The sequence below is a fragment of the Rutidosis leptorrhynchoides genome, chromosome 10 (assembly GCF_046630445.1).
Source record: "Rutidosis leptorrhynchoides isolate AG116_Rl617_1_P2 chromosome 10, CSIRO_AGI_Rlap_v1, whole genome shotgun sequence".
Lineage (NCBI taxonomy): Eukaryota > Viridiplantae > Streptophyta > Magnoliopsida > Asterales > Asteraceae > Rutidosis > Rutidosis leptorrhynchoides.
Window position 1 is genome coordinate 328727565 of NC_092342.1, and position 60948 is coordinate 328788512.

General features: G+C 34.6%; 2 protein-coding genes and 1 long non-coding RNA gene across 3 annotated transcripts; all 3 read left to right on the forward strand.

Annotated features, from left to right (window-relative positions):
• The first annotated feature begins 32819 nt into the window (after positions 1–32819).
• On the forward strand, positions 32820–34509 carry LOC139871339 (uncharacterized). The gene is made up of 3 exons (XM_071859059.1): positions 32820–33148; positions 33651–33705; positions 34438–34509. The coding sequence occupies exons 1-3, from the start codon at positions 32820–32822 to the stop codon at positions 34507–34509; spliced, it is 456 nt and encodes a 151-aa protein (XP_071715160.1).
• A 213-nt stretch (positions 34510–34722) lies between these two features.
• Positions 34723–38859, forward strand: LOC139871340 (probable flavin-containing monooxygenase 1). Its single transcript, XM_071859061.1, has 5 exons — positions 34723–35127; positions 37334–37574; positions 37844–38022; positions 38112–38461; positions 38571–38859. The coding sequence occupies exons 1-5, from the start codon at positions 34723–34725 to the stop codon at positions 38857–38859; spliced, it is 1464 nt and encodes a 487-aa protein (XP_071715162.1).
• A 2388-nt stretch (positions 38860–41247) lies between these two features.
• On the forward strand, positions 41248–43344 carry LOC139873146 (uncharacterized). Its single transcript, XR_011767273.1, has 2 exons — positions 41248–41502; positions 42811–43344. It is a non-coding gene; the product is annotated as an uncharacterized lncRNA (long non-coding RNA).
• Positions 43345–60948: the final 17604 nt, after the last annotated feature.

Consider the following 60948-nt stretch of genomic DNA (forward strand, 5'->3'; position numbering starts at 1 on the left):
TTTTGGAATTTCTAAGTTCGAAAGTTGATGAAGAAAAATTTTCCGCAAGATTTTAACATGACTTCGGAGCAAGATGTTCTCTAAAGATTTCATCGGATCCAGAATTACTTGGATTCTTTGAATATAGGGTTTGGTCCTTGTATTTTTCCTTGGTCTCCTTCATTGTTAGCTCAATCCGTTTTTCAGTACCAAATTTCCAATCGAGCATTCCCAATATTCCATTCTTTATTATCAAACTTTTGGCTATTTAGACTATCTACAATTTTGCTGTTTCCTCTGCATTTAATGCTACCATATCTAAATCATCGGTTATCAATCCGAGGTGGTTTCAAGAGAATTGTGTTTTTAGATGATTAAACGCTGATTGTAATCATCAAGATATAAAGGGTGTTTAAGATGAAATCAAGTGGCAACTTGAGGAAATATTTAACTATAGAAGATGTAACTTATTAACGATATTTAAATCCAAATGTGTTATAATTAATATTACCTACTACTTTAATACTTTTTAATTGTCCAAGGTTAGTAGTCCAATAGTACACTATATATAATCTTAAAATTTAAAATATTTAATATCAGAAGATGATGAATAAATTTTTACGTAGTTAGTTAATTGGTTACTAATAAATTTTATTTTGTTCATTATTTTCTTCATTATGCCACTTATCAAATCTTGATTTGGATTTTGATCGGCAGAATTTCGTATATGAAATTGATTTGGAATGAAAATGGTTATTTGTGGAGGAACGGATACGTATAACTGTGGTTGTAAGTAGGATGGTAAATGACTGTTGAATCAGATTCGAAGAATGTACAGTGTAACAGTTAATGTGAATTCTAAATATTTCTAGGGTATTACCTACCCGTTAAAATATTCTCATCATTAATAATTTGTACAGAAGAATTTTTAATTACGATCTTTATGAAAATATACTTACATATATATTTTCTTCAGATGTAATCATGGATTTAATGACTCAATAAGATATTAATCTTATTTGATTTACCGTTAGAGCGAGAATATATAATCTTTAAGACTTTAGAGATTACATAATCGCCATGTAGAACAAAGATAATCGATGTAGATTGATATGTAGAACAAAGATAAAGTAGATAGAACGATAGGTAGAACGAAGATTATGCTCGCGGTACAGATGGTGATGTCGAGGCTGGTGATGTGGATGTTGCTGTTAGTGGTACAAGTGTTGTTGGTGCTGAGGTTGGTGATGATGTTGGTGTAATAAGTATAGCTTGTAAATCACGCACCATTCTTGTCAGGTTTCTATCCTACCCTCTATCATTTCTATCCACCCACTCATCTGATTCGATAGATCTTGATTATCAATTCGAAGTTCCATAACTTCTTCTACTATTCCCCTTCGATGGGTATTCAGAAGTAGAGGTTAAATATTTTCTGAGATTGCAGTAATGCGACCTTCGAGGTGGAATATTTTGGCAAGAAGAGTGAAAACAGTGTTACGCATAGGTTCACCGGTGAGTACATCGTGTTCCCCGATGTTAGGAGGTAAGTTTGGTTCACGGTAGGGTTCGCCTTCTTCATTTCTCCATCGAGTGAGTATGTCTCAGACCTACCCCCATCTCCTCCAGAAAGAAAAATAGCTAAATGGTTGAGGCACTTCTGGTTCATTGACTTTAGAGTCTACTTCAATATACATCTCGAAATCGCTTCTGGAACTAATGGAATCCAAGCTAGATGTAGGATCCATCTTACACAATCAGTTAGAAGATTTTTGATATGAAATAATTTTCGGATATCGGATGATCTTCTAATTATATAGAATGTCTATACATAATTTAAAGGATCCCGTGGATTACGGAGGAAATTAAGGAATGTGTCAGACAAAGTTTAATGTGATGGGATATGAATTTGTCTGTACACCATCTATGCAATAATTGCAACAAGACGTGTCGAGACTGAAAATGATAGGTAAATATTTTTCGATAAAGAATTATATGCAAACTTTTGACATGCAAACAAGGTCCAAGTTTAGACTCATTAATGTATCCTAACAACTACTTGGTCGAAGTCCAGACTCAATAATGCATCCTAACTACTACCAGTTAGACATACTAATGCAAGACCTGGTTCGCTAAGACCACTGCTCTGATACCACCTGTAGAGACCTGTCCTAATCCATCTGGACGAATACATTACATTTGGTTACATCGCGAGGTACTTGACCTCTATATGATACATTTTACAAACATTGCATTCGTTTTTAAAAGACAAACTTTCATTTCATTGAAAGTTGACGGCATGCATACCATTTCATAATATATCCAACTATAATTGACTTAATAATAATCTTGATGAACTCAACGACTCGAATGCAACGTCTTTTGAAATATGTCATGAATAACTCCAAGTAATATCTCTAAAATGAGCAAATGCACAGCGCAAGATTTCTTTCATACCTGAGAATAAACATGATTTAAAGTGTCAACTAAAAGGTTGGTGAGTTCATTAGTTTATCATAAATAATCATTTCATAATTTTAATAGACCACAAGATTTTCATTTCCATTTATAAATATCCCATACATAGAGATAAAAATCATTCATATGGATTGAACACCTGGTAATCGACATTCACAAGATGCATATAGAATATCCCTATCATTCCGGGACACCCTTCGGACATGATAAATTTCGAAGTACTAAAGCATCCGGTACTTTGGATGGGGCTTGTTGGGCTCGATAGATCTATCTTTAGGATTCGCGTCAATTAGGGTGTCTGTTCCCTGATTCTTAGATTACCAGACTAAAAGGGGCATATTCAATTTCGATCATTCAACCATATAATGTAGTTTCAATTACTTGTGTCTATTTCGTAAAACAGTTATAAAATCAGCGCATGTATTCTCAGTCCCAAAAATATATATTGCAAAAGCATTTAAAAAGGGAGCAAATGAAACTCACGCATATAAATATTGTAAAACAGTTAATAAAGCATTTGCATGTATTCTCAGCCCAAAAACGTAAAGAGTAAAAAGGGTAAATGAAACTCACGATACGATATTTTGTAGTAAAAATATTCATACGACGGAACTGAACAATGCAAGGTTGGCCTCGGATTCACAAACCTATATCAATTATTTATATTAAAACATATAATCATAATCGAACAAGTTTATGTTTTATTATTAATTGTTATGTTAGTAACTTGTATGTTTCATTAATAACTAAATTAACTATACTTTATTTTAAATACATTAGATAAATAATTAGCATTTATTATAAAAATAGTAATGTTGTTATGTGATATGTTTTAAATATATTCTTATATAGTTATTTATTTGGTAAAATAATATCAATAATAATAAATAAAATTTTTATCTTTTTATGATAATAATAATAATACTAAAAGTAATTAGATTTAGTAATGATATTGGTATTAATAGCTTTGATAATAATACTAATAATAAAAGTAATGTTAGTAATAATAATAATTTTAATAGAAAAGATAATAATGATAAAATAAAACGTTAGTTTTCATAAAAATAGTATTTTAAATAATAATGGTACTTTTAATAAAACTAATGATTTTAATAGAAATTTTAATAGTCATATTAATCATAATAATACTATATATTTTAATAGTAATAATAATAATGATAATAATATTAATTATACTAAAAAGCTTATTTCTAATATTAGTAATAATATTAATTACTTAATAACAATCAATAATAAATAATAATAATAATAATAATAATAATAATAATAATAATAATAATAATAATAATAATAATAATAATAATAATAATAATAACAATAATAATAATAATGAAATAATAAATATAAGAGTATTAGTAATAACTACCTCAAAGGAGTAGCCCTTAAAAAAATGCCCAAGTCCGGGTTTGAACCCGCGACGTCCCGCTAACCCGATAGCATTACAAACCAACTACTCCATTTCGTTTTTCTTGATTAATATCAATCTTATGCTTATTTAACCTGTTACTTTGTGTTTCCCCTTTTTCATCATCATCATCATCATCATCATCATCATCTTAATATTGTTATCATCTAAAAACCATTATCCCAATCCTAATCATCTCTAATATCACTATATCATAATCATCATCCTAATTCGTAACAATATCATGTATCAATGCTATTTCCCTGTATCCTCATCATTCGTCTCAATTATAATATTTAAACCGAACCTCGGCCCACAACACCACTTAAAATATGTAACCCATCTATCTGTTTATCATCTTCTTACTCGTTTAACTTCATCATTGTTTACTATCATACATGGTATAACGTTTTCACAGTATCATCACCATCATGTTTATTGTAAATCATCATTTAATCACCTCATTATCATATTAAAATGTCATCACTGCAATTAGTCATCCTCCTTTCATCATCTATTTTCTGTTGGGTAATTTTTAAGGCCCGATTAGAACTACTGGGCTGGATTATCCCAATCAAAGTTAATAGCCCGTTAACAATTGCAGTCACATAATTACTAGTATCCAGTAGTATTCATATGGAAAATAGATTCGCTATCTTGCACGTGATTTAGAAAGGGGTCCCATGTTCCATGATTTCATGCGTTAAGTTAGTGGTTCAGGTAAAGGGGTTTTGGGTACGTTTAAATATATTATAATAGTATAGTTAAAAGTAGTGGTAGTCACGCATGCTTCATCTCATATTAGTGACCAATTATTTAAGTTCGATAGGACCGAAACAGGAAGCAAGAGAAACTAGTTTTGATGATGGGTGCTCGAATAGTTGCAGATTGGTGATGGGTTACGGATAAAAAGAGAGGAGAGATATAGAGTTGGTTCATGATAGTTGAAGTCGTGGTTAATGGTGGTGGTTCGAGGCAACAGAAAACACAACAGCAGTAGCACCAATTAACTGCTAGTAGTAGTAGTTTTGAATGTGGGTTACGGCTAGATAGAAACAGCAACAAAATGTAATAATGATGGTTGTTTAGTCTTCGATGTTACAGCAACATGGAAATTTCAATACTCATATTAAACTAATAAAAGATGGAACATGTGGCCTTTGCTTTTGTATTTAGTCGACAACAAGAAACCCACTAGTACTTGTCCACTAGCACACCACATCTTAAAGATTTAACAAAGATTTGATTATACGTATTGTCCCTACAATCAACTCAATCATCCTACCAATTTTAATCTAATTAATTATTACCCTACTACATCAACTTTAGTTGTTAAAAGTCCAACTTTGATCCGCTGTAATCACGAGGACAAAAACAATAGTTGTAGATTTTAAATGGTGAGTTATTCGGTTGTGATGGATGATCGAATAGTTATTCCAAATAAAAAAAGCAAACAGGAAATGAATGGTTGCAGTAAGTGAAGAATGTTCGATGATAATTGGTTGTAGCAGCTAAGGATATGTTTGTATTCATTTTTAAAATGGAAAACATATGCAGCGGCAGAAATAGTTGTTGCAGGTACATCAGTTTACACGCAGTATTAAAGGTTGTTGGGTGGTGTTGTATGAATGAAACACCGAAAGAACAAAAAAACAAGCGGGACAATAGTGATTACGTGATTGCAGAAACAAGAAAGAGAGGAAATGAGAGAGAGAGAGGTGTTGTATAAGATGATGGTGGCGGTGACATCTAAATCAAAACAGAAATAGTAATTTAGGTTGTAGTTGCAGGTGGTTGTCGATCAAAACAAGTAAGCAAGGTGGTGTTTTTGGGTCCGTTATGGTGAGGCTAAGGTGGCGGTTATAGGGGTGATCGAGAGTGATCAAGGTGGTGTTGGTGATTGACATAATTAAACAGAAAGAAGAACAATATATATAGAGAGGGAGTAAGAGAGTGAGGTAGATTGAGAGGGTGGCGATGGTTGTTTTGGTTTACTATAGAAACCGTAATAGTTTCAATGATGGATGGTGGTTTCGGTGGTAATCGGATTAGGAAAACATGAAGTCATAGTAAGTTCGAATGGTTCATCAAAACATATATAGAGAAAGGTGGTCGAATAACTTACCGAAGGCAAGTGATGGTAAATTGAGAATCATATGATGGTTGAAGATGTTGATCGAGCATGAAGGTGGTGGCTCGTTGTTCTTGATGAGTATGGCCGATGGTGGGTTATTAATGAAAAAGAAGTTAGAGAGAAGAGTGTTTAGAAGGTGAAGTGGGTTTTGTGGTGATTCCTTTATGGAATGAAATCTTATATATCAATAAATGATACGGAGTAAGAGATATTTCAGTAAACAAAGCAATAATAGTAACATCTTTTAAAATAAAGATTCTTCAATCCATTCACGGATGGTTAATAATTTAATATAATAATCATAATTACTCGTATGTTTTAAATTGAGAAGAAACAAATCCAACACTGTAGCAATCAATCAATTAGGTACAGTTTTAAGATATCAATCGATAACAGAAATCGAAGTTTTAATATTATAATATAGGTTAAATATAAAACGTGTGATTAAATTAGCCGTCATCTACTATTTCATTCACGGACTGAAATTCGTGCTCCGTTGATAAATCAGAGGCGGACTAAAAGTCCTCGAAAAAGTCTCAAATTCTAAAATTAAATATTCTTTATTTATTTTAGTCATTATGGTGTAAGATTAGTCATTAATTATAAATAAAAATTTAATCACCTGTCCGCGCTCGATTCAGGGTAAAATATAAAAAGTTGCTAAATTTATTATTTAGCTTCTAAATATATTTTTAATAGGCATGTGATTCATATAACTCATTTTTCGGATCACCGTTTATTTAAAAATTAATTAAGTTTGAATTTAACTTGCTTAATATCAATCGGAACATCAACCGAGTATTACAATCATTTAATGTTTATTTTTAATATACTTTATTTATATATATAGATATATTTTAAATAATAATTATTATTATATCCTATCTTTATATTATTAATTTTAATAACAACAATATATAATACTTCAAATTATATTTCGAATTATTACTTATATATATATACACACATATCTATTTACAAATAGTTGTTCGTGAATCGTCAGAAATGGTCGAAGGTCAATTGAATATATGAAACAGTTTAAAAAGTTTTGAGACTCAACCTAACAAACCTTGCTTATCGTGTCGAAATCATATAAAGATTAAGTTAAAATTTGGTCGGAAATTTTCGGGTCGTCACATGTGGGAAATACTGAAGTTTTCCCAATAGAAGTGGGCCTGCATCAGGGGTCGGCCCTTAGCCCTTTTCTTTTCGCTTTGATCCTTGACGAGCTTTCTCGAGGGATACAAGAGTGCATCCCTTGTGTGACGACCCGGGAATTTCCGACCAAATTTAAACTTAAATCTGATATGATCTTGGCAAGATAGGCAAAGTCTGTAATATTGAATTACAAAATGTTGAAGCTGTTTATATGAATTCATTTAACCATTGACCATCCCGACGATTCACGAACAGTTATGTGTAAATAAAAATGTAAATATATATATATATAAATAAAAGCGTATATATAATATTTGAAATTAATAAAATATAATTTAATTATTGGAGTTAAACATGTAAAATAATAAACAGAATCATTTAAGTAATTATTAAAAATGAATTAATATTTATATATAAATGTGTATGATTGATGTATATAATTATTAATTATTAATATAGGTATATTGTAATATATATTTAAATGTATAGGAATCTAATATTCAATGCAAGTTATTATATGGTATGAATTATAATATTACATAATCAACAATATGTAATATTAAACTTGCAAATTAATATATAGTTATAATTATCGAAATGAAGATTTTAAATATAAATATCTCGATGGCTTACTGTAGGTGTTACATGTTTTTTTTTTCAACTTACAAATTGAATTAGTTGATTTGATTATAATATCATTATTTGTGTTATCAATCATACCCGTGAAAATAAGGTATCAATCCAGATTATTACTGTTTCTTAACCCATTAACTGCATTTATCATTTGTCATGATTTTAATAACATTATTTTATAACATTATTGTACATAAAAACAAGGTGCATGATTATATATATACAAAACCCGAATCCTTTCCTTACTTTTCTTTTTGTTTTCTGTCAAAGCCAGCAACACACCATCCACTACACATATTATATATTTGAGTGAATTATGAAGTAGGAGGCCCACCATTTATCTCTCGGTGACAATATTTAAATCACGGGTTTAACAACTTACATCTTGGACAAAAGGGGATTTGTTTTGGATCCTACATATCTTGCTTTTACACATACATTCAAATTATAGTACTCCCACTTGTTACAATGTGTTAACACTGTCTCCTAGCTTTTGTGCACCAACCTGTATATATACATATTAACTATTAGTAATATTTGACTTTCTGTACTTTTCTTTTCTCTTTAACTACTACTATTCTATCTATCTAATATGTATATGCATGCTCGATTTCTCCAACTACACCTACTTTTGTTTCTTGTTCGACTAATTCACAACAAACATCATCAGAGTTGCTTCCATTAGATACTATCATATTATTTCTGTTACAGCTCATCAAACAACCCACCATGTAACCAACATCTAACGTTATCTCCACCACCTCTTTATAACTATTGAAGGCAGCTAGAAATCACCTTCTTCGATCCCTCTTTTCTGCTGTGCTCTCCATCAAAATAGACCATAAAACTACAGCTGCTTCTACGCCTATTTTTCTTTCTGTTTTGCAGCTATGAAATATCACGAACAACCACCATAAATGTCACCACTTTTATTACTGCTGCTAATAGTTTCTGTTTCTGTTGTGTTCGAAACACCATCAAACCGAACCATAGCAACCCCTACTTCTATTTTCCTGATCCAAATAAACACAAAACCCATTTAGACAATCAATCTAAAATCCACCCGACCTCCCATTTATCTCTTCTAAGATACATACGGTTTACATGTTTGAGGGAATGAACATCGCTTACCAAAAATCAAACATCGCAGCTGCATCTCAGGCACCCTATATATCGTTTTTACGGTCATCACCTACATGGACTGCATTCTCAGGTTCTGCTCCGAATAACTCGCACGCTTTTATAAATATTGTAGGAATTGGCTTCTTAACTGCAAACAAATCAACCCAGATCCTTGTAACTATGTATATATATACACACACTCACAGCAACATCAAAATATTTCGTTTGTTATTGAAATCGGTTACCGCTATCAATTTAATTCTACTCAACGAGGCAAGACATCAACCAAAACTTGCAAAAACCATCCTCACTATAACCGTAATACCAAAGATTATTAAAATTTGTTATTTTTTTATACAAACCTAGAATCCATGGATACTACTATCTGACTCTACCATATTTCGATCACACTAACAAAATTGAAAATGTCGAGTAATTTCATTAATCTATTTATCTATTTTTTTTTATTTTTCTTTTTCTTCGACTATCATCCTGTACCCAAATCAAAACCCATCTAGAAATTATTTACTATTATTGATGTTTGATACATATAAAAATTTCAGAGTAAATACATATAGAGATAAAGAAATTTAGGAAATTTAATGAACCAAATTACCTATTTCAAGGACTCGGGAACTGATCCCTTAATCGATTAATGATGGATGATGATCGATGATGATGACGAAGACTATTGATGATAATTGATGAAATCCCTGTAATTACTCACTGCTGGGTTTATTGATTTCTTCCAAATTCGAACCGACACCAAAAATTGAACCACACGTTGTTAAAGACTACTGCTCTTCCAATTCACAAATTTTTGCAGCTGTTTTTCCCCATTCATGATTAATCGATTGATGAATTATGACCTAGATCGAGTAATTTTATTGCTGCCTTTGGGGACCGAATGGTATCACACACACTCATCAATTAAATTGGGTCACTTAAACCTAATTGGGATTGTAACTTGGGCTCTAGTTTAATGCTAAAAAGATTCAACTTGGGCTTCTTGATCAATTGGACTCTTGATGGACTAAACCCATACGAATTTTAAGGTATATATTATTATTATTATTATTATCATTATTAGTATTTTTATTATTATTATTATTATTATTATTATTATTATTATTATTATTATTATTATTATTACTAGTATTATTATTATTACCATAAAAGATAAAACTTTTTATTACTAACATTATTTTACCAACTGAACATTAGTTATATAAATTTAATTAATTTACTACTTTATTATAACATATATATATATATATATATATATATATATATATATATATATATATATATAACAATTAAAATAACAAAAATAATATTATTTTAAATAAGTAATATATTACATAATTATAATATGTAAATTGGTTTGATTACCATTATATGTTCATTATATGTTTTAATATCTAAAACTAATATAGGTTCGTGAATCCGAGGCCAACCTTGCATTGTTTAGTTGTTCCATGTCGTTATATGTATTTTTACTACAAAATACAATACGGTGAGTTTCATTTGCCTTTTTACCCTTTTATATTTTTGGGCTGAGAATACATGCGCTGCTTTTATAAATGCTTTACGAAATAGACACAAGTGATCAAAACTACATTATATGGTTGAATGATCGAAATCGAATATGACCCTTTTTATTAAGTCTGGTAATCTAAGAATTAGGGAACAGACACCCTAATTGACGCGAACTCTAAAGATAGATCTATCGGGCCCAACAAGCCCCATCCAAAGTACCGGATGCTTTAGTACTTCGAAATTTATATCATGTCCGAAGGAGGATCCCGGAATGATGGGGATATTCTTATATGCATATTGTTAATGTCGGTTACCAAGTGTTCAATCCATATGAATGATATTTTTGTCTCTATGCATGGGACGTATGTTTACGAGAAATGGAAATATGAAATCTTGTGGTCTATTAAAATTATGAAATAATTATTTATGATAAACTAATGAACTCACCAACCTTTTGGTTGACACTTGAAAGCATGTTTATTCTCAGGTATGAAATAAATGTTCCGTTGTGCATTTGCTCATTTTAAAGACAGTATTTGGAGTCGATCATCGCAATGGAACCAGTTGTTGGTGACTTCGTCCAGATGGTTTAGGACGGGTCATTTCAGTTGGTATCAGAGCGGTGGTCTTAGTGAACCAGGTCTTGCATTAGTGTGCCTAACTGATAGTCATTAGGATGCTTTAGTAAGTCTGGACTTCGACCGTGTCTGCATGTCAAAAGTTTTGCTTATCATTTTTGTCGGAAATCATCTGTTTACCATCCTTAGGAAATTACCTGCTTATCATTCTTAATCTAGACACATATTACTGCAATGATTGCATGAATAGTGTATAGACAAAATTCGTATCTTAGTGCATCTGCTAATTCATATCTTAGTATATCTGTTACTGTAGACCTTGCCTGACAACTTCCGTAGATTCCTCTGTAACTTATGGGATTTTAGTATTATATATACATATGTAAATTATGTATTGCAGAGTACTAATCTACATCCTATAATCTAGTTCTTATCGAAAATCCTTCATTTGATCGTATGAGACGAATCCTGCAACCAGTTCGAGTCCCTCAGATTTCGATAGCTATTCCGATAGATATTCTGACAGCTATTTCGACATGAATATTCACCTAAGCTCCGAAAACAGCGTCACCAGAATGAATCAACCAATCATCCATCCTCAATTCATCTGATGGGTTCATAGTCGACTTAATCAATGGAGATGAGTAGAAAGCGATTCTTTCCACCCATCAACATGCACTCTTGACAAAAAAAAACCTGAAGCACCTATCGGCGAACCAATTTGAAACACCATTTTCACTCTCATTTCCCGAATATCTCGCCACGAACATATCATATCTCATATTCTAAACTTTATTCATTCGCTGTTCCAACCGCCAATCATCCCGGAGTAATCAAAGAAGTCAACGAGCTTCGCGCCTGAGTCGTAGCCTTGAAAAATATGGTGCAAAATGTACCAGCTTCAGCAACATCATCAACATCAACGGTATCACCAACAACAACATCCGTATCCCAAGACTCAATTTCACAATCTGCCCCACAAACACCAACATCATACGCACCATAGATAACAAGGAGTACCAACAGCAATGAACGATGAAGTATTGATCCATAACTTCATTAATATTCTGCGAAGAATATGTGGATCCTAATAGTTTTAGAGATTACTTATTCTAGCTCAAATTGAAAATCAAATGGGTTTAATATTATATTGACTCATTAAATCCATAATTACATCTGAAGAAAATATATATGTATATATACTTTCATAAAGATTGTGATTAAAAATTTTCTCGTACAAACTGTTAATGGTGAAAATATTTTAACGGGTAGGTAATACCCGAGGAATATTTAGATTTTACATTAATAAGTTACACTGTACATTCTTCGAATCTGATTCAACAGTCATTTACTATCTTACTTACAACCACCGATATACAAATCCGTTCACCACAGAGTAACCATATTCATCCAATTATATATTTGGATTTTGACCTATCAGAATCCAACAATTGGCATAATGAAGAAATAATGGACACAATAAAAATTGATTAGAAACATATTAATTAACTATAAGGAATTTTGTTAAGAATCCACGCTAACAAAATCCTAGCTAACTGTTCCTAGCTAACTGATTACATTTTATTTATCGTAATTTAATTATCACAATTTATTTTATCGCAATTTACATTCTCGCAATTTTATTTATCGTTATTTAAATTCTGTTATTTACTATACGCACTTTATTTATCGTTATTTAATTTCTGTTAGTTATTTTACGCACTTTAAATATCGGGACACGTATACAATGTTTTGACATATCATATCGACGCATCTATATATATTATTTGGAATCATCATAGACACTCTATATGCAGTAATGATCGAGTTCTCTATACAGGGTTGAGGTTGATTCTACACTAATATATATAGTTTGAGTTGTGATCGAGTCTGAGACGTATACGGGTCACGACACGTATTAATTAATTCGAATATTATATATTAAACTGTATATGAAATATTGGACTGTCAACTGTGGACTATTGACTGGGGACTAATAACATTGGACAATTAAAATGAATTAAAATATTGATTATAACATATGAAACTAAACAATTCTTCAAGTTGCCACTTGATTTCGTCTTAAACATCATTTGTATCTTCACGATTACATTCTGCGTTCAAACCTTTCATGATTCTTGAAAACACCTCAATCGAGAGGATGAACCAACCGCACTTCATTTACGGGAGAAAAGATTGATGCATATAGTTATGCACCTGAAAACACTAGGAACCTGAATAAACGTTTAACACGTAGCTGTGCTAATTCCTTTAGCGTTATTATTACCGAAAATAACTTTGTATCTGCTGTTCGAGATAGCCAGTTTTGTCACAGTTCCAGCAAGACAACTTAAACTTTTCGTACGAAACAACTTTATTATAATCTTGATATATATGCGTGCTCTTTTGTTGTTACCGGGGAACCTTTTATACCCCACCATATTAACAGTAGACGTACCAGCAACCTCGTTACTCCTTGGCTTAAATCTCTCCGACAAATCACTATATTTATCTATTGAATTCTTATCATATACTCATCTGCATCTTGTAATGAGAACTGCCATACCAATTATTGGGAATCAGCAATCAGTACTTTGAAAACTCACAACATATCTACATCAACAGTTATATGTATAACATTTATCTTTTAGAATAATGATCTTTCATTCTGAAATTCTGAAAAGCACTCAGTCTACAAATCAATACTCTGAATGTTGAAAAAGCTGAATGAAGCAGCAGAAATCGTAGACAACCGTAAACGACCTTAATCATCAGAAGTTTGATGATAAAGAATAGTATGTTGGAAAAGCTCAGAAAAGTTGGGACTGGAAAACGGATTGAGCTAATCACGAAGGAGACCAAGGACAAATACAAGGACCATACCATATATTCAAAGAATTCAGGTAATTCTGGATCCGATGAAACCTTCAACGAATATCTTGCTTCGTACTCATGTTAAAATCTTGCGGAAAATCTTCCTCATCAACCATCGAACTTAGAAATTCCAAAATATCATCATAAATATCTTCGATATTTCTGAGGATATTTTCATAAATATTCTCGTCCGATATTATATACCTCTTCGTGCTTCCTGTGTATCATTATATTGGAAACATTCAATAGAAAATTTAGTATCGAAAAGCAGATTATGCGAAACTGTGAAGAAAGCCGTGGACAAATCACAAAGAATAAGTTTGACTTCAAAGAATCTAAATGATTCAAGGTCTGCTGAAGTCTTTAGCGAATATCTTGCTCCTTACTCTAAACCCTTGCAGACAATAGTCTCCATCAGGCTCTGATCTTAGATATTCAAAGATATTACCGTATCTTTCATTATAAATATCCTCCATATTTCTGAAAATATTTTCATAACTATTCTTATCTGAAATCATTAATCTATTAGTGCTATCAGTGTTACATCATATAGGAACTGTTAGTTTCTATATTCTGTAAACTTTCAAGCTTAGTATATGAATGTTATTGAAGTAATGTTGGGAACTGATGCATGAGTTAGTATAATATAATGACACTTGATCAACGTGATTATATTACAGTAAGTCATGCTGAGTTTCTAATGAAACGTGATGATTCACAGTGGATCATACCATCATCATATGTCATACTACATAACTCTTTCATTCTACATAACCTTCGAACATATCAAGAAGAATATATTCTTGATAGTTCTATCTTCTGTAATTTTGATAAATTTAAAAATCAAATTGTGCTATCACGTTCCTTCCTGCTTAGAACATTATAATCATTCGAAACTCTATATCTACAAATTCTGGACTATTATTCGCTTGACTTGAAGTCGGGAAGAGAAAACAAAAGTATAGAGCTTTGAAATATAAGGGAGAATATAAAGCCCGATAACAACACATAAATTACAAACCGTGTATATCAATATTTATCGCAACATAAAGACACGGGAGAATTAAAAACATTGTAATCCCAAGGGCAAAGTAGAAGAAGGCAGATTCCTCTGGTGGAAGTTGGAAAAGGAGAACGATCATTACGATAGTTAGAAAAAGAACAAGGATCAGAACAGGGTTAAGCATTTCCATAAATATTTTGAATTTGGGAATTGAGTATAGAAATGGTGAAAACTAATGGAACGGAAAAGGTAAATTTATAGTGAAAATATCAGACAGAGTAATCGAGGCAGATCACCGTATTTAATTAGAGAGATCTTAATTTCCTTATTCGCCGAAGAATCAGATCTTTTAGATTTCGAAGATTTTCTTTAAATTCCTTGAATTCCGGAATTCAAACCTGAATATGTCAAAAGTTAAAACAAATCTTTATTTCTTATTTCATTCTTTTATGATAGTTTAGTTCGCGCTCTTCGAATAATCGAATTTATCTATATTACTCAATATTTGATAAAATTCTATTTACCAACCCATATTCGTCATGAAAACATTTTTATTGTTAGCCATGACCACCTCACTCAAATTTCGGGACGAAATTTCTTTAACAGGTAGGTACTGTGACGACCCGGGAATTTCCGACCAAATTTAAACTTAAATCTGATATGATCTTGGCAAGATAGGCAAAGTCTGTAATATTGAATTACAAAATGTTGAAGCTGTTTATATGAATTCATTTAACCATTGACCATCCCGACGATTCACGAACAGTTATGTGTAAATAAAAATGTAAATATATATATATATAAATAAAAGTGTATATATAATATTTGAAATTAATAAAATATAATTTAATTATTGGAGTTAAACGTGTAAAATAATAAACATAATCATTTAAGTAATTATTAAAAATGAATTAATATTTATATATAAATGTGTATGATTGATGTATATAATTATTAATTATTAATATAGGTATATTGTAATATATATTCAAATGTATAGGAATCTAATATTCAATGCAAGTTATTATATGGTATGAATTATAATATTACATAATCAACAATATGTAATATTAAACTTGCAAATTAATATATAGTTATAATTATCGAAATGAAGATTTTAAATATAAATATCTCGATGGCTTACTGTAGGTGTTACATGTTTTTTTTTTCAACTTACAAATTGAATTAGTTGATTTGATTATAATATCATTATTTGTGTTATCAATCGTACCCGTGAAAATAAGGTATCAATCCAGATTATTACTGTTTCTTAACCCATTAACCGCATTTATCATTTGTCATGATTTTAATAACATTATTTTATAACATTATTGTACATAAAAACAAGGTGCATGATTATATATATACAAAACCCGAATCCTTTCCTTACTTTGCTTTTTGTTTTCAGTCAAAGCCAGCAACACACCATCCACTACACATATTATATATTTGAGTGAATTATGAAGTAGGAGGCCCACCATTTATCTCTCGGTGACAATATTTAAATCACGGGTTTAACAACTTACATCTTGGACAAAAGGGGATTTGTTTTGGATCCCACATATCTTGCTTTTACACATACATTCAAATTATAGTACTCCCACTTGTTACAATGTGTTAACACTGTCTCCTAGCTTTTGTGCACCAACTTGTATATATACATATTAACTATTAGTAATATTTGACTTTCTGTACTTTTCTTTTTCTCTTTAACTACTACTATTCTATCTATCTAATATGTATATGCATGCTCGATTTCTCCAACTACACCTACTTTTGTTTCTTGTTCGACTAATTCACAACAAACATCATCAGAGTTGCTGCCATTAGATACTATCATATTATTTCTGTTACAGCTCATCAAACAACCCACCATGTAACCAACATCTAACGTTATCTCCACCACCTCTTTATAACTATTGAAGGCAGCTAGAAATCACCTTCTTCGATCCCTCTTTTCTGCTGTGCTCTCCATCAAAATAGACCATAAAACTACAGCTGCTTCTACGCCTATTTTTCTTTCTGTTTTGCAGCTATGAAATATCACAAACAACCACCATAAATGTCACCACTTTTATTACTGCTGCTAACAGTTTCTGTTTCTGTTGTGTTCGAAACACCATCAAACCGAACCATAGCAACCCCTACTTCTATTTTCCTGATCCAAATAAACACAAAACCCATTTAGACAATCAATCTAAAATCCACCCGACCTCCCATTTATCTCTTCTAAGATACATACGGTTTACATGTTTGAGGGAATGAACATCGCTTACCAAAAATCAAACATCGCAGCTGCATCTCAGGCACCCTATATATCGTTTTTACGGTCATCACCTACATGGACTGCATTCTCAGGTTCTGCTCCGAATAACTCGCACGCTTTTATAAATATTGTAGGAATTAGCTTCTTAACTGCAAACAAATCAACCCAGATCCTTGTAACTATGTATATATATATACACACACTCACAGCAACATCAAAATATTTCGTTTGTTATTGAAATCGGTTACCGCTATCAATTTAATTCTACTCAACGAGGCAAGACATCAACCAAAACTTGCAAAAACCATCCTCACTATAACCGTAATACCAAAGATTATTAAAATTTGTTATTTTTTTATACAAACCTAGAATCCATGGATACTACTATCCGACTCTACTGAAATGTCCCGTTCTTATTGATTAAAAACGTTCCATATTAATTGATTTCGTTGCGAGGTTTTGACCTCTATATGAGACATTTTTCAAAGACTGCATTCATTTTAAAACAAACCATAACCTTTATTTCATCAATAAAGGTTTAAAAAACTTTACCTAGATTATCAAATAATGATAATCTAAAATATCCTATTTACACACGACCATTACATAATGGTTTACAATACAAATATGTTACAACAAAATAAGTTTCTTGAATGCAGTTTTTACACAATATCATACAAGCATGGACTCTAAATCTCGTCCTTATTTAAGTATGCGACAGCGGAAGCTCTTAATAATCACCTGAGAATAAACATGCTTAAAACGTCAACAAAAATGTTGGTGAGTTATAGGTTTAACCTATATATATCAAATCATAATAATAGACCACAAGATTTCATATTTCAATACACATCCCATACATAGAGATAAAAATCATTCATATGGTGAACACCTGGTAACCGACATTAACAAGATGCATATATAAGAATATCCCCATCATTTCCGGGACACCCTTCGGATATGATATAAATTTCGAAGTACTAAAGCATCCGGTACTTTGGATGGGGCTTGTTGGGCCCGATAGATCTATCTTTAGGATTCGCGTCAATTAGGGTGTCTGTTCCCTAATTCTTAGATTACCAGACTTAATAAAAAGGGGCATATTCGATTTCGATAATTCAACCATAGAATGTAGTTTCACGTACTTGTGTCTATTTTGTAAATCATTTATAAAACCTGCATGTATTCTCATCCCAAAAATATTAGATTTTAAAAGTGGGACTATAACTCACTTTCACAGATTTTTACTTCGTCGGGAAGTAAGACTTGGCCACTGGTTGATTCACGAACCTATAACAATATATACATATATATCAAAGTATGTTCAAAATATATTTACAACACTTTTAATATATTTTGATGTTTTAAGTTTATTAAGTCAGCTGTCCTCGTTAGTAACCTACAACTAGTTGTCCACAGTTAGATGTACAGAAATAAATCGATAAATATTATCTTGAATCAATCCACGACCCAGTGTATACGTATCTCAGTATTGATCACAACTCAAACTATATATATTTTGGAATCAACCTCAACCCTGTATAGCTAACTCCAACATTCACATATAGAGTGTCTATGGTTGTTCCGAAATATATATAGATGTGTCGACATGATAGGTCGAAACATTGTATACGTGTCTATGGTATCTCAAGATTACATAATATACAATACAAGTTGATTAAGTTATGGTTGGAATAGATTTGTTATCAATTTTCAGGTAGCTAAAATGAGAAAAATTATCCAATCTTGTTTTACCCATAACTTCTTCATTTTAAATCCGTTTTGAGTGAATCAAATTGCTATGGTTTCATATTGAACTCTATTTTATGAATCTAAACAGAAAAAGTATAGGTTTATAGTCCGAAAAATAAGTTACAAGTCGTTTTTGTAAAGGTAGTCATTTCAGTCGAAAGAACGACGTCTAGATGACCATTTTAGAAAACATAATTCCACTTTGAGTTTAACCATAATTTTTGGATATAGTTTCATGTTCATAATAAAAATCATTTTCTCAGAATAACAACTTTTAAATCAAAGTTTATCATAGTTTTTAATTAACTAACCCAAAACAGCCCGCGGTGTTACTACGACGGCGTAAATCCGGTTTTACGGTGTTTTTCGTGTCTCCAGGTTTTAAATCATTAAGTTAGCATATCATATAGATATAGAACATTTGTTTAGTTGATTTTAAAAGTCAAGTTAGAAGGATTAACTTTTGTTTGCGAACAAGTTTAGAATTAACTAAACTATGTTCTAGTGATTACAAGTTTAAACCTTCGAATAAGATAGCTTTATATGTATGAATCGAATGATGTTATGAACATCATTACTACCTTAATTTCCTTGGATAAACCTACTGGAAAAGAGAAAAATGTATCTAGCTTCAACGGATCCTTGGATGGCTCGAAGTTCTTGAAGCAGAATCATGACACGAAAACAAGTTCAAGTAAGATCATCACTTGAAATAAGATTGTTATAGTTATAGAAATTGAACCAAAGTTTGAATATGATTATTACCTTGTATTAGAATGATAACCTACTGTAAGAAACAAAGATTTCTTGAGGTTGGATGATCACCTTACAAGATTGGAAGTGAGCTAGCAAACTTGAAAGTATTCTTGATTTTATGTAACTAGAACTTGTAGAATATATGAAGAACACTTAGAACTTGAAGATAGAACTTGAGAGAGATCAATTAGATGAAGAAAATTGAAGAATGAAAGTGTTTGTAGGTGTTTTTGGTCGTTGGTGTATGGATTAGATATAAAGGATATGTAATTTTGTTTTCATGTAAATAAGTCATGAATGATTACTCATATTTTTGTAATTTTATGAGATATTTCATGCTAGTTGCCAAATGATGGTTCCCACATGTGTTAGGTGACTCACATGGGCTGCTAAGAGCTGATCATTGGAGTGTATATACCAATAGTACATACATCTAAAAGCTGTGTATTGTACGAGTACGAATACGAGTGCATACGAGTAGAATTGTTGATGAAACTGAACGAGGATGTAATTGTAAGCATTTTTGTTAAGTAGGAGTATTTTGTTAAGTGTATTGAAGTCTTTCAAAAGTGTATAAATACATATTAAAACACTACATGTATATACATTTTAACTGAGTCGTTAAGTCATCGTTAGTCGTTACATGTAAATGTTGTTTTGAAACCTTTAGGTTAACGATCTTGTTAAATGTTGTTAACCCAATGTTTATAATATCAAAAGAGATTTTAAATTATTATATTATCATGATATTATGATGTACGAATATCTCTTAATATGATATATATACATTAAATGTCGTTACAACGATAATCGTTACATATAGTCTTGTTTTTACATATGTAGTTCATTGTTAATATAATTAATGATATGTTTACTTATCATAATATCATGTTAACTATACATATAACCATATATATGTCATCATATAGTTTTTACAAGTTTTAACGTTCGTGAATCACCGGTCAACTTGGGTGGTCAATTGTCTATATGAAATCTATTTCAATTAATCAAGTCTTAACAAGTTTGATTGCTTAACATGTTGGAAACATTTAATCATGTAAATATCAATCTCAATTAATATATATAAACATGGAAAAGTTCGGGTCACTACAGTACCTACCCGTTAAATAAATTTCGTCCCGAAATTTTAAGCTGTTGAAGGTGTTGACGAATCTTCTGGAAATAGATGCGGGTATTTCTTCTTCATCTGATCTTCACGCTCCCAGGTGAACTCGGGTCCTCTACGAGCATTCCATCGAACCTTAACAATTGGTATCTTGTTTTGCTTAAGTCTTTTAACCTCACGATCCATTATTTCGACGGGTTCTTCGATGAATTGAAGTTTTTCGTTGATTTGGATTTCATCTAACGGAATAGTGAGATCTTCTTTAGCAAAACATTTCTTCAAATTCGAGATGTGGAAAGTGTTATGTACAGCCGCGAGTTGTTGAGGTAACTCAAGTCGGTAAGCTACTGGTCCAACACGATCAATAATCTTGAATGGTCCTATATACCTTGGATTTAATTTCCCTCGTTTACCAAATCGAACAACACCTTTTCAAGGTGCAACTTTAAGCATGACCATCTCTCCAATTTCAAATTCTATATCTTTTCTTTTAATGTCAGCGTAGCTCTTTTGTCGACTTTGGGCGAATTTTGATGATCTTCTCGGTAGTTTCTTGTATAATCTCCGGACCCGTAATCTGTCTATCCCCCACTTTACTCCAACAAATCGGAGACCTGCACTTTCTACCATAAAGTGCTTCAAACGGCGCCATCTCAATGCTTGAATGGTAGCTGTTGTTGTAGGAAAATTCTACTAACGGTAGATGTCGATCCCAACTGTTTCCGAAATCAATAACACATGCTCGTAGCATGTCTTCAAGCGTTTGTATCGTCCTTTCGCTCTGCCCATCAGTTTGTGGATGATAGGCAGTACTCATGTCTAGACGAGTTCCTAATGCTTGCTGTAATGTCTGCCAGAATCTTGAAATAAATCTGCCATCCCTATCAGAGATAATAGAGATTGGTATTCCATGTCTGGAGATGACTTCCTTCAAATACAGTCGTGCTAACTTCTCCATCTTGTCATCTTCTCTTATTAGCAGGAAATGTGCTGATTTGGTGAGACGATCAACTATTACCCAAATAGTATCAAAACCACTTGCAGTCCTTGGCAATTTAGTGATGAAATCCATGGTAATGTTTTCCCATTTCCATTCCGGGATTTCGGGTTGTTGAAGTAGACCTGATGGTTTCTGATGCTCAGCTTTGACCTTAGAACACGTCAAACATTCTCCTACGTATTTAGCAACATCGGCTTTCATACCCGGCCACCAAAAATGTTTCTTGAGATCCTTGTACATCTTCCCCGTTCCAGGATGTATTGAGTATCTGGTTTTATGAGCTTCTCTAAGTACCATTTCTCTCATATCTCCAAATTTTGGTACCCAAATCCTTTCAGCCCTATACCGGGTTCCGTCTTCCCAAATATTAAGATGCTTCTCCGATCCTTTGGGTATTTCATCCTTTAAATTTCCCTCTTTTAAAACTCCTTGTTGCGCCTCCTTTATTTGAGTAGTAAGGTTATTATGAATCATTATATTCATAGATTTTACTCGAATGGGTTCTCTGTCCTTCCTGCTCAAGGCATCGGCTACCACATTTGCCTTCCCCGGGTGGTAACGAATCTCAAAGTCGTAATCATTCAATAATTCAATCCACCTACGCTGCCTCATATTCAGTTGTTTCTGATTAAATATGTGTTGAAGACTTTTGTGGTCGGTATATATAATACTTTTGACCCCATATAAGTAGTGCCTCCAAGTCTTTAATGCAAAAACAACCGCGCCTAATTCCAAATCATGCGTCGTATAATTTTGTTCGTGAATCTTCAATTGTCTAGACGCATAAGCAATCACCTTCGTTCGTTGCATTAATACACAACCGAGACCTTGCTTTGATGCATCACAATAAATCACAAAATCATCATTCCCTTCAGGCAATGACAATATAGGTGCCGTAGTTAGCTTTTTCTTCAATAACTGAAACGCTTTCTCTTGTTCATCATTCCATTCAAATTTCTTCCCTTTATGCGTTAATGCAGTCAAGGGTTTTGCTATTCTGGAAAAGTCTTGGATGAACCTTCTGTAGTAACCAGCTAGTCCTAAAAACTGGCGTATGTGTTTCGGAGTTTTCGGGGTTTCCCACTTTTCAACAGTTTCTATCTTTGCCGGATCCACCTTAATACCTTCTTTGTTCACTATGTGACCGAGGAATTGAACTTCTTCCAACCAAAATGCACACTTTGAAAACTTAGCGTACAATTCTTCCTTCCTCAATACTTCTAACACCTTTCTCAAATGTTCACCGTGTTCTTGGTCATTCTTTGAGTAAATAAGTATGTCATCAATGAAAACAATGACAAACTTGTCAAGGTATGGTCCACACACTCGGTTCATAAGGTCCATGAACACAGCTGGTGCATTAGTTAAACCAAACGGCATGACCATAAACTCGTAATGACCGTAACGTGTTCTGAAAGCAGTCTTTGGAATATCATCTTCTTTCACCCGCATTTGATGATACCCGAAACGTAAGTCAATCTTTGAATAAACAGACGAGCCTTGTAGTTGATCAAATAAGTCATCGATTCTCGGTAGTGGGTAGCGGTTCTTGATGGTAAGTTTGTTCAACTCTCGGTAGTCGATACACAACCTGAATGTACCATCTTTCTTCTTGACAAACAAAACAGGAGCTCCCCACGGTGATGTGCTTGGTCGAATGAAACCACGCTCTAAAAGTTCTTGTAATTGGCTTTGTAGTTCTTTCATCTCGCTGGGTGCGAGTCTGTAAGGAGCACGAGCTATTGGTGCAGCTCCTGGTACAAGATCTATTTGAAATTCAACGGATCGATGTGGGGGTAATCCCGGTAATTCTTTCGGAAATACATCGGGAAATTCTTTTGCAATGGGAACATCATTGATGCTCTTTTCTTCAGTTTGTACTTTCTCAACGTGTGCTAGAACAGCATAGCAACCTTTTCTTATTAGTTTTTGTGCCTTCAAATTACTAATAAGATGTAGCTTCGTGTTGCCCTTTTCTCCGTACACCATTAAGGGTTTTCCTTTTTCTCGTATAATGCGAATTGCATTTTTGTAACAAACGATCTCTGCTTTCACTTCTTTCAACCAGTCCATACCGATTATCACATCAAAACTCCCTAACTCTACTGGTATCAAATCAATCTTAAATGTTTCGCTAACCAGTTTAATTTCTCGATTCCGACATATATTATCTGCTGAAATTAATTTACCATTTGCTAATTCGAGTAAAAATTTACTATCCAAAGGCGTCAATGGACAACTTAATTTAGCACAAAAATCTCTACTCATATAGCTTCTATCCGCACCCGAATCAAATAAAACGTAAGCAGATTTATTGTCAATAAGAAACGTACCCGTAACAAGCTCCGGGTCTTCCTGTGCCTCTGCCGCATTAATATTGAAAACTCTTCCGCGGCCTTGTCCATTCGTGTTCTCCTGGTTCGGGCAATTTCTAATAATGTGGCCCGGTTTTCCACATTTATAACAAACTACATTGGCATAACTTGCTCCGACACTACTTGCTCCGCCATTACTCGTTCCGACACCATTTGTTCCTTTCGTTCTATTAACCCCTGGTCCGTAGACCTCACACTTCGCCGCGCTATGACCATTTCTTTTACACTTGTTGCAAAATTTGGTGCAGAACCCCGAGTGATACTTTTCACACCTTTGGCATAGCTGCTTCTGATTGTTGTTGTTGTTGCGGTTATTATTGTTGTTGGGATGATTGTTGTAGTTGTTGTTGTTGTTGTTGTTGTTGGGCCGTTTGTTGTAGTTGCGATTGATGTTGCGATTGTTGGGATAATTGTTGCGATTATTGTTGTAATTGCTGTTGTTGTTGTATTGGTGATTCTTATCACCGTTTTCCTCCCACTTTCTTTTGACTTGCTTCACATTGGCCTCTTCAGCAGTCTGTTCTTTAATTCTTTCTTCAATTTGGTTCACGAGTTTGTGAGCCATTCTACATGCCTGTTGTATGGAGGCGGGCTCGTGTGAACTTATATCTTCTTGGATTCTTTCCGGTAATCCTTTCACAAACGCGTCGATCTTCTCTTCCTCATCTTCGAATGCTCCCGGACACAATAGGCACAATTCTGTGAATCGTCTTTCGTACGTGGTAATATCAAATCCTTGGGTTCGTAACCCTCTAAGTTCTGTCTTGAGCTTATTGACCTCGGTTCTGGGACGGTACTTCTCGTTCATCAAGTGCTTGAATGCTGACCACGGTAGTGTGTACGCATCGCCTTGTCCCACTTGCTCTAGATAGGTATTCCACCATGTTAACGCAGAACCTGTGAAGGTATGCGTAGCATACTTCACTTTGTCCTCTTCAGTACACTTACTTATGGCAAACACCTATTCGACCTTCTCGGTCCACCGTTTCAATCCGATCGGTCCTTCGGTTCCATAAAATTCCAAAGGTTTGCAGGCAGTGAATTCTTTGTAGGTGCATCCTACACGATTTCCTGTACTGCTAGATCCAAGGTTATTGTTGGTATGTAGCGCAGCCTGTACTGCGGCTATGTTTGAAGCTAGAAAAGTACGGAATTCCTCTTCATTCATATTCACGGTGTGTCGAGTAGTCGGTGCCATTTCCTTCAAAATAGTTAAATGGAACAAGTTAATCATACAGAATATTAAGAGTAGTTAATAGTATTTCGTAGCATAATATGAACTCATTTATAAAAGCTTTTTCTTCATATTAGCGTTTTATAAGTTTAAATTCGGGTAGTACCTACCCGTTAAGTTCATACTTAGTAGCTAATATACAATTCAACTACTACAATTCTATATGAAAAACTGATTATAATAATATTTCGCGTTCAAACTTTTATACAATATTTTACAAACTTACAATACCGCTTATTTTACATAAAGCATGAAATATAGCACACAATAACTTTGATACAAGATAGTTGTGAAGATAATTCTAGCTAGTACACAAGTCGTTCAGCAAAGGCAATAAAGACACGTAATTCATACGTCCAGAAACAAGTCATGCATTCTGGTTTTACTAGGATTACCTCCCATCCATGGTCTTGTGGAACATAACCATTATGGCCATTGATAAGACAGCGTGTTGTAACGTCGTCAAAGGGACGAGGGTTACGTAATGTCCAACAGTCCCGTAACAATCTAAAAACCTCATTTCTTACCCCAATTACCGACTCCGTCACTTGTGAGAACGTTTTGTTTAATAGTTGTAGCCCGATGTTCTTGTTCTCACTTTGGTGAGAAGCGAACATTACTAATCCGTAAGCATAACATGCTTCTTTATGTTCCATGTTAGCCGCTTTTTCTAAATCACGAAGTCCAATATTCGGATATATTGAGTCAAAATAATTTCTTAACCCATTGCGTAAAATAGCATTTGGGTTCCCCGCAATATATGCGTCAAAGTAAACACATCGTAACTTATTGGTTTCCCAATGTGATATCCCCCATCTTTCAAACGAAAGTCTCTTATAAACCAAGACATTCTTGGAACGTTCTTCGAATGTCTTACAAACTGATCTCGCCTTAAATAGTTGTGCCGAAGAATTCTGACCGACTCTAGACAAGATTTCATCAATCATGTCTCCGGGTAGGTCTCTTAAAATATTGGGTTGTCTATCCATTTTGTGTTTTTATACTGTAAAATAGACAAGAGTTAGATTCATAAAAAAAAATACTTATTAATACAAGTAATTTTTACATATATCATAAAGCATAAGCACACTATATTACATATATTACACCACACGAATACAACTATCTTATTCCGACTCGCTTGTTTCTTCTTCTTCGGTTTTGGTTCGTTTTGCCAAGTTTCTAGGGATATATGATGTTCCCCTAATACGAGCCGTCGTGATCCACATTGGTTTAGAAAAACCTGGTGGTTTAGAGGTTCCCGGGTCATTGTTACAACTTAAGGACTTCGGGGGTTGACGATACATATAAAGTTCATCGAGGTTGGAATTAGATTTCTCTATTTTTATGCCCTTTCCCTTATTATTTTCTTTTGCCTTTTTAAATTCAGTTGGGGTAATTTCTATAACATCATCGGAATTCTCGTCGGAATCCGATTCATCGGAGAATTGGTAATCCTCCCAATATTTTGCTTCCTTGGCGGAAACACCATTGACCATAATTAACCTTGGTCGGTTGGTTGAGGATTTTCTTTTACTTAACCGTTTTATTATTTCCCCCACCGGTTCTATTTCTTCATCTGGTTCCGATTCTTCTTCTGGTTCCGATTCTTCTTCCGGTTCTGACTCTTCTTCCGGTTCCTCTTCGGGAACTTGTGAATCAGTCCACGAATCATTCCAATTTACATTTGACTCTTCATTATTATTAGGTGAGTCAATGGGACTTGTTCTAGAGGTAGACATCTATCACATAATATCAAACGCGTTAAGAGATTAATATATCACATAATATTCACATGTTAAAAATATATAGTTTCCAACAAAATTTGTTAAGCAATCATTTTTCAAGTAAACACGGTCGAAGTCCAGACTCACTAATGCATCCTAACAAACTCGATAAGACACACTAATGAAAAATTCTGGTTCTCTAAGACCAACGCTCTGATACCAACTGAAATGTCCCGTTCTTATTGATTAAAAACGTTCCATATTAATTGATTTCGTTGCGAGGTTTTGACCTCTATATGAGACGTTTTTCAAAGACTGCATTCATTTTAAAACAAACCATAACCTTTATTTCATCAATAAAGGTTTAAAAAGCTTTACGTAGATTATCAAATAATGATAATCTAAAATATCCTGTTTACACACGACCATTACATAATGGTTTACAATACAAATATGTTACAACAAAATAAGTTTCTTGAATGCAGTTTTTACACAATATCATACAAGCATGGACTCCAAATCTCGTCCTTATTTAAGTATGCGACAGCGGAAGCTCTTAATAATCACCTGAGAATAAACATGCTTAAAACGTCAACAAAAATGTTGGTGAGTTATAGGTTTAACCTATATATATCAAATCATAATAATAGACCACAAGATTTCATATTTCAATACACATCCCATACATAGAGATAAAAATCATTCATATGGTGAACACCTGGTAACCGACATTAACAAGATGCATATATAAGAATATCCCCATCATTTCCGGGACACCCTTCGGATATGATATAAATTTCAAAGTACTAAAGCATCCGGTACTTTGGATGGGGCTTGTTGGGCCCGATAGATCTATCTTTAGGATTCGCGTCAATTAGGGTGTCTGTTCCCTAATTCTTAGATTACCAGACTTAATAAAAAGGGGCATATTCGATTTCGATAATTCAACCATAGAATGTAGTTTCACGTACTTGTGTCTATTTTGTAAATCATTTATAAAACCTGCATGTATTCTCATCCCAAAAATATTAGATTTTAAAAGTGGGACTATAACTCACTTTCACAGATTTTTACTTCGTCGGGAAGTAAGACTTGGCCACTGGTTGATTCACGAACCTATAACAATATATACATATATATCAAAGTATGTTCAAAATATATTTACAACACTTTTAATATATTTTGATGTTTTAAGTTTATTAAGTCAGCTGTCCTCGTTAGTAACCTACAACTAGTTGTCCACAGTTAGATGTACAGAAATAAATCGATAAATATTATCTTGAATCAATCCACGATCCAGTGTATACGTATCTCAGTATTGATCACAACTCAAACTATATATATTTTGGAATCAACCTCAACCCTGTATAGCTAACTCCAACATTCACATATAGAGTGTCTATGGTTGTTCCGAAATATATATAGATGTGTCGACATGATAGGTCGAAACATTGTATACGTGTCTATGGTATCTCAAGATTACATAATATACAATACAAGTTGATTAAGTTATGGTTGGAATAGATTTGTTATCAATTTTCACGTAGCTAAAATGAGAAAAATTATCCAATCTTGTTTTACCCATAACTTCTTCATTTTAAATCCGTTTTGAGTGAATCAAATTGCTATGGTTTCATATTGAACTCTATTTTATGAATCTAAACAGAAAAAGTATAGGTTTATAGTCCGAAAAATAAGTTACAAGTCGTTTTTGTAAAGGTAGTCATTTCAGTCGAAAGAACGACGTCTAGATGACCATTTTAGAAAACATACTTCCACTTTGAGTTTAACCATAATTTTTGGATATAGTTTCATGTTCATAATAAAAATCATTTTCTCAGAATAACAACTTTTAAATCAAAGTTTATCATAGTTTTTAATTAACTAACCCAAAACAGCCCGCGGTGTTACTACGACGGCGTAAATCCGGTTTTACGGTGTTTTTCGTGTCTCCAGGTTTTAAATCATTAAGTTAGCATATCATATAGATATAGAACATGTGTTTAGTTGATTTTAAAAGTCAAGTTAGAAGGATTAACTTTTGTTTGCGAACAAGTTTAGAATTAACTAAACTATGTTCTAGTGATTACAAGTTTAAACCTTCGAATAAGATAGCTTTATATGTATGAATCGAATGATGTTATGAACATCATTACTACCTTAATTTCCTTGGATAAACCTACTGGAAAAGAGAAAAATGGATCTAGCTTCAATGGATCCTTGGATGGCTCGAAGTTCTTGAAGCAGAATCATGACACGAAAACAAGTTCAAGTAAGATCATCACTTGAAATAAGATTGTTATAGTTATAGAAATTGAACCAAAGTTTGAATATGATTATTACCTTGTATTAGAATGATAACCTACTGTAAGAAACAAAGATTTCTTGAGGTTGGATGATCACCTTACAAGATTGGAAGTGAGCTAGCAAACTTGAAAGTATTCTTGATTTTATGTAACTAGAACTTGTAGAATATATGAAGAACACTTAGAACTTGAAGATAGAACTTGAGAGAGATCAATTAGATGAAGAAAATTGAAGAATGAAAGTGTTTGTAGGTGTTTTTGGTCGTTGGTGTATGGATTAGATATAAAGGATATGTAATTTTGTTTTCATGTAAATAAGTCATGAATGATTACTCATATTTTTGTAATTTTATGAGATATTTCATGCTAGTTGCCAAATGATGGTTCCCACATGTGTTAGGTGACTCACATGGGCTGCTAAGAGCTGATCATTGGAGTGTATATACCAATAGTACATACATCTAAAAGCTGTGTATTGTACGAGTACGAATACGGGTGCATACGAGTAGAATTGTTGATGAAACTGAACGAGGATGTAATTGTAAGCATTTTTGTTAAGTAGGAGTATTTTGTTAAGTGTATTGAAGTCTTTCAAAAGTGTATAAATACATATTAAAACACTACATGTATATACATTTTAACTGAGTCGTTAAGTCATCGTTAGTCGTTACATGTAAATGTTGTTTTGAAACCTTTAGGTTAACGATCTTGTTAAATGTTGTTAACCCAATGTTTATAATATCAAAACAGATTTTAAATTATTATATTATCATGATATTATGATGTACGAATATCTCTTAATATGATATATATACATTAAATGTCGTTACAACGATAATCGTTACATATATGTCTCGTTTCAAAATCATTAAGTTAGTAGTCTTGTTTTTACATATGTAGTTCATTGTTAATATAATTAATGATATGTTTACTTATCATAATATCATGTTAACTATACATATAACCATATATATGTCATCATATAGTTTTTACAAGTTTTAACGTTCGTGAATCACCGGTCAACTTGGGTGGTCAATTGTCTATATGAAATCTATTTCAATTAATCAAGTCTTAACAAGTTTGATTGCTTAACATGTTGGAAACATTTAATCATGTAAATATCAATCTCAATTAATATATATAAACATGGAAAAGTTCGGGTTACTACATCTACCATATTTCGATCACACTAACAAAATTGAAAATGTCGAGTAATTTCATTAATCTATTTATCTATTTTTTTTATTTTTCTTTTTCTTCGACTATCATCCTGTACCCAAATCAAAACCCATCTAGAAATTATTTACTATTATTGATGTTTGATACATATAAAAATTTTATAGTAAATACATATAGAGATAAAGAAATTTAGGAAATTTAATGAACCAAATTACCTATTTCAAGGACTCAGGAACTGATCCCTTAATCGATTAATGATGGATGATGATCGATGATGATGACGAAGACTATTGATGATAATTGATGAAATCCCTGTAATTACTCACTGCTGGGTTTATTGATTTCTTCCAAATTCGAACCGACACCAAAAATTGAACCTCACGTTGTTAAAGACTACTGCTCTTCCAATTCACAAATTTTTGCAGCGGTTTTTCCCCATTCCTGATTAATCGATTGATGAATTATGACCTAGATTGAGTAATTTTATCGCTGCCTTTGGGGACCGAATGGTATCACACACACTCATCAATTAAATTGGGTCACTTAAACCTAATTGGGATTGTAACTTGGGCTCTAGTTTAATGCTAAAAAGATTCAACTTGGGCTTCTTGATCAATTGGACTCTTGATGGACTAAACCCATACGAATTTTAAGATATATATTATTATTATTATTATTATTATTATTATCATTATTAGTATTTTTATTATTATTATTATTAATATTATTATTATTATTATTATTATTATTATTATTATTATTATTATTATTGTTAGTATTATTATTATTACCATAAAAGATAAAACTTTTTATTACTAACATTATTTTACCAACTGAACATTAGTTATATAAATTTAATTAATTTACTACTTTATTATAACATATATATATATATATATATATATATATATATATATATATATATATATATATATATATATATAACAATTAAAATAACAAAAATAATATTATTTTAAATAAGTAATATATTACATAATTATAATATGTAAATTGGTTTGATTACCATTATATATTCATTATATGTTTTAATATCTAAAACTGATATAGGTTCGTGAATCCGAGGCCAACCTTGCATTGTTTAGTTGTTCCATGTCGTTATATGTATTTTTACTACAAAATACAATACGGTGAGTTTCATTTGCCTTTTTACCCTTTTATATTTTTGGGCTGAGAATGCATGCGCTGCTTTTATAAATGCTTTACGAAATAGACACAAGTGATCAAAACTACATTATATGGTTGAATGATCGAAATCGAATATGCCCCTTTTTATTAAGTCTGGTAATCTAAGAATTAGGGAACAGACACCCTAATTGACGCGAACTCTAAAGATAGATCTATCGGGCCCAACAAGCCCCATCCAAAGTACCGGATGCTTTAGTACTTCGAAATTTATATCATGTCCGAAGGAGGATCCCGGAATGATGGGGATATTCTTATATGCATATTGTTAATGTCGGTTACCAGGTGTTCAATCCTTATGAATGATATTTTTGTCTCTATGCATGGGACGTATGTTTACGAGAAATGGAAATATGAAATCTTGTGGTCTATTAAAATTATGAAATAATTATTTATGATAAACTAATGAACTCACCAACCTTTTGGTTGACACTTGAAAGCATGTTTATTCTCAGGTATGAAAGAAACGTTCTGTTGTGCATTTGCTCATTTTAAAGACAGTATTTGGAGTCGATCATCGCAATGGAACCAGTTGTTGGTGACTTCGTCCAGATGGTTTAGGACGGGTCATTTCACCTTGGTGCTTGATTTTTGCCGATGATATCGTGCTTGTTTCAGAATCCAAGGAGGAGCTTAATAGAAGATTAGAGCAATGGAGGGTGGCCTTAGAAAGTAATAGCCTACAAATTAGTAGACAAAAGACGGAATATCTTAGATGTGATTTCGATAGGAACTACGATGTTCAAGAGGATGGAGTGAACATCTGCATTGGAGACCAGATCTTGCATCCACAAACCTCGTTCAGATACCTAGGCTCGGTGCTCCACAAATCGGGGAGGATTGACGAAGACGTTTCGCACCGTATTAAGGTAGGGTGGCTGAAGTGGAGGTCAGCGACTGGGGTCTTATGCGACAAGAAGATCCCCCTTAAGCTGAAAGGGAAATTCTTCAAGGTGGCAATTAGACCGGCCATGTTATATGGTTCAGAGTGTTGGCCTATGACGAAGGCGCAAGAGAGAAGGATGGAGGTCGCAGAGATGAGAATGCTTAGGTGGACTTGCGGTAAAACCATGTTGGATATGATTCCAAATAGTGTTTTCAGGGAGAACCTAGAAGTTAGAAGCATCTCTGATAAGCTAAGAGAAGGACGGCTTCGCTGGTTTGGGCATGTGAGGAGGCGACCTCTTACTGCCCCTGTTAGGAGAGTCGAGGAACTTACGGTTGACGGTGTAAGGATAAGGGGTAGACCTGCTCGTAGGTGGGAGGATAGAATAAAGATGGACTTGAAGGAGCTTTTATTGTCCGAGGACATGACTTCTGATAGAATTATGTGGAGGACTAGAATTAGAATAGACGAGTAGGTTTTTGGTGTTTGTGTTTGTTTTTGGTTATGTTTGTTTTTTTTGTTTGCTTGCGTTGGTTCGGCTGTTGGCATGGGTGTTTTTTTTTTTTGGTAAGTTTGTGTAGGTTTTTAGGTTTGTGTTTGACTTGAGTTGTTTTTTGTTGGTTTGTCAATGAGTTTTTTTTCCTTTTTTTTTTTTTTTTTTTTTTTAATGTTGTATGTGTATGTTGTTTGTTCTTTCTATGACTTGTTTTGTTCCGTTGGTTTGTTTGTTTTGGATTTAGGCATCTGTGTTTTGTTTGTATGTATGCATGTTTGTTTAGGTATGTTTTGTTTTTATGTATGCATGTGTGTGTTGGTTTGTATGTATGTATGTTCGTAGGTATGTCCCTTGTTGGTTTGTTTTGTATGTTTAGGTACGATTTTATGTATGTATTTTTTTATGTATGTTTATTCGTAGGTATGTCCCTGGTTGGTTTGTTTTTATGTATGTATGCTTTTTGTATGTATGTCATGTATGTATGTCATGTATGTATATCATGTTTGTATATCATGTTTGTTTGTGGGTTTTTCATGTTCTTTGACTTTTTAGCTATCATTTGCCTTGCGCTCCGCACTACACTCTAAGATACGTTTTTATTTCCATTTTATTTATCTTTTTATTTATTATTTTTATCATTTTTTTTTTATTTTTTTTATGCATCCGGCTCTATTAAGTGAGTTATCAGCAAGCGCCAATATATTGGCGACTTGACTTCTCTCTAGAGCCTAGATTGAATACCAGACATTATTTAAAACCCATGAAAATTTGATCCTACCATTTTCATGGCGTCTTTTTTTTTTTTTTTTTTTTTATCTATTGGCCGGAGGTCCTCTTCAAAGCAATCTCTCTATTTGTCGAACATTGAGAGGGATGATTTTCTCTAATTTTGGGGTGTTTCACTCGGGGTGGAGAAATGACTTCTCTTTATTCTAGGGTAAAGGAAGGATTGTCTACGTTCCACCTCCCACATACCCCACAAAATGGGATTGGGTGTGTTGTTGTTGTTGTTGTTGTTACTATGTAGAACATATTGTATTCAAGAAAAATATATATGTCAATATCTCTCTTGAGATACCAAATGAACAATTATGAATACAGTTCTTTTTAGATAATGTTAAGAGTTGTCATATATAATATATGCCTATGACGACTGTGCCACCTCAGCATGTAATAGCTGGTGACATAAGTTGACATTGTATTGCAGTTGATGTCTTTATATCTTTCTCAAATTCAAACTTCACTAGCAATATATCATAGGTGGACAGGAAAAGGGTAGGAAACGGTTATAAATAACCTGGTTTAGCCGTGTACAAACCTTTTCCGTTTACTTGTTTACGTATAGCACCTATACATCCCCTATGAGAGTTGCTATATATATACAGATATCTTCTCATGTATTCTTACACCAGCTGATCAAAAGTCAAAACTTTTTCAATTGCATAACATTCCCATCATTCTTAAATTAGTTAAGTTTTTTGAAACATTCTCAATGGTGGCAATTTTCTCTAAGATAGGGATTATCGGAGGTGGCGTAAGTGGTTTAGTAGCTGCTAAACAGTTATCCAAACACAACCCTATACTGTTTGAAGCCACTGAATCCATTGGGGGTGTTTGGCACCACTGCTCATACAGGACAACCAGACTTCAAACACCTAGTTCCGGCTATCAGTTCTCTGATTTCCCATGGCCACAAAGTGATGACACTAATTTCCCAACATACATTGAGATACTGAATTATATCAATTCATATGCTAACCATTTTGGTTTGTTCAAGTTCATTAATTTCAATTCAAAGGTGACTGGGGTCCGCTTCGTTGGTGATCAGGAAAACTCAATGTCTGGAAAGCCTATGTGGGAAGTTTCTGTTCATAATACGAAGTCTGACACGATTCAGGTTAGCTTAAGTACCACTTAATTTCCTTCTTCTGTTGGAATCTAAAGCAAAAGAACATTTATAAAAAATGGACTTAAATTATCAAATCGTATAAACTGTGAATATAAAAGTTCAACAAAACAATGCTTTATTCATTCCACGACAAAGGCTTATACAACCACAACAACAACAACAAAACCCAATACCACAATGAGTGGTGTATGGGGGAGGTGAGATGTAGACAATCCTTCCCCTATCCGAGAATAGATACAAGTCCTTTCTCTACCTAGAAAGTAGAGAAAGTCATCCCTCTCTCTATTCGACGAATAAAGAGATTGCTTCCGAGTAGACCTCCGGCCAATGAGTAAAAAGTTTTTTTTTTTTTTTTTTTTAAAAAAAATTAAAATAAAAATAAAAATAAAAATAAAATTGAGACGCCATGAAAATGGTAGAATCAAATTTTCATGGGTTTTAAAACCAGCCTGGAATTCACTTTAGGCTCTAAACGGCAGTCAAGACGCCAATAAATCGACGCTTGTTGTTAGCCCAAAAATAGAGCCAAATAGTAGTAGTAGTAGTAGTAGATAGTAATAGTAATAGTAAAAGGAGAGACGGTAAGGAGTAATAATAATAATAATAATAGTACTATGGTAGAAGTAGTAGTAATATAATAATAATAATAATAAAAATAATAATAATAATAATACAGATACTACTAAAATTAATAATAATAAGAGATAGTAAATAAAAAATAATAGTAATATTAATAATATCAAATTACTACAACTAATACTAATAGTAATAGCGATAATAATAATACTAATACTAATACAAATACTAATACTAATAATAACACTAATCGTGATAATAATAATAATAATACTAACAATAATAATAATAAACATATACATAATAAGAATCATAATCCCGCCGGCGGCGGCGGCGGCGGCGACGACGACGACGGCAATAATAATAGAAAGCAACCCTACTCGACTATTCTTATTCTAGCCCTCCACGCATTTCTATCAGAAGTCATGTCCTCAGTCAACAAAAGCTCCCTCATGTCGAGCCTTATTCTATCCATCCACCTACGAGTAGGTCTACCTCTCCTCCTTACGCCGTCGACCGTGAGTGCCTCGACTCTTCTAACCGGGGCAATACGTGGTCTCCTCATCACATGTCCAAACCATCGAAGCCGTTCTTCCCTTAGCTTGACAATGATGCTACTCACTCCAAGGTTATCCCTAAACACACCATTTGAAATCATATCTAGCATGGTTTTATCACACGTCCACCTAAGCATCCTCATTTCTGCCACCTCCATCCTTCTCTCTTGGGCCTTCGTCATTGGCCAACATTCTGATCCGTACAACATGGCAGGTCTAATTGCCACCTTGAAGAATTTCCCTTTCAATTTGAGCGGTATCTTCTTGTCGCACAAAACCCCTTTCGCTGCTCTCCACTTCAACCAGCCAACCTTAATACGATGGGTCACGTCCTCGTCGATCCTACCCGATTTGTGGAGGACCGAGCCTAGATATCTAAATGAATCTTGAGGGTGCAAGGTCTGGTCCCCGATGTTGATATTCACTCCAACATTATGTTCATCCTCCGTCCTGACAAAATCACAACTGAGATATTCCGTCTTTTGTCTACTGATTCGTAACCCATTTTGTTCTAAGGCCTCTCTCCATAGTTCGAGTCTTCTATTAAGTTCATCCTTGGATTCCGCTACAAGCACAATATCATCGGCAAAAATAAGACACCAAGGGATGTTCTCTTGTATTCCTCGAGACAGCTCGTCGAGGATCAAAGCGAAAAGGAAAGGGCTAAGGGCAGATCCCTGGTGTAGGCCTACTTCAATCGGGAAGTACTCTGTGTTTCCCACAGGCGTCCGAACGCAAGACTTCGCCCCTTCGTACATATCCATAATTGCTCTAATATATCTACTTGGGATACCTCTAACATTAAGGGTCTTCCAGATCAACTTTCGCGGTACGCAATCATAGGCCTTTTCTAAGTCTAAAAAGACCATCTCTAGGCTCTTTTGCCTTTCCCTATACTTTTCCATAACGCTTCTTATAATATGAATTGCCTCCATCGAAGAGCGCCCCGGCATAAAACCAAATTGGTTCTCCGAAACAAAGGTTTCACGTCGAAGTCTAGTCTCAATCACTCTTTCCCAAAGCTTCATAGTATGGCTAAGTAATTTATATTGTAATTGCAGTTGTATGCATTTGAGTTTCTGATGGTATGTAGCGGGAAATATGGAGATGTACCCTTGATACCAAAGTTTCCTACGATTAAAGATCAAAAAGTGTTCAAAGGGACGGTGATGCATTCTCAAGACTACAGCAAACTAAATGTCGAAGAATCGATTCGACTTCTCAAAGGAAAGAAGGTTGTGGTGGTAGGCTACAAAAAGTCTGCCATTGATCTTGTTCTTGAAAGTGTTGAAGCTAATCAAGGTATCTACGTTGACTTATATGGTCTGCATTAAATTATTAGTATATGTTATCAGTTATTATCTTCCTAAAGTCACTTAAGAAACGGAGAAGATTCAAAACCAACGTAGCGCTTAAAAAATTCTTTAGCTCTAAGCCCAAATGTACTGTCAAAAACTAGCTTGAAGGAGGACAAAACACCTAAAAATTACAAGCCAACAACCACATCTGATGGTGGTGTGGGATTGTTACATTATACTACTAATTGATTCTTGTTAATGTTTGGAATTAAGGGAAAGACGGAAAAGCCTGCACAATGTTGGTGAGGACTCCACATTGGACTCTTCCACATTACTCGATTTGGGGTCTGCCTTTCTACTTATTCTTCTCCAGCAAGTTTTCTCAGTTCTTTCGTCAACGACCCAATCAAGGCTTCGTTAGGGACCTCCTTTGCAAACTTTTTTCTCCTATGGTATTTTACTACAACATACTTACCATTTCTTACCAAAATACAACTTGGTTAATTATTATCTTTTGATTTTTATGCAATATATTTACCAGAGGAATGCAGCATCTAAGATTATTGAATCTTACCTACTATGGAAGCTTCCACTTGTCAAGTATGGACTAAAACCAGATCACCCTTTTGAAGAAGACTATGCATCTTGTCAATTAGCCATCTTACCTGAAGAGTTCTTTCATGAAACCGACAAGGGCAACATTATCATCAAACGGGCATCAAAATGGTGGTTTTGGGAGGGTGGTGTTGAGCTTGACGACAACACAAAGTTAGATGCTGATGTAATACTTCTAGCCACCGGTTATGATGCCAAAAAGAAGCTTAACGATATACTCCCTGAACCTTTTCAAAGTTTCTTAAACAGTCCATCTGGCATGATGTCATTGTATAGGTATCTTAAATCGCATATTCACATTCATATTATAATAACATATACACATTCATATTATAATAACATATACACATTCTTATTTTAAAAATGTAACCTTTTTTATTGGCAGGGGAACGATTCATCCGTTAATTCCTAACATGGCTTTCATTGGCTATATGGAAAGTGCGGCGAACATCTACATTGCAGAGATCACGTGCAAATGGTTCAGTAGGATGATTGATGATAAGTTCAAACTTCCTTCGACAGATCAGATGCTCGAACAAATAACTAAAGAGATGGAAATAATGAAGTCGTCATCAAGGTTTTACAAGAGAGGTTGCTTATCTACTTTTATCAATAGTTACATTGACGAGACATTTAAGGAGATGAGATGTAGTGACTATGAAACAGAAATTTGATGGAGAAAAAGAATGCTATTGTAGAGTTGCATATTACTTTTTATTACATGTATAGTTTTTGTTAGCTATGTGTTTATTACTAAAATAAAAGTGTAGTCCATGCGCTTCTTTAAACACGAAGTCAAAGTTTAAGTTGAAACATCTGTAATGCAAGAATTGGTGTTTGTGTATACACTTTTACCTTCATAGAGATTTTTATTGTTGGAATAGAGTTCTGGATAAATTAGCCCGAACAAATTGGACTACACTTTTGCTTTAATTTTTGTAGAATACCTTTTGCATTCGTTAAAAATGGTCTTCCTTGCTGTGTTTTGTATTATGAAAATGCCAGTAAGTTTGTATTTGAGGTTGGCGTTAGAGCGCTAAAGGAACGAATGTTGTACTATGTCAAATGTGGAATTTGATAAAGTAAAACCTTAATTTGAACTGTCTTTATTTTTTTACAAAAAACTTCAACATTAGAATAAACAAGAATCTTCATCAAAAATAAAGAATGAAACTAAGTTAACCAACTAACAAGCCTCATAAATAGAAATCAAACCAACTAAACAAACCTAAAACCAACTAAACCTAGGAAAATATCCACTTGCAAGCCAATTATAAATTATAAAAAACTAGAATAAGGAAAAACAAAACAACAAACCAAAAGTCTAAAACCAAACAACCAACTAAATCAACCTGATACAAAAACAAAAAGCTACCTGACAACTAAATAACAAGTCCGAGCAACGATGAAAAATACTAGACACAACAATTAAAAAGAGAAGCAAAACAATGCTAACACAACATTAAACTCCGAGTTTCTCGGCCGCAAAAAAAAAAAAAAAAAAAAAAAAAAAAAAAAAAAAAAAAACTGTTCTACTTTTATTCTCAGATGTTTGTCGTCTATTTGTTTAAAACGAACGGACTTGAAATTTTAATGCTCCAAATTTATACTCTATTTGCATTACCCTGTCATTTAATCAATACGGTAGGTGCATTATATTACTCCATATTATATAAATTTAAACTTAATATATTTAAATTTAAACATGTACGGAGTACTTGTTTAATGACATTTTTTTAAATAATATTTTAGGATGTGCAAGTTTTTAGTTCGATTTAATTAATTGGTTCAATTATATTTTTTTTTTCGAAAGGCAACCAATTCATTAACACGAGAACGAAAAGTACAGCACGAGAAGGGCCGCCATACAAGGTTAGGGCCCTAGTAAAACTCGAGGCAGTTGCGAAGGAAGCAACTAAACTAATCATACATTACATTACAAAGCCTAAGACTTAAGAGTATAATAAGTTAAAATAATAAATTAATTAATCAAAGAAGCATTATAATAGTATTATAGTCTTAAATTCTTTTCTTTTTCTTTTTTAACAAAATAACGAATACTATAAAGTATAAACGAAGACAATTTTTATCTTTGATGAAAAAGAAGAACCAGATTACAATGAATTCGGAAAGGATCGGAACTAGAAACCAAAAACCTAAATGCAACCTACGAGCCAAACCGGGGTCAATGAACAAAAACTAAAAACCGAGACCAAATTTACATCAACCGAACCATAAGAGCAAGACCTCCAAAATACAACCAAACCATCACAAAATACAAAAAACTACATTAAACAAGCACCAAACAACATGACACTAAGCATAAACAAATGAAAAGGATCAAGTCAAAACTTAATGATCGTTAGGATCCAGTTTCACCACAATGTCGTCGACTTTGTCACGCCGTTTCTTTTTCCCCTCACGCTTCTCATATCTAAAAGTTTAAACATTAGACGTATCGTTGTCTACCTTATAGTCTTATAGACAAGTACTTGAACATGAAATTATTTGGAAAAATAAGTTGTTGAATAAATTTTCCGACTCCTCATCAATAACAGTACATAAACATATTAGTGCTACCAATAATGAAATTATTAGGGAGATGGAGTTTGGATTTGGACCACTATGGTCAAAGGTGCCCCAATATTGGTCAAAGATTTGAAGTAAAATATGTTACTCCTGTACTATGCTCCGTACATCAGTTATCACTTCTACCACACCATCTGTTTTGTACGGTATTTAAAACCAAATGAAAAAAATGAACACATAAAAATTAGAGAAGTGTTATGTAACCAACCACTTTTTACACATACACAATCAAACACACATATTTTACAATATTGTCCTTTACAACATTGTAAAATATATTTGATTGTGTATGGATAAAAATTGGTTGTTTACATATCATCACCGTTCTCTCTCTCTTTTTTTTTTTTTCCTTTCAATCCAACGGTTTTTTCACCTGTGAACCCCAAATAAATTGGTTTATATGTTAATATCAAATCAGTGGTTATTAAAAGACACCTCTACAACCTTTAAACGACACTGTAAATTACGAATCATTCCAAACTCATATGACCGGATTCTGAGCTATCACGCGCCAAGAAGAGTAGCCATCGGAGTTTTACAATTTCCGGCCATTTTACAAGCCTTTCTGGCGAGTTTTTCCGGCAAGTGAGGCTCCACCGCCCTTTTCCCTGTCTCCGGAAGGAAGAGCTACAACGACACCACAAAAAAGAAACTTTCCGGCGGCGGAGAGTGGCGACGCGTGGCGGCGGTATGGCAAATGGTTAAAGTAAAAGCTGCTCCAGTTTCAGGTAACATATCTCTCACTATGTTTCACCTGTAAATTGACCATATTTTTACTTCATACTTACTTTGTGAATCTGTATATAATAAATCAGTAGCTAAAGTGTATATTTCTATATATTACTTATTACTTATTGACCTTTGTTTTGACTTCATACTTACTGTAATATCCATGTGTGTGTGACTGTGTTTCTGTTGAATTCGTGACTAAGTGTGTTTGATAAATCAAAATGATTAAATGACATTTATGTAATTATGTTACATGATACATGTCAAAATTCATAATGGTCTTAAGGCTTTAGACCACTTGTATTGGTTAAGGCGTTTTTGCTCGTGTCACTTGTTTTTTTGCACTTTTTGGATGAGTAGCAAGTGTTTCTTTTTTGAGTGGAGTAGTGGTGATGTTTCTTTTTGGTGTTGGTTAGAGTATTAGAGTATTGTGATGATGTGTTAAAATATAATTGTGTTAAGTATTAAAAAAGGATAAAAATAATATTTTTAAATTAATAAAAAAATAAAATAAACAAGTGACACACGTTTCTTTTGGTGTCACTTTCTAACTGACGCCTAAGAAACGCCTAAAGTGACACACGGATACGGGAGGAGGGAGGCGTTTCTTGGTGTCCATATGGGCAAGTGACCCCGATACAAGTGGTCTTAGCACATTAAGTGACACGAAAACAGCTGTAAAGCAGTTGAAGAAGCTTGTTACAGCTGTCCTGATTGTGGTAGCTGGAGTTGTGTGGCTTCTTTTGACATAAATAGCTTCCACAAAAGTACTCGTTTCCGTCAAAACTTGTTGTGGCCGCTTTTATATTCGGCAATACTTGCAAAACCATTTTTTAAGCTATTGTGTTCGTTTTCGTAATGCATCTGTTTGACGTTGGTGACCGTCGTTGCATTGATGGGATTCAGGTACCCGATCTATATTCTATTGTTTTTAACTATAAATACTTCTTCCTTCCCCCATCAAATTTCCTTTTGTGGGGAGTTTTTAATTCATTGCGACATAGTTTCTAATTATATTCATTATAAAACTTAAGGATATAAATTTTATTTTTGTTATTCTTTTAAACATTTTTGAGACGATGTTTAAACTTCATTAAAACTACTGTTGTGAAGCACACACAGGATCAGATTTTTCAAAATCAGTATAATTAATCGGTCAATGCCGGTTAATGGGTGAAAATCGGGTTTATTGGTTAAAGTCAGTCAATACTGGCCAAGTTCATCAAGTTCTAACTGCTTTTAAATATGAACATTTTGAAAGATCAACTTTAATTTTTACATTGTTTCGTGTTTCGTTGTTGTTGCAGAGTTCTAACTGTTGCTGGAATTGAATTCTACATAAACAGGAACCGACAACAAATTCGATATCTCCTATCATATTCAAGAAGCAATCTTGCTCCAGTTTCCACTGAAGCTCTGCTTAAATTGAAACCGTCTTTGAAGTTTTGCTCACTCAATGACCGTTAATACAAACTTTGTATCTCAGTATATCAAACGAAATCTTCAAACCAATTATGTCATCGTAAGGTACAACACCCGCGAAGACGACGTGCAATTTATTGGAATCTATGACATGGAGTCTCACGCGAAAGACAATGCAAAGTTAATAACTTCTATCTCACTTCACATAAACAACCACAAATTCGAGGATTATAAACTGATAGGCCTCTCACACGGGCTGATGTTTTTTTCGTCCCAACGACTCAATGAGTCTAGGTGTAACGACCCGGCTTTTTCGACTTGCTTTTGTGCTTTGTGCTTTCACGAAACTGCATATATGTGCGTACTGAGCTAGTTTATGCTCTGGGATCTTATTTAATGATTAATTACTTTCGTTAATATCTTACAACGTGCTATTAAGTGTGTAATCACTTAACTTGATCCCCGAAAGCTTTTACGACCGTTGGTGTCACTTGACGTTTGAAACGAGCTATGTATTTGGTACACGTTTAACTTTGGTCATAATCGGAATATTATGACTACGTAATACTAATTGTTATTTTATAATAACAATTACTTGGGTTTTTGGATGCTTAATTACGCTTAGTAATTTACTGGAACGCACTAGTTAGTCTTGTTGGACTTTCTACCTTGTTGGACTTTAGCCCACCCTACACTAGCTAGTGGACTATTTAATTAGCCCAATTTTAATAAGTTAGTGACCCATATTAATGTAAGACAAATGCTCATTTATTAGAGGGAACATACTAGCATTTTTGTTAACCATAATCACAATCGTTGCATGGGATCCCAACATAAGCACCAACTTTAGACAACCATTAACCAAAAAGCAAAAGTTGTCCCCTTGTCCCCCCCCCCCCCCCCACCCCACCTCTTCCAACGTCCATATGCACCACCACCACACTATAAATACAAGCTCATTCATCCATTTTACATTTGATCTCATTCACAAATTACACACACTTACTCTCTAATTCTCTCTCTAGTCTTTCTCACTCTAAAAAAGTGTAAGTTTTAAATTTTCTTCTTCTTCTTCTTCTCTTCTAAATGTCGACATCATCATCATCATGCAAAGATCTAGCTTTTTAGCTTTTTGATCTTGTTATGTCTTGTAGATTCAAACTTGGGTTTGACTCCTTCAAGAACATGAAAGATTCAAGCTTTCTAGCTTTGAATCTTCATTTACTTGTTAGATCTAGGTTTTCTAGCTTATGATTCTTTTATTTTGTTATAAAGATCAAAACTTGTGTTTATGATCTTCATGTAACTTGAAGATCTAGCCTTTTGCTTTAAGGATCTTCAAGAACATTAAAGATCCAAGCTTTCTAGTTTAGGGTTTCATGATTTTGTTAAAGATCTTAGCTTTTTAGCTTATGGTCTCATTACTTTCATTAGATCTTAGCTTTCTAACTTATGGTCTCATTAATCTTGTAAAGATCCAAGCTTTCTAGCTTAGGGTTTTCTTAATACTTGAGATCTAAGTTATTATTGTAGATCTCACTTACTTGGAACCTTTTTGTGATTGTTGTGATGATAAAGATTAAGACTTCATCATCTCATATGATGAAGATGCATAAACTTGTGTAAAAAGGACAAATGTTGAAGCTTTATTGGGTTTATGCAATAAAGAGGCAACCTTGATGTTCAAAACTTGTAGAATGATAGCTTTTACTCTTAGTTGTGTGTTGATGGTCGAAACTTGGTCAAAGTGATGCTAAAACATCAAAGAGTTGTACACTTGAAGCTTACACGCATCAAGGATGAGAACCGTGATGAGCATCAAGCACCAAGAATCCCACCAGAGCACTTTTTACTGATTTTTGGGATCTGATCAGACTCTCTGGGCTTCTGAAAAGTTAATTTTCAGATAGTTCGTTTCGAGTAGATGACTTTTCGTTTAGGCCTCTCCTAAATCCGATATACGGTTTAGGATTTATAACCTTCCGAAAGTCACTACGCCTTTGTAACGTTGTGCTGAAATTTCTGACCTACTCGCACTTAAACCGCCGCCACGGTCAAACGAAGACGAGTTAGGTTCTGAAAATTGTTCAGCGGTTAGAGGACTCAAATACGGAGCCATGGCTACTGACTACGCGTCTTTTCGATTTGTATAGAGGTCGTAACAGCTGTCCAAAGTCAGCCTTTTGTTTCGATCTCTATTCTTGTTAAACTTACCTTAGCTTTGATGAATGATGATGATGTTGATGATGACACTTAAACATAATTTATTCACTTTTAAACTTATGGGGACAACATACTGACCTAGTGACCTTTGACTTAGGTTGACGACCTTTCGGACCGACTTACTACTTGCATACATTTCATATCAACTTTTACTGCTTATACACTGTGAGTTATAGCATCCCTTATTACTTTTTACTATTTTTGGGACTGAGAATACATGCGCTTTTTACGTTTTACATACTAGACACGAGTACTTAAACTTTATATATGTGTGGGTTACAAAACGGCACAAAGATTCCCCTTAGCTCGGTAACGTTTAATCATTGGTTTCCTAACCGTGAACGCGAATCTTAGATATGGATCCATAGGGTTTGACAACCCCACTCGGGCTAGTCGCGCTAGCAGACAACAGGTGTTTAATACTTCGAGGACAAACGCACTCGCCAAGTTCACTTTTAGGGGGTGATATACATACGTTAAGTCTAGTTACCGGGTGCCCACGTGTGACGCCCCGTACAAAATCAACGTGTACATATCATCAACAACAGGATCATTACAAGGTCACAACACTATATGCTGTTTGAAAACAAGTTTTGCATTCATGAAAAGATAACTTCAATTGTTTTACAAAAGCTAACGTCTTTACCAACGTCATATGTTTTACAAAAGATAACGTGCTTCTACGAATAGAAAGCATTAACATAAGTATGTGACACAAAGGTCATTCCAAAACCATTGTTCAAATGTAGCACAAGTTGTGAATGCAAAGTAAAAGTTCCATGATTGAGACATCTCTAGATAATGCAGCGGAAATCTAACACAGCGAGTCTGTAACAGCAAGTCTATAACACCAAGACTATAACAGCAAGTCTAACAGCGGAAGCAAACAACGTCTAAGCACCTGAGAAATACATGCTTAAAAGTCAACACGAATGTTGGTGAGCTATAGTTTGTTTGTAATCAGTAATGTAATGTAGGCCACGAGATTTCAATGCTTCAACCAGTATTTCAAATCAGTAATTCAAATCAGTACGATAAAGTATATGCTTATCCGTGGGCACTCGGTAACTAACTTAACGTAATAATAATACCCCCTAAAAGTACACTTGGCGAGTGCGTATGTCCTCGAAGTATCAAACACCCGTTAAATGATAGCGCGACTAGCCCGAGTGGGGATGTCAAACCCTATGGATCCATATCTAATATTCGCGTTCACCGGTTCAAAAACCAATGATTAAACGTTACCGTGCTAAGGGGAAAGTTTATGCCGTTATATAACCCACACATAAATAAAGTTTAAGTACTCGTGCCTAATAAGTAAAACAATAAAAGCGCATGTATTCTCAGTCCCAAAAATAGTATAAGTAAAAAAAAAATAGGGAAGCTATAACTCACAGTGAATAAGCAGTAAAAGTCGATACGAGATAAGTAAGTCGGTCCGAAAGGTCCTCAACCTAGGTCAAAAGTTACTAAGTCAGTAAATCGTCCCAAAAGAGTTTAAAAGTACGTAAGTCTTAAGTGTCATCATCATCAACATCATACGTAAAAAGTAAAGTAAGTTCTCAATAAAGAATAGAGATCGAAACAAAGGCTGACTTCGTTCAGCTGCTACGACATCTATACAAACTGAAATGACTTGAGGCCAGTGGCCATGGCTCCGTATGTGAGTCTTCTAACCGCTGACCAATTTTCAGAACCTAACTCGTCTTCGTTTGACCGTGGCGACGGTTTAAGTGCGAGTAGGTCAGAATTTTCAGCACAACGTTACAAGGGCGTAGTGACTTTCGGAAGGCTGTAAATCCTAAACCGTCTATCGAATTAAGATGAGTCTTAAACGAAAAGTCATCTACTCGAACCGAACTATCTGGAAATCAACTTTTCCAGTAGCCCAGGAGCCTGATCAGACCTTGAAAAACAAAAAACAAGTGCTCCGGTGGAATTCTTGGTGTTTGATGCTCATCACGGTTCTCATCCTTGATGCGTATAAGCCTCAAGTGTACAACTCTTGATGTTTTAGCATCACTTTATCCAAGGTTTAACCATCAACACACAAAGTTAGGACTAAGATATAAAATACAACTCTTGTGAGAGTTTGAGCAAGGTGATGAACCAAAATTAAATCAATTTCTTAGTTCCAACACAATACAAGTCTTATTAAGCTATAAACTTTGAATCAAACTAAATAATCAAGACCTTAAGCTAGAGAGCTTAGATCTTAACTAGATATTAAAGATCTTAGACTAAAAAGTCTAGATCTCATGTTCTTGGTGAAACCCTAAGTCAAAACACTTAGACTTTCAACTTTACACAACCATAAGTTATGAAACTTAGATTTTGTAAAGTAAAATGAACTTAAATGAGTGAACTCTTGTTCTAACAAGTTAGATGACCATAAGTTATGAAACTTAGATCAATCTTACATGTGTGAAAGTCATAAACTAGTAAGCTTAAACTTTCTTGTTCTTGAACTTTCAAAGTTAGACTTTGCTTACAAAATTTATGAGATCAAAGTTTAACAAGTAATCTTTGACCATGTACTTAAACAAATCGAATTCTATAACATAAAAGATAGATTTAAAGTTAAAAACAAACTAGTTCAAGTAAGGATCCTTTAAATAAAAAGATATCAAGTCATAAACTTGAATCTTCATGAAATGAACCTTAAAGTTTCAATACTTGAACATAAAGTAGATCATAAAGTAATTTGATCTTAAAATTTGTTAAAAGTTCATGTAGAACCAAAAGCTACAAAGCTTTGATCCGTGTTCTTGCTTCTTTATCATAAAAGAGATCAAAAGTTGCAAGATAACATGAGGATTGAAGTTATAAAAACCAAAATCCAAAAATAACAATGATGATGATGATGCTACGGTTTTGAGAAGAAAAAGAAGAGAAAAAGAATCAAAACCTTCAAGTTTCTTCAAGAAAAGATGAGAGAAAAGTAGAGAGAAATTTGAGAGAATAAGTGTGTGTGTTTTTGAAATGAAATGAGTGAGTTTAAAATGAAATGGTGATAGTGGTGTGTGCCCATATGGCCGACGGTTTAGATGGGGTGTGGGGGGGGACCATTTGCTTGCTATTGGATGGTGGTACATGGTGATGGTTGTACATGTTAGGTGGCATGGAGCAAAAGGCTAAAAAGTGTAAGTATATGGTACCAAGCATGCTTAATCTTGTCTAATTAACTAATTGGGTTTTGTCTTATGCTTAATGGGCTAAATTAGTCCATTAACTAGTCCATTAAGTGAGACCATCAAGTAAGTAGGGTGGGCTTTAGAAGTTCACTAAGATAAAGTCCATTAAGGTGACTAGTAAGCCTTAGTAAACACTAAGTTTAATTAAGGGACCATAAAATCAAGTAATTGTCATTAATAAATAATAATTATGTTTACGCAGTTATAATATTTCAATTATGACGAAAGTTTAACGTGTACCAAGTACGTAGCTCGTTTTAAACGATAAGTGACACTAACGGTCGTAAATGCATTCGGGGATCAAGTTAAGTGATTACACACATAATAGCACGTTGTAAGATATTAATGAAAGTAATTAGTCATTAAATAAGATTCCAGAGCATAAACTAGCTCAGTACGCACATATACGCAGTTTCGTGAAAGCACAAAGCACAAAAGCAAGTCGAAAAAGCCGGGTCGTTACACCACGGTTAAGCATATACTTTTCATACTGATTTAAACTGCTGGTTGAAGCACTGAAATCTCGTGGTCTACATTACTTTGCTGATTACAAACAAACTATAGCTCACCAACATCCGTGTTGACTTTTTAAGCATGTATTTCTCAGGTGCTTAGACGTTGTTGCTTCCGCTGTTAGACTTGCTGTCTTGGTGTTATAGACTTGCTATTATGGACCAGCTGTGTTAGATTTTCGCTGCATTACTTAGAGATGTCTCAATCATGAAACTTTTATTTTGCATTCGCAACTTTTGTTATTTTCAAACAATGGTTTTGTAACGACCTTTGGGTCACATACTTGTGTTATTGCTTCTTCTCATAAGAAGCACGTTATCTTTTGTAAAATGCTATCTTTTTATGAATGCAAAACTGGTTTTCAAACAGCATATAGTGTTTGACCTTGTAATGATCCTGTTGTTGATGAACCGTACACGATGGTTCTGTACGAGGCGTCACACTAGGCATTTTTGTAGACATTCAAACACTGCTTCTATATTCAATCCAGTGACAAGGACGCTGGTTACTGTAAATCTGTCAATTCCTACTCATACTTGGACTCTCAGTTTGAGATTTGTAGTCTGCCTACAAACCTATCAACCTAAAATTGTAATGATATATGATACTAGGTCCATTCAGCAAGTCGACATCTTTACTTTAAAATCGAAGTCTCGGTGAAGGATTGATAATGTCGTGGACCTCCATGGCATGGATTGTTTCTGCGTTGTCGTACACGACATGATTATCGGAGAACTCAAATTGTCCGTAAATTGATATCATTCGATGTCAAAATAGAACTATCAAGCCTTTTGATGCGTGGGTCTTTACTTCTTTTTCGGTTCGGGAATTTACACTCGGAATGGAATTCTGGCCATTACCCTCTAGAAATTTTCACAATAGGAACGACAACGAGAATGAATTGATTCATAATTTATGGGTGTTCAAGGATGCAGTGTTCACACAATTAGACAATGTCACAATGCAATGCACAGAAGAAAATAGGTATGTTAGCGTACCCAGGTCCATACTAGGTTTTATGAAGAGTAGGGAATTTATTGCGGAAACCCCTCTTTATCCCTTTATTCAAACTTTGTTGCATGTAATTTCTCCAATAACACTTTCACAATCACAAATCTCATAATTAGGGCTAGGAAACGTTCGTATGAGGTGAATAGCTACTTTATAAACTCATTATTGATGTTAACATGATATGCTTCTAAAGTTGTAGTTGTTTTTATTGTGTACAATGTTAAGTTAAATCTGAAGTTTTTATAGTTATTGTTTGTATATAGACAATAGCTTTAGATTAAACTAAAAAGTGTACACAATAAAGACAACTACAACTTAAGAAGTATATCATGCTAACATTAATAATGAGTTCATAAAGTAGGTGTTCACCTCATACGAAGGTTTCAAAGCCCTAGTTGTCAGATCTCTAAAGGTGTTATCGGAGGAATTATATGCAACAAAGTTTGATTCAAAGGAACTAAGAGGGGTTTCAGTAGTAATCTCCCACTCTTCATAAAACATAGACATACTATGGGCCTGGGCGCGCGCCCGTACTAATTTGCTTCCGTGCGTGGCATTGTTACATTGTCCAACTGTGTGAATACTTTATTCTTAAACACCCATAGATTAGGAATCAATACATTCTCGTTGTCGTCCTCATTGTGAACATCCCTGTGGGTAATGGCCAGAAATCCATTCCGTTTGTATATTCCTAAACCAGAAAGGTAGCAAAGGCCCGACGCATTAGAAGGCAGTGGAATTTATTTGAATAATTATATTATGACACCAAATGATAGCAATTGACGGGCAATTTGAGTTCTCCAGTAAATCACGCCGTGTATGACACCGCGGAAATAATCCACGCCACGACATTATCAATTCTTCTCCAAAACTTTGATATTAAAGTAAATACGTCGACTTGCAGAATCAACCTAGTATATAATATCATTACAATTTTATGTTGATAGGTTTGTGGGTAACTGCAAATCCAAACCGACGGTTAAATCTGGACAAAAATTGGCAATTTTCGGTTAACCATCGTTCTTATCGTTGGATTAAATATTAAAGCAGTGTCTGGATGTCTAGAAAAATTCCTAGACATATAGAGTCGTTGGGATGAAAAACACACCAGTCCCTGCGAGACATCTTTCATTATCCTCGAATTTGTAGCTCTTTATGTGAAATGCAAAAAAGTTATTTAACTTTGCATGGTTTTTTGCGTGAGACTTCATGTCGTAGATTGCAAGAAATTGAATGTCGTTTTCCCAGGTGTTGTATCTTACAGTGACATAATTGGTTTGAAGATCCCGATTGATATAACGAGATACGAAGTATGCATTAATGGTTATGGCAACCAAATCACAAAGTTAGAGCTTTAATGGGAAACCGGAGCAACATTACTTCTTGAATGAGACATCTGTTGTTGTCTGTTCTTCTTATGTAGAATTCAGTTAGAACTTGCATGAATTTAGAGAAGAGTCTGCACTTATAGCACCCAAATCACAACTTTGTTATGCAGGAGATTGAAAATGTAAACAAGATAAAGATGGCCCTATTTTTCAATTATACAATGAACTTTCAAGATTAGGGTGAAAAGAATAAGGGGAGAAGTGAGCTGGTTTTAGAGTTTAAAAGACTACGTGAAAAGCTGAAAATAAAATGCAATCTGCTACCACAAGATGTTCATGTTCATCATCTGGACACAACAAATAATCACTGATGGTTTCCAGTGGTTTCCAGCCGTCATCTAGATGGCTCTGTTCCAGCTGCCATCTAGATGTTCAACGTTTCCAGCTTTGAACAACTCATACGGAAGTAGCAAACTTGAACACGATGACGGCCGCCAACTTCCACCAACCTTCTTCGTTCACACCATTCACCGCCATAGAATTTTTGCTATAAATAGATATGCAAACTTTCATTGTAAATCATCCAAAAATCACTCAGAGAAGTGTAATCACAACCTAGAGAGTGTGTGAGTTTGAGAGTTTTTTTGTAAGAGTTTTGTAATACTCTGTAAATCTATTCTTGTGAGTAATAGAGTTGTTTTTCTCTCAAATTTATATCTCCCAACGTCCAGGCGATCCTGAAATGTCCCGTTCTTATTGATTAAAAACGTTCCATATTAATTGATTTCGTTGCGAGGTTTTGACCTCTATATGAGACGTTTTTCAAAGACTGCATTCATTTTTAAAACAAACCATAACCTTTATTTCATAAATAAAGGTTTAAAAAGCTTTACGTAGATTATCAAATAATGATAATCTAAAATATCCTGTTTACACACGACCATTACATAATGGTTTACAATACAAATATGTTACATCGAAATCAGTTTCTTGAATGCAGTTTTTACACAATATCATACAAACATGGACTCCAAATCTTGTCCTTATTTTAGTATGCAACAGCGGAAGCTCTTAATATTCACCTGAGAATAAACATGCTTTAAACGTCAACAAAAATGTTGGTGAGTTATAGGTTTAACCTATATATATCAAATCGTAACAATAGACCACAAGATTTCATATTTCAATACACATCCCATACATAGAGATAAAAATCATTCATATGGTGAACACCTGGTAACCGACATTAACAAGATGCATATATAAGAATATCCCCATCATTCCGGGACACCCTTCGGATATGATATAAATTTCGAAGTACTAAAGCATCCGGTACTTTGGATGGGGTTTGTTAGGCCCAATAGATCTATCTTTAGGATTCGCGTCAATTAGGGTGTCTGTTCCCTAATTCTTAGATTACCAGACTTAATTAAAAGGGGCATATTCGATTTCGATAATTCAACCATAGAATGTAGCTTCACGTACTTGTGTCTATTTTGTAAATCATTTATAAAACCTGCATGTATTCTCATCCCAAAAATATTAGATTTTAAAAGTGGGACTATAACTCACTTTCACAGATTTTTACTTCGTCGAGAAGTAAGACTTGGCCACTGTTGATTCACGAACCTATAACAATATATACATATATATTAAAGTATGTTCAAAATATATTTACAACACTTTTAATATATTTTAATGTTTTAAGTTTATTAAGTCAGCTGTCCTCGTTAGTAACCTACAACTAGTTGTCCACAGTTAGATGTACAGAAATAAATCGATAAATATTATCTTGAATCAATCCACGACCCAGTGTATACGTATCTCAGTATTGATCACAACTCAAACTATATATATTTTGGAATCAACCTCAACCCTGTATAGCTAACTCCAACATTCACATATAGAGTGTCTATGGTTGTTCCGAAATATATATAGATGTGTCGACATGATAGGTCGAAACATTGTATACGTGTCTATGGTATCTCAAGATTACATAATATACAATACAAGTTGATTAAGTTATGGTTGGAATAGATTTGTTACCAATTTTCACGTAGCTAAAATGAGAAAAATTATCCAATCTTGTTTTACCCATAACTTCTTCATTTTAAATCCGTTTTGAGTGAATCAAATTGATATGGTTTCATATTGAACTCTATTTTATGAATCTAAACAGAAAAAGTATAGGTTTATAGTCGGAAAAATAAGTTACAAGTCGTTTTTGTAAAGGTAGTCATTTCAGTCGAAAGAACGACGTCTAGATGACCATTTTAGAAAACATACTTCCACTTTGAGTTTAACCATAATTTTTGGATATAGTTTCATGTTCATAATAAAAATTATTTTCTCAGAATAACAACTTTTAAATCAAAGTTTATCATAGTTTTTAATTAACTAACCCAAAACAGCCCGCGGTGTTACTACGACGGCGTAAATCCGGTTTTACGGTGTTTTTCGTGTTTCCAGGTTTTAAATCATTAAGTTAGCATATCATATAGATATAGAACATGTGTTTAGTTGATTTTAAAAGTCAAGTTAGAAGGATTAACTTTTGTTTGCGAACAAGTTTAGAATTAACTAAACTATGTTCTAGTGATTACGAGTTTAAACCTTCGAATAAGATAGTTTTATATATATGAATCGAATGATGTTATGAACATCATTACTACCTCAAGTTTAGTAGGTAAACCTACTGGAAGTGACAAGAAATGATCTAGCTTCAAAGGATCTTGGATGGCTTGAAAGTTCTTGAAGTAGGATCATGACACAAAAACAAGTTCAAGTAAGATTTTTACTCGAATTAAGATAGTTTATAGTTATAGAAATTGAATCAAAGTTTGAATATGAATATTACCTTGAATAAGAAAGATAACCTACTGTATATAACAAAGGTTTCTTGATCTTAGATGATTACTTGGAATGGATTAGAAAGCTTGGAAGTAAATTAGTAAACTTGAAGGGATTTTTGAAGTGTTCTTCCTATGATGATTATAGCTTGATTCTTGATTTTTGATGAAGATGATGATTAACTACTGGAAAAATACGTTCATAATAGTGTGTGTGTGTGTTGAGAGAGAATTAGAAAGAGAATTGGAAGTGAAATGGAGTGAATGATGAGTGGTAATTGGTGAGTGGTGAGTGGGGTTAAAAGGAGTTCTAGTTAGTTGACTAGCTCATGGTAGAAGTTAAAATTGATTAGTCATACATGACATAATCAAGAGTGGAATCCCATGCTAGTTCCTATTGGCATATACCCATAGTAAGTACGTTTTGAAGCTGTGTATAATACGGGTAAGAATACGACTAGAATTCTTGATGAAAGAAAAGAATGGGAAAGTAACTGTAACCATTTTCGTTAAGTATGAGTGTTTTGATATATGTCTTGAAGTCTTCCAAAAGTATTTTAATACATCTAAATACACTACATGTATATACATTTTAACTGAGTCGTTAAGTCATCGTTAGTCGTTACATGTAAGTGTTGTTTTGAAACCTTTAAGTTAACGATCTCAATTAATGTTGTTAACCCATTGTTTATTATATCTAATGAGATGTTAAATTATTATATTATCATGATATTATGATATATTAATATATCTTAATATGATATATATACATTTAAATGTCGTTACAACGATAATCGTTACATATATGTCTCGTTTCGAAATCCTTAAGTTAGTAGTCTTGTTTATATGTATATAACTCATTGTTAATATACTTATGGAGATACTTACTTATCATAATCTCATGTTAACCATATGTATATCCATATATATATCGTCATGTCGTTTTTACAAGTTTTAACGTTCGTGAATCGCCGGTCAACTTGGGTGGTCAATTGTCTATATGAAACATATTTCAATTAATCAAGTCTTAACAAGTTTGATTGCTTAACATGTTGGAAACATTTAATCATATAAATATCAATCTCAATTAATATATATAAACATGGAAAAGTTCGGGTCACTACAGATCCTCTCTTCCTAACAAGTGGTATCAAGAGCTTGGTTAGAGACGTTGGTCGAGTTTTGGGTTTTCTGAAGTTTTTCTCAAAATCTAATTTTGAGTGTACCATTGGATTCGTCTCGTCGAACCGAGTCCAACGCAAAAAACGGTGACTTAAACGGAGTTATAAAGAGCCCAGAAAACGCGGTCAAAGTTTGGTCAACTCGCCGGAATCTCGCCGGAGAAGACGACCGGTGCCGGAATTTTTTGCCGGAGAAGGCGATCACTGTAGCAATTCACTGTAGCAGCTGGCGGAACTGTAGCAAGTCACTGTAGCGGTACTGTAGCAATTCTGAAATTTTACAATTTGGTCCCTGAAATTTTCAGAATTTCATTTTTTTGGTCCCTGAAGTTTATAAAAATTATAATTTTGCCCCGTAAGTGGAATTTAAGCCGCGAAGTGTCTATTCTACCATTTTCAACCGTTCCGGACACAACGGTGATCTCTGTTTTCTACAATTCAACCCCGTTTGTGTTGAAAAATTATTTGTAAGGTGATAATGTCCACAGAAGAGTCAACATCATCTTCCGGAGCTATGATTATGCTCACAGCCACAAACTACACGCTGTGGAAACCTCGGATGGAAGATCTCCTCAGCTATAAAGATTTGTTCGATCCTATTGAATTGAAGGGTATAAACCCTGATTCTGCCAAAGAGAAAGAGTGGAAGAGATCAAACCGAAAAACTATTGGTCAGATCCGTCAATGGATTGATCATAGTGTCTTCCACCATGTTGCACAAGAGACAGACGCATATGTCCTCTGGAAAAAGTTGGAGGACATGTACCAGGCCAAGACTGCTCGGAATAAAGCCCTGCTGATGAGGCCTACAATCTAGAAGCCCACCTTCTAGGTATAATTTCAAACCCTGCTTGTTAGGAAGAGAGGATCGCCTGGACGTTGGGAGATATAAATTTGAGAGAAAAACAACTCTATTACTCACAAGAATAGATTTACAGAGTATTACAAAACTCTTACAAAAAAACTCTCAAACTCACGCACTCTCTAGGTTGTGATTACACTTCTCTGAGTGATTTTTGGATGATTTACAATGAAAGTTTGCATCTCTATTTATAGCAAAAATTCTATGGCGGTGAATGGTGTGAACGAAGAAGGTTGGCGGAAGTTGGCGGCCGTCATCGTGTTCAAGTTTGCTACTTCCGTATGAGTTGTTCAAAGCTGGAAACGTTGAACATCTAGATGGCAGCTGGAACAGAGCCATCTAGATGACGGCTGGAAACCACTGGAAACCATCAATTCTCCCCCTCCAGCCGAATCCACGAACATTCCAGTTATGTCTCTGCATAACTTCAACTTTTCTCGAGTCACCACCTTTGTTAACATATCCGCAGGATTCTCCTTTGTATGGATCTTCACTAGTCTCAACAGTTGTCGATCAATTACCTCGCGTATCCAATGATAGCGAATATCAATATGTTTTGTACGAGAATGGTACATGGAGTTCTTGCTCAAATCTAGAGCACTCTGACTGTCACAATGTACCTTGTACTCCTTTTGCTTGATTCCAAATGTTTGGAGATAACGCTTTAACCACAACATTTCTTTTCCAGCTTCTGCGGCAGCAATATACTCTGCTTCAGTTGTGGATAATGCAACACACCTCTGTAGTCTTGACTGCCATGAAACAGCTCCCCCTGCAAAAGTGTAAATGAATCCTGAAGTAGATTTCCTACTATCAAGATCTCCGGCCATATCCGCATCTGTATAGCCTTCCAAGATTGGATCAGCTCCCCTGTAACAAAGACATAGATTCTTTGTACCTTTAAGATATCTGAGAATCCATTTTACTGCATCCCAATGCTCTTTCCCGGGGTTCGAGAGAAAACGACTCACCGTTCCCACTGCATGAGCAATATCGGGCCTTGTACACTCCATCGCATACATCAAACTTCCAACTGCTGAGGAATATGGTACTGACGACATCTCCCCGATCTCTTCCTTGGATGAGGGACAAGAACTCTTGCTTAACTTGAAATGGTTAGCTAATGGAATGCTAACAGGTTTGGCATTGTTCATATTGAAACGTGAAAGCACTCGTTCAATATACTTCTCTTGAGATAGCCATAACCTTTTATTCTTCCTGTCTCGTGTTATTTGCATTCCCAAAATCTGTTGAGCCTGTCCTAAGTCTTTCATGTCAAAAGACTTAGAGAGTTCCTTCTTCAGCTGGTTGATCTTCGTTGCGTCTTTCCCTACGATCAAAATATCGTCTACATATAGTAGAAGAGCAACGAAATCTCCTTCAGAAAACTTCTGACTGTAGACACACTCATCTGCTGCAGTTTTCTTGTACCCGTGACTCACCATGCACGAGTCAAACTTCTTGTACCACTGCCTAGGTGCCTGCTTCAAACCATACAAACTTTTCTTCAGCTTGCATACGAGGTTATCTCCTGAAATCTCAAAACCTTCCGGCTGCTCCATGTAAATTTCTTCATGTAAATCTCCATGAAGAAAAGTTGTCTTTACATCCATCTGTTCAAGCTCCAAGTTCATACTTGCGACCAATCCAAGTATGACTCTAATTGAAGTCATCTTGACTACTGGTGAAAATATCTCGTCAAAATCAATCCCTTTCTTTTGTTGGAATCCTTTGACTACAAGACGTGCTTTGTATTTCACCACTTTTCCACTACCATCCTTTTTCAGCTTGAACACCCATTTGTTTTTCAGTGCCTTCTTCCCGCGTGGAAGTTCTACAATCTCATAAGTTTGATTTTTCTGCAGAGAATCCATCTCATCCTGCATTGCGAGCAACCATTTTTCTTTATCCTTATGAGTTACTGCTTCATGAAAACTCTCCGGTTCTCCATCTTCAGTAAGTAGAAGGTACTCGGATTCTGGATATCTACTCGATGGAATCCGACCTCGTTCAGATCTACGAACTTCTGGAACATTCTGAGGAGATCCACCATCATCTTGACCTTGTGATGGTGCTGGAACGTCTGGCAGATGGGGTTGTGGCTCCCCCTGCTCAGCACCATCATTTTCCTCATTATCTTCTACTTCTGGCATTTCTTCTTGCACTGAAAATTCATTTCTCATGAATGATTCCGTTGTTGCCTCTGGCACCTGAGCAGCAACATTTGACTTCTGAGATATTGTGGGCTTTTCAATATCTTCTATTGTCTGGCTTTCATGGAACACCACGTCCCTACTTCTGATCACCTTTTTCTCCTTTGGATCCCATAATCTGTATCCAAATTCTTCATCTCCATAGCCTATGAATATGCATGGAGTGGTCCTTGCATCCAGCTTCTGCCTGAGCTCCTTGGATACATGTGCGTACGCCAAACATCCAAATACTCTTAAGTGAGAGTATGATGGATCCTTTCCAGACCAAAGTTTCTCCGGAACTTCAAAATTCAGTGGTACTGATGGAGATCGGTTGATCAAATAACAAGCGGCTCTGACTGCTTCTCCCCAGAATGGCTTTGGCAGATTAGCCATACTGAGCATGCTCCGAACACGTTCCATGATTGTTCGGTTCATTCTTTCTGCTATACCATTATGTTGAGGGGTACGTGGGACCGTCTTCTCATGTCGGATGCCATATGATCTGCAATAGGCATCGAACTGCCTGGAAGAGTATTCACCGCCGTTGTCGGATCGAAGACACTTTAACTTCTTTCCTGTCTCACGTTCTACCATGACATGGAACTGTTTGAAGTAATCGAACACCTGGTCCTTCGTCCGCAAGAAATATACCCACACCTTTCGAGAAGCATCATCGATAAATGTCAGAAAGTATCGGTTGCCGCCAATTGATTCAACCTCCAAGGGACCGCAAACATCAGAGTGTACCAAACTGAGTAACTCTGATTTTCTCGTTGAAGAGGAATTAAATGAGACTCTATGCTGCTTACCAAACAGACAATGATTGCAAGGATCTAGTGCATCGTCCTTGTCTACATTGATAAGCTCCTTCTTTATTAGGGTAGACAACCCTTTCTCACTCATGTGACCGAGTCTCTGGTGCCATAAATTTTGTGAAGCCTCCTTTTCTGCAACATTAATGCTGTCTGTGCAGATCTTCACATGAGTCTTGTACAGTGTGCCACAAATGTGTCCTCGAGCGACTATCATAGCGCCTCTTGACAATTTCCATGTGCCTTTACTGAAATGACTATCATAGCCCTGTTTATCGAGAGCTACTCCGGAAAGTAGATTCAGCCGAAGATCTGGCACATGGCGGACATCCTTCAGAGTGATTGTGCTCCCGGAACTTGTCTTTATCTTGACATCTCCAATTCCGACAATCTCAGCGGAACTGAAATTTCCCATCTTCACAGCTCCAAAGTCTCCAGCTTTGTATGTTGTGAAGTATTCCTTGTATGGAGTCACGTGGTAGGAAGCTGCAGTATCTACCACCCATTCTGTTTCTTCTCGTGAGACGTGAAGGCATGTCTCATCATGGGTTGAACAATAAGCTACATCACCAGAGATAATCACTAATGTTTCTCCACCCTTATTCTTCGGCTGTGAACTGCTTTGACCTTGTTCCTCTTTTAATCTATAGCAGTTCTTCTTCATATGTCCCTCTAATCCACAATGATGGCATTTATATGTTGGTTTTCTGCCATCAGCTGACCTGCCCCTGCTCTTGCTTCTGCCTCTCCATTTATTTTTGCTACTCATTCGCTGTCTCCCCCGATTCTCTGTGACAAAGGCATGGGTCTGATCTGTGCCCATGTCTTTTCTCCTTGCCTCTTCACTGAATAGGGCATCCTTGACCATTGACATGGTAAGTTTGCCATTCGGGGCTGAGTTGCTGAGTGTTACTACCAGCGTTTCCCAACTATCGGGAAGGGAACTAAGTAGCAGTAGCGCCTGAACTTCATCGCCAAGCGGCATCTCTACAGACGATAACTGGTTGACCAAGCTCTGGAACTCACTGGTATGCTCGGCAACTGAAGTTCCACTTTTGAGCTTCATGTTGACTAAACGCCTCATCAGCAGGGCTTTATTCCGAGCAGTCTTGGCCTGGTACATGTCCTCCAACTTTTTCCAGAGGACATATGCGTCTGTCTCTTGTGCAACATGGTGGAAGACACTATGATCAATCCATTGACGGATCTGACCAATAGTTTTTCGGTTTGATTTCTTCCACTCTTTCTCTTTGGCAGAATCAGGGTTTATACCCTTCAATTCAATAGGATCGAACAAATCCTTACAGCTGAGGAGATCTTCCATTCGAGGTTTCCACAGCGTGTAGTTTGTGGCTGTAAGCATAATCATAGCTCCGAAAGATGATGTTGACTCTTCTGTGGACATTATCACCTTAAAAATAATTTTTCAACACAAACGGGGTTGAATTGTAGAAAACAGAGATCACCGTTACGTCCGGAACGGTTGAAAATGGTGGAATAGACACTTCGCGGCTTAAATTCTGTAGCGACCCCGACAAATCGTCAAGTGACGGCGTCGTCTACGTAGGTCCCATTGCATGGTCATAAGTCTTTAAGACAAAGTTTGACCAAAATATGTCGCCTTCATTTCAAAATAAAGATGTTTCAAAGTTTACAAACGTAGTTTCCATAACAAGTACATAACAATGTTTAAAGTTTGTATGAAACACGTGCGACACGATTAAAAGTAGTCAAAAAGACGCTCCACATATGCAAGTATACTCGACATCCAATGCAAGTATCAAAAAGTATGAGCGGAAGCATATATCACCTAAGTTCAAGGACCTGAGAAAAACATAGAGAATCTGTCAACGAA

Coding starts and splice junctions, on each gene's coding strand:
- LOC139871339 (XM_071859059.1), top strand. CDS start 32,820: ATGTTATATGGTTCAGAGTGTTGGCCTATGACGAAGGCGCAAGAGAGA. Junction 33,149..33,650: donor GACTTGAAGGAGCTTTTATT/GTCCGAGGACAT, acceptor GTTTATTCGTAG/GTATGTCCCTGGTTGGTTTG. Junction 33,706..34,437: donor GCTTTTTGTATGTATGTCAT/GTATGTATGTCA, acceptor ATTGTATTGCAG/TTGATGTCTTTATATCTTTC.
- LOC139871340 (XM_071859061.1), top strand. CDS start 34,723: ATGGTGGCAATTTTCTCTAAGATAGGGATTATCGGAGGTGGCGTAAGT. Junction 35,128..37,333: donor CGAAGTCTGACACGATTCAG/GTTAGCTTAAGT, acceptor TTGTAATTGCAG/TTGTATGCATTTGAGTTTCT. Junction 37,575..37,843: donor AAGTGTTGAAGCTAATCAAG/GTATCTACGTTG, acceptor TTTGGAATTAAG/GGAAAGACGGAAAAGCCTGC.